Here is a 69783-nt window from a genome sequence, read left to right on the forward strand (position 1 = left end):
CACTGATAGGGGCGGATCACCGAGTGGCAGAGGATGGAGATATCCTCCCATTCTGCTCTCTTGGGATTCTTTATCTCTTTAAGGGACTACTGAGACTGCAGTGTTTGTTTGGCTCCAGTGGCAGTGGTTTATAATTATGGCACGCAGCTGTGCTGACAGCTCTGATTCCTGTGGGCCTTAATAAAAGTCATCAGCTGTTTGTTAGCAACTGTTCATTAATACTTATTATTATCTTTTATTTTGCCGTACATGATTCTCATCTGGGCATTGCATTTGTGGGTAAAGAAAAGTTGGTTAGAAAATGAAAGAAAATCAAAGCCCCTTTGCATTGCAGTTGAGGCTCCCACCCATGGAGTGGTGGAATCACCGTCCCTGGAGGTGTTCCACCAATGTGGGACAGCGGGCAGTGCTGGTGGGCAATGGGTGGTTGGATGAGGGGATTGTTTGGAGTTCTTTTCCAGCCTTAATGACTCAGAGCTGGGGCTCAGTGAGGGCTGGCCGCCCCTGAGAGGTGGGTGGCCTTTGGGATGGAGTTGTGTTTTGCCATTAGAATCAGATTGTAATGAGAAATAATTACGCACAGAGGTAATTATTAGGGTTAGAGTTAAAGTTAGAGTTAGGGTTGGGATTAGGATTTGCATTAGGGTTAGGGTTAGGGCTACGATTAAGGTTAGGGTTAGCGTTTGGGTTAGGGAGCCATCTCCAATGGTCTCTTCATACAAAGTGCCATGTTGAGGTCCCATTCAACTCATGCTTTCAAGATGGAGAGCCTACCAGGGGTGTTACCCTGCTTGACCCCTTCTCTAACAGGTAACAACTGTTGGTAGATGTGAAGGTTGGGCAGAGCGTCCATGATATTGCAGAGATCTCTATTCTTGGAGATGTCAGAAAGGTGATTAGAAAAATGCTTTCTTGAACTTCCAGAGGGTGGGCTTTGACCTGTTCAGGACGCTTCTTGCAGGGGTCTCTTGGGAGTCATTCTTGAAGGGTAAAGAGATCCGGGAAGCCCAGACAATTCCTCAAAATGGAAATCTTAAAGGCTGTTCCTGAGTGCCATAAGGTGAACTCGGGTGGGAAGGACACTGGTGTGGATGATCCAGGAGCTTTTGTTGGGACTCCAGGAGAAAAAAAGAGACTATGTCCTCTGAGAAAGGATGGCTGCTTGGGGAGACTACAAAGAATTTGCTGAGAGATGCAAGGAAGAAGTTAGAAAGGCAAAAGCCCAACTGCAACTCAGGTTTGCCTGCAGTAAAAGTGAAGGAGAAATCCTCGGGATGAAGTTCAGTCAGGTCAAGTACTGGGTGCTGCACTCGGGACACATCACCCCCAGTCTGGAGCACAGTGGGGTCTGATGAGGAGTGGCTGAGTGAGCTGAGATGGGTCAGTGTGGAGGAGTCAGAGAAGATCCATGGCACTCTATTAGGGAGGTTGTGATGAGGAAGTGTTTGGCCTCTTCTACCAGGCAACAAACAAGACCCGTGAAAATGGCCACAGATTGCACCAGGGGAGATTTAGATTAGATATAAGTGGCCTGTGGTAGGAATGATGGCAGTGGTAGGAATGCCGCTTTGCAACACCGGAGGCCTGGGTTCGAATCCCCCCTGTGGCGCAAGTGGTAGAAGTGCCGCTCTGCTACACAGGAGGCTCGAATCCCGGGGGTTGGACTCAATGATCTCTAAGGTCCCTTCCAACCCGCATGAGACTGTGATACAGTGATAAGGAAAATCTTTTGCTTATGTGGAGTGGTCAGGCACTGTAATGACCTGCCCAGGGAGGCATTGGAGTCACCATCCCTGCTGGTGTTCAAGGCATTGGGATGTGGTACTATGAGATATGGTTCAGTAGCTCAGTGGTACTAATGGTGATGTAAGGACGGTTGGACAGGATGGCCTTCTAGGTCCTTTCCAACCTTGTGATTCTATGATCCCATGTTAATATCTGCTTAAGTGGATTATAACTTATGCTTCTGATATGCAAATGAGCTCCCAGCCTCTACCTTTCACATTCAAATGTACAGTTGAATTTGGGGATGCACAGAATGGAAACCCATCATCCTCATCAGTTTGTTTCCTCTCATAGAATCATAGAATCACAAGGTTGGAAAGGACCTACAAGATCATCTAGTCCAACCATCCTCCCATTACCGTAGCTAGAGCAAACCATTAACCCATATCTTGTAGCTCCTCATCCTCTTGAACACTGCCAGGGATGATGACTCCACCACCTCCCTGGGCAGCCATTCCAGTGCCTGACCACACTGAGACAAAAAGTTCCTTCTTATGTCTGGAACAATGCCCTGAGAGACAGTTGATTCATATGGAAAAGCTGGGTGTCTCTTCCCTTTATTAAACTGATGTATCAGCCACTCCTGGAAGAGTCCTGAACGACAGCCCTGAAATGGTCAGGTTTCAGGACAAGGCCTGGTGTGACTTCCTTTGATTTGGATATAGCCCAGTGTCCAGGAATTAAGGCAACTCCAGTTCCAGAGGCTGATGGTATCTGATCTGCTTCCTTTGATATTACAACTAGTTGCTGGGGGGGGATTGGATTTGCCCTACCTCTCCTGCTCGCCCTGCTTCTAGGTGTTGCTGCTTCCACTCTATGCTATGTGGAACATCCCCATCAGCAGGCTTGGTGCTGGATCCAGGACTGGTGATCTCATCACCCCCTTTAATTGTTTTTACTAACTCAAGTCATACTTGAAGTTCCTATAAACCTTAGGAGATGCCTCTTAACAAGTGACCAGCACTGATGGACTTCAGTGCCTAGGGCAAGTGATGCTGTTCCAGACATACCCCCTTTATTCCTAAAAGAATACTTAACTGGTATCATTCTCCTGGCTGGGTGGCTTATAGTCGACTCCCACTTTACTTCCTTATCCCTTAGTCCATGCCCAGAGCTTCTCAGCCACGTCACTGCCAATTGTAAGCTCCATGCAGAGGTCAAGTGGGACACAGAGGGCACAGCATTCTGCTGGGTGGACACAAGTGTTGGTTTAACCGGATGGGACAAAGCACTCCCACCACGCCCTCCTGGGAAAACGGCCATCCCAAGAATGGCAGTCTGCCTATTCTATGACCCCATATGAAATGCTCCTGCACTGATTGATTAAAGGGCTTTAAACCAGGTCCGAAGGGGGAAGGGAGGGGAAATGGATGTGACAGAGAAGGGCTGAGGGATGTTGTAGTTGCTGTTGGAGATTGCAGGGAAAGCCCACTGGATGCACAGCAGGGAAATGTGGGGTGAGTCTCCTCTTGTGCGTGCAGGGGAAGACGCAGAGGAACTGTAGGCTGAGCTGGACAGGGAGAGGAACCCGACAGCCAACACACCTTGTGCACCAGCAGCTGCTCTCGTACGTAGGTGGCCACTACATCCCAGATGGCAACTGCCTCTGGAGGGCAGAGGAACATCAGGTCACACTCTGCATCTGCCACTTCCCAGCAGCCCGACTGCCTTGGGCCGGGTGTTGCCATGTGCTTCCATGCCCTAAAGTCGACCCCTTGCCCTAAAGTCTAGCGCTGTTCCCCACCAGGACCAAAGCCACTATAACTCAGAAGGATAGATGGCAAAATGGTGTTTATTGGGGGTAGTTAGCATCTTATATACTTTCATGACCTCATCTACAACCCCCTGAGAGCACGTCTGAAATATGCACCCAACATACATCACAGGGCAGAGGACACAACAGGGGAGGTACTGCCACGTCACATCCCGAATCCTTGCTAATGCCTACAACACCCAGGAGGGAGGTGGCAGATAGAAAGTGTCGTCTCCATCCCCAGCCCCACACGCAGACAGCCCCGAGGTGGTCCCCGTGCAGGGCCTCTCCTGCTGAGCACCAAGATGGGCTGCAGCACCGCTCCCGTGGTGGCTGTGGGCATGTGCACCTTCAGTATCACTGCATATCAGACCAGAGGCACAGCCCGCCTGGGGCCATTCTGGCTCATCCCAGGTTGCTACTTGTTGGCCCCGGCCATGCCAGAGCTCATCCCTTCAGATACGCCTGCTCTGTGCCAGATGCTCCTTCAGGATGCAGGACCCACTGCCGTGCTCTGCCTTCACCCCCCTCCAGGGTGGCCGTGTATCAGACGTCACCACGGTGACACGGTGGCAATGTGACCAGTGCTGGCAGCTGCCCATTATTACACTGGCACAGCAGCCTCCTGCCTGCCATGACACAGCAGGAGCCCAGTCCTGCCCCTTGGTAGTTGCCACTGCCCATTCCTGGACCCCTTGTGTGCCAGCAGCACCACACCAGAGGTGCTGGCGGTGGGCCCCTCGGGCAGGCTGGCCTCACCATGAGACGCTGAGCCCGCCAGCGTCTGAGGCTCTTCTTGTGCTGGCCTGAGCTTCTCGCTCCTAGACGTCTGTCATCTGGTGACCGGGAGCTCGGTGGCTGCAGTGCTCACTTACTCCCTTTGGACACTGAGGGCAGGCTGGCCTTCGAGCATGCTGAAGACCACGGGGTGGGTTTCAGTGCCCTGACTCGGCCCAGGTCTCCTGCTTGGCCTTGGGTTCCACCTCAGCCATGGCTTTGGCTGGATGCTGCTCAGGCAGAAGACAGCTTCTCGAGGAAGTCGTAATACAACTTCATTTCAAAGGTCAGACCATCAATGAGAAGCACTCCGACGTCCTTCTGGACCACAGCGATGTTCTCCCCATTCTGCAGGCAGCTGGGAAGCAGCAATACAGTGCTTTGGATGCACGTCTGCACCCTCTGCAGGCTCACAGAAGCAGCTGTGGATACCTGGCTGTACTACAGGTGCTCCACCTACCTGTGGGCTGAAAAAATACCACAGACGGTGCTGATACGGTTGCTGTTCCACAGCAAATTTCATAGAACTGCTTCTAAGGGACATCACTTAGAACGGCCCCGTTTTTGGACGGGCTCCTCAGACAGTCTGCTTCTGAGAAGGGATGTGGTGGCCCTCTTTGCCCCATCCACAAAGCCAGCAAGGGTTTAATCCCCCCTCCTACCTGACAGGGACTCCCTGCAGGACTTGAGGTGGTGCACAGCTATGAGGTTGCTGGCCAGGTGAAACACGGGCCAGCACAGGGTCACGGTCCTTTCCTCCGTCTTGATCTCCTTGGAGATGATGTCAAAGGAGCCGAAGGTGGGAATCCAGATCCTCTGCGAGTGGAGGAGGAAGAAAGGGCGGACACGTTACAGGCTGGCTGGAGGAAGAGCTGGAGTTGGTCCTGAGTGGGGACAGAGCTCAGGAGCCCCCTCCTGCTGTTCTGAGGCACAAGCCAGGGCAGCGGAGACGGCTTTGGGGCTGCACAGCCCTCTCCTTCCCTTCGCCCTCCTTCCCAAACGCACCTCAGCAGGGAAAGACGGGGTGAGTTTTCTTGGCAGTTCTGAGAACTCAGTTTGCCACTGTTACCCTGGAAGGTTCCCTTTCCCATTAGGCCCACTTGTGCCCTGTTCCTGGTACTGGGATCATGCTTTGTAGGGTCCGTTTGCCCAATATATCCTCTTACCTTCCCTTACAACCAATTTCCATAAGATACTAAAGGGCAGAACAACGTGTCCATCTGGGCATGCACCCACCTGTCAGCTTGCTCTCTTCCCTTCTAAATCATTATTGCACTCCTGTCCTCTCTAGAATATTTTACAGGTTTCGACTCAGGTTCAGAGACCTTAAGCTTACCGTCTGGAACTGAAGCCTTCTTCAACTGCCTGTTCCGCCACATGATCCATCATCTTATTCCCTGTTTCCTGTACAGTATTGTCTTTCTGATGTCCTGTACAACATAAAATAGCCATTCGTAGACACCATATCCCCCTACCGCCCCCGATAGGCCCCATATTCCTCTCACAGCCACCCATTTCCTCATATCCTTTGGTATCCCCCCACAGCCCACTACATCCCTATATCCCCCAGAGTGAGTACTATACCTATATTATACCTATGTACCTAAGTTATATCCTATACCCATCCCACTGCAACCTACAGCCCCATACTACCCTATATTCACCCCTCCCCTGCATAACCCCATATAACCCTGTACCCCTCTACAGCCCCATATTACCCCATAACCCCCACGACCTCACCTGCTGCCTTGCTGGAAGGGGAGGTTTGGCAGCAGCTCCACTCATCAGCAAGTCCTCCAGAAACTTCCTTCTTTCCTCCTGAGCAGGAGACTGGATGCAGATCTGACAACAGAGGGCTCCTCGGGCAGGCTGGGCTCGACACGAGATGGTGCTGCTGTTTCCTTGGCTTGTTCCCACGCTTCCCTGATCTTCTGAACTCTCTTCCGGAGAAGCTTCACCAAGTCGCAGGCCAGATGGTCTGTGTCGGGCATCGTTGGGTGCAGCCCTTGAGGAAGATGGTGGCTCTTGGCTGCAAGCTCCACCCTCACGCTGGGCTTCCTCTGCTCCTCCTTCTTCAGCGAGGAAGCTGACACGTCTTGTTCGGCCCAGCTCTTCTTGGTATTCCGTTCCCTCCTGGCCCTGCTGCTCAGATACAAGCACAAGTGCTGCTGGAGAATCAGTGCAAAGCACAGCCTGAATCGCTGCTACCTTGCACTGAGAAAAGGCTGAGATGCACCACAGCCTCACCTGCTGCCTTCTTGGAAGGGGAGCTTCAGCTCCACTCATCAGGAAGTCCTCCAGAAACCTCCTTCTTTCTTCCTGAGCAGGAGACTGGATGCTGAAACCTTCTCCAAACTCATTATTAAACAGCACCTGGACCTGAAGCCCCAGGAGAAAACACAGTTCAGATCCAAGACCAAAAAACAGTCATATTCTAGCACAATACAATTCTAATTCCGATTTAAATTTCAGGACTAGCATTTCACCCACCCTGCCATGGAAGGGGAAAAGGGAGCGAGAAAGGGAAGGGGAAAGCAAGGGAGAGCCTTCTAGCCCCACATGCTCCTATAATCTACTCTATAGCCCCATACATCAACAATAGCCCTGTATCCCACTACAATCCTCCTACTGCCCACCCACAGCCCTCTAGAGACACATATCCCCCAAAATCCTCCTATAGCCTACCCAGAGCACCCTACGCCCACGTTTAGAACCGTAGAGCTTCCCCACAGCCCTATATAGCACCCCAGCTCCCTATAGCCCCCCACAGCCCAGCATCAGCCCTGGATCCCCTCCACAGTCATCCATACTCTCCCCAGAGCCCCCGCTCTCCCATATACCCCTATACCTCATCAAAAGTCCCAGACAACTTTCTAGAACCCCATACCCTTTCTATGCCCACTAGCAAGTTCCCCATAGCCCCATATACACCTACATCTACCCCTGCAATCCCCCTAGCACCCTACAGCCCCATATCCTCAAATAAAACCCACACAGCTCTATATCCTTCTAGAGCTTCCCAAAAGCTCCCTAGAGCCCCACATCTTTCCCAACAGCCCCCTCACACATCTCTATATTCCCACCTCAGCTACCCACATCCCCAGATCCCCCTACAGACACCAGCAGACCCCACATTCCCCTCACATCCACCCATTTCCTCATATCCCTTGGGATCCCCACACAGCCCACTACAACCCCATCTCCCCCACTATTCACCCCTAGATCCATCCCACTGCCCCCTACAGCCCCACATTACCCTGGACGCTCCCTACAGCCCCCCCACGGCCACACATTACCCCACAGCCCCCTCAACTCCCCCATCCCCCCCACTCCTCCCCCACTGCCCCCTACACCCACAGCCCACCTCAGCTTCCTCTCCCCGGCCCCGGCCCGGCCCCATTCTCCCGCACACCTCCGGCGCCGCCGCCCTCAGCCCCGCTCCCGTCGTGCCGCGGTTCCGTCTCGGTGCTGCCCGGACAGCTCCGGCGCGCAGCGGCTGCAGCGGCGCTGCCATGTGAGGTGACCCGGGCTGCGGCCGCGGCTTCAGCCGAACGAAGGGAGAGCCGGGAGGCCCCGAGACACAAGATGGCGGCCGCTCCCGCGCGCGGAGCCTCAGCCAATCGGAGCCGGCGGCGCTGCCTGGGGAATCCTACCAGGCCAACATACAACCTGCCCGGGGCTCGCTGCCAGGCGACAAAATGGCTGCCTGACCTGCTGGGCCTGTGAGGCCAAAAGCCAGCCAAAAAGTTGGGGGGGACCTTGCCAGACCTGAAGCTGGTCATGCGGTTAGGGGGCCCTGCCAGGCTAAAAGCCAGCTGTCTGCTCTGCGGGGTACTGGCGGGCCAAAAGCCTGCAGGCTGGGGTCCCTGCCCAGCCAAAACCCATCAATCCCGAGGCTCCTTGTCAGGATAGAGGCCTGTTGTCCGGCCTGTGGGGCCTGGGTTACCTTGCATTCCCTTAGCATAGTTAGTGAAATAAGTTTTCCTCCTTAGATGGTTGCTGCTGCTCTCTTTGTTTCCTTGTGCCCATCTCCCATCTCCCTACCCCTTTCCTTTTCCCTTCTTATTTGTCGTGGGCCGGGGGCCCCACGGCCCTACTGCCCCTCCTCCCCTACCCCTGGCATGGGCAGATTGATCCAGATAAGTCCAGGACAGAGATGTGTGTGTTTCTGAAATCTCTGTTCCACGTGGTTGCCATGCGACAGATGGCAGCAGAGGGGCACTCTGACCAACTGCTGTCTGACACGGAAGCGTGTCTGAATTAAAGGTGTGGGACTGAACTCCTGTGTGCACAAAACATGGCACCCGCTGACATCCTTTGTGCCCTGGGGACGGTGCTGGCCTCTCTGACTGTGGCTGTGGCTTTAGGGCCTGAAGCTGGTGCCGGCCTGTCTGGCTGTGGATTTAAGCCCCATGGCCGGTGTCAGCCTCTCTTGTTGTGGTTTTCCACCCCAGGGCTGGTGCCCGTCCCTCCAGACGTGTTTTTATGTCCCAGGGCCAGTGCTGGCCTGTGGGGCTGTGGTGGGAATGCAATGTTTTTTTCTGCATTAGAGTTTGAACAGGGCAATTAGCAGCATGTTTTAGAAATACAGTTGCTGAATTATGGGATCAATTCTTCCAGTGGAGCCCTCCAACAACCAACAAAGCCTTCAGATGACTGCAGTCACCTTCTGCTGGCAAAACAAACCCTCTGATGGGCAGCAGCTTGCTGCTTTGTGTGCAGGGAAGGGAAGGGTGGGAAAGGGAGATGTTGACATCTCCTTGACAGACAGCATGGTTCGCTCATCATAGCATAATGATTTGTTCCTGATTTGATCAGAGAATCTGGAGAGCAGTGTGGCTGTTTCTGACTCCCCTGAGAGACACTGCTGTGGTTGAAGAGATGAGGCAGGTGATGATCTGCAGACAAAGCCGTTCTGCCTGATGCTGCTGTTGATCAGGTAGTAGGGAGCGTTCAAAAGGCTGCCTGCCTCCAAATGATGCATGATAGAAAGCTGCAGCCATACAGTGAATCACCCGTTGATCCTGAGAGGATGACTCCTTTCATCAGGGGGCTTCCAGAATCACTGAAACCCATAGGCATACAACTGCCAGGGAAGATACAGGCTGTGTCCCAGGGAGAAAGAACCCGGGCAGTGTTAGAAGGAACTATAATGTCCAGCAATCTGCAGTCAGGATACAAAGTATGGACATGGGTGGAGGTTGCCCGAGAGTTAATTAACTGTGGGAGAATACATGGGCCGGTGGTTTCTTCCACCAGTTAATCTGAGCCAAGGGGAGTGAGGTTTGCAGCAGTCAGCCTTGCCCCTGTGCCACCCAGCCCAAAGCTCAGTGGGGCTGGAGGGGTTTCATTTGCACTAAGAGCAGGTAGGTGAAATATAAACATAATTGTCTCTGGACACTGGGCTGTCAAGAGGGCATTCCACGAGATTTGATGGAGGGATTACCCACAGTCAGGTTAGAGAAATCAGTTAATTGGTGGCCAGAACAAAAGCTCAAAAAGCTCAAGGAAAGCTGCTGCCTTCGCCCCCCTCCAGCCCAAGGTGGGGGGGGGGCAGTGAAAGGTGGATGTATCAGAAAGCATACAACAAAAGGAGAAGATCCTCGATTTAACACCTTCTGTCCCAAGGCCTCACCCACCACCTTTGCCATTTGCCCCTGTGAGACACCATCCAGTTGCCGAGAAGCCAGGGAAACACTTCTCTCCCTGGCCAGCCTGTGTGGATTGATCCAGCCAACCTGAGGCCAGCTTCCCTAACCTTAATGAAATCCCTTAACAAATACCCTTGGAAGGTTAAGGACACCCCCAAAAAGGAATATAAAATTAACACTTGCTGGATTATTCCCTCATTTTAACCATATGAACAAATCCCCCAAAGGGCAAGTTGGGGTCTTGTTTTATTTCACAGAAGATCCCCGTGGGACCTTGATTGAACACAGAATGGCTGAGAGCTGCCTTTACCCATTTGTGTTTCGTGACAGAAAAACTGAAGATGTGACCGTGCCGGAATACTGAATATACCTCTGTGTCACATGTTCTGTTTGTAATAGTGTTTTGTCTTGATTCGTTGTGGTTGTGGGTTGTGATTTGATATCAGTCCTTGGATCTGCTCAACTCCACCATTGGGCTCAGGGTGTTTTCAACTCATCCTGTCTTTCTGGTGCTCCCTGCACAGTGACACCATCCCTTCTGAGCCCTTCTGTCACCCCTTTGGTCAAACTGGTGATGATTTGCATGGAACTCCTCCACGGTGCTTCCAAATTGCCAGCCAACTGGGAAATGAGCCAAGGGACCCACCTGATATCTGTTAGGTGTGCTCAGAAAAGAAACGCTTCGTAAAGCCCTTTGCACTGACGCTGTTCAGTGTCACGTCAGTCCAGGAGCAGCATCCAAAACGTGGCTGTTGGAAATTGTCTGAGTGTTGGTAAGAGATGTGTGTGTTTGTGGGATTACCCTTGATGGTTCTTACTGTGGGGTATCCTACACACTGCCCTGTGACAAGTTCAGCAGACCGTCACAGTTCTTGAACTTCCAAACCAGCATTTCTATCTCTCAGCATTTGAGCTGGTTTGGAAATGTTCAAGTGGAAAGTTCTTGAGACACTGAATCACCTTTGAGAACACTGCGTGGTGTCACGGCGTTATCTAGATCAGTCTCTGTCCATGACAGGGGGGCAGTAGGCCCATGGGACAAACCGCTGACAAATGGGAAGGGAATAAGGGAAAGGGGTAGAGAGATGGGAGCTGGGCTCAGGGAAACAAACAGAGAAGCAGCAACAATCTAAGGAGGAAAACTTATTTAACTAATTACAATTTAATTGAAATTGAGGCTAATAAATCAAGTAAAATAAAAGAGAAAGAGAGAGGTTTCACACTTGCTGCCAGGCAGTGAGAGAGAGAGAGAGCTAGCGTCACTTCCGTGACGTGCTTCCCTCTCTGACCGTGAGATCCTCTGGGAGGTGTAGTTCTTCTTCTCTGTGCTCCTCATGATGTTATGATGCGGAATACCAATAGCAAAGATGACAAAACCATGACAAGGACTAGAAGACATACTGAGCAAGTTTGCTGATGATACCAGTTTAGGAGGAGCTGTTGCCTCCACCGAGGGTGGAGAGGACTTGCAGAGAGAAGTGAGTCCCAGTTGGTGCATAAAGCATAACAAGCGCCTGATTGTGCACCTGGGCAAGGGCAACCCTGGACATACACACTGACTGCACAGCCTGCAGCTGACAGACAGAGAAGAGAGAAGTTGGACAGTGCTTACAGGATGTGTATGGTGTGAGCTGGCTGTGAGCTAGCTGCAAGAGCATTGCTCACAGACCACGACACGGTAAGTCTCTTGCAGTAGGTAATGCAGCTGCTTTTAATAGAGGGTTATCTAAATGTGGGACATCCCATGGAAGACATGGCTGCAGGCTCTGCATGTTTCTTTACTGTGGAAAAAGCCTTCTGCTTTAACTGAGGGTTTCCGTGCTGCAGTGTCAGAGCACAGCCCTGAGTGCTGCGTGTCCCAGCACGGCTGCAGGCTGTGCAGCCGGGGCTGCAGGCGGGTGCCCGGGGCTGTCCAGCAGATCAGGGTCCCTGCTGTGCCCCAGGGGTTGTGTGCCGGGTATGGGACTCTGCCGCCTGCCAGGCTCAGCACTCAGCCTGCCCGGGGAGCTGCCCAGGGCGCTGCGGGGAGATGTGTGGGGGGAAGGAGCCCCCCGGCAGGGCTTGTGCTGCCACAGCTGCTGCCTGGGGCAGGGGATCACAGCTCCACTGCACAACAGGGTGTTTGTAGGGGTGCTTTGCAGGAGGAGAACCAAGGCAGAGATTTTCCATTTCCTGCTCTGAGGGAAGGCAAAAAAGATTGGAGGCAGAAATCTAAAAGGGGCTGTGAAATTTGGACACAGCTCTGAGACTCACAAATATTTCTTCAGTCCATCCTTAGCCTCTCCTTCCTAAAAGGATACAATCAGTTTCAGTTCTTGTTGTTTTCTGCAGACATTAATATGTTTATTAATATATAATATTATATAATATATGTTATATATATATGTGTGTGTGAGTGTGTGTGTGTATGTGTGTATGTATGTATATATATATATATGAAATATATATGACATTAGTATGCATTAATATATAATATATATAATTAATATAAGACATTAGTATGTATTAATATATATTAATAAAATTACTTATCATGCAAACAGGCTGATTTCTGTAAGAGAAATTGAAGTGCACAGAGGCTGGGGCTGGGGTCTCGAAGAGCACTTGGAGTAAAGAGGAAAATATCCAGGAGGCTGGGATATGATTAGGAAATGAGAAGAAATGAAGAGGTCTCTTCTACTCCTTTAGGGATGGTGAAGCTCATGAAATTATATTCAAGTTCTGGAGTTAAATGAACATTTTCCAAAGGGAAATGAAAAAAATATAGTATAGCAGGAGGAGTGTGCCTGAGAGTGGTCTGGACTTGTCATTATTTTCTGCACTCTGAGCAGGACTCCAAGCCCAACAACAGCAGATGCCCAACAGCAGCTCCATCAGTGAGTTCCTCCTGCTGCCATTGGCAGACACGCGGCAGCTGCAGCTCCTGCACTTCTGGCTCTTCCTGGGCATCTACCTGGCTGCCCTCCTGGGCAACGGCCTCATCAGCACAGCCGTAGCCTGCGACCGCCGCCTGCACACCCCCATGTACCTGCCATTACGTTTTCACTGCCTCTCTGTCAAGGCAATGTTGTGAACCAGTTTTTCTGTGAAATTCCCCAGATCCTCAAGCTCTCCTGCTCAGCCTTCTACCTCAGGGAAGGTGTGTTTCTCATTTTTAGCATCAGTTCAGGCTTTGGGTGCTTTGTTTTCATAGTGGTGTCCTATGTGCAGATCTTCATGGCCGTGCTGAGGATGCCCTCTGAGCAAGGACGGCACAAAGCCTTCTCCACGTGCCTCCCTCACCTGGCTGTGGTCTTCCTGCTTCTCAGCACTGCCTCTTTTTCCTACCTGAAGCCCCCCTCCATCTCCTCGCCATTCATGGACCTGATGGTGGCAATTCTGTACTCGGTAGTGCCTCCAGCAGTGAACTCCCTCATCTACAGCATGAGGAACCGTGAGGTCAAGGATGCAGTGAGGAAAGTGGTTACTAAATGTGTTTCAAAAGTAGTGAACTGCCCATCTTTTGGAATCCATGACTTGTAATGCAGCTTTTTACTCTATCAAGCTCTCTTTTATTGATTTTTCTGTTCATTTTATATGTGTAATTCATTGTTATTCTTTTTATATAAATATATACTGTAATGTTTTTCACTAAAGCATCATTACTCAAATCAGTTCCTATTCAGTTTGTACCTTATTAGTGTATCCCATACACACTGTACATAATGAACCATGCTCTCTGTGAACCTTACAGAATAAAGGTCATGCAGTGTCTCTGTCTGTCCTCCTTTTTCTGGTGCTGTCCGGGTCAGATGTTCTCAGAAACCCACAGTCCAGCAGGAAGCACACATCTGTTTATCAGAATGTGCAGTGGCTTCAGCCTGCGACAGCTGATGGGCCATCCCTGGGCTTCTGGCTGGCATCTGTGCTTTTAGGTTCACATCTGTCAGTGCCTCCGAGACACCAGCAGCAGCTGCTGGTTTGCACACTGGTTGTCAGGTCCCCTCTTCCTCATTCCCCGTGAGACCCTGCACAGGACAAGTTCTTGGATATGGGTTATCATGTCAGAAGTTTCCAAGCTTCCTTCAGGGCTTCTTCTGTTTTGTTCACAGAGGTGGTCACTGCCTCCAGGATGGTCTGTGGAAGAGAAATCCTGCACGAAGGTCTGATTAAAGTTACCCAGGTTCCACAGGAGCCATTCTGGAGCCTAGGCTGGTAGGTAGAAAGCTGCCCCTAATGAGATGACTGACATGAGGAGGTCAGGAGTAGCCTAGAGAACACAGATAGGAAACTGAGGGGAGGGAAGAGGAGCCTACATGCCATGCTCATAACCGTCTGCACCAGCAAAGGTGACTCACAGTTACCTCTGCTGAAACACCCCTTCCACTGCCTCACTCTGTTCACATCCACTGTTTGGACTACAGAAACATTTGTCGAGCTTTGGTGAATGTCAACAAGTGCAACCTTTTTCTTCTTGGAGGAATTCAGTGGCAAACCTTTGCTTCATGTGCTCCTCCATGTCAAACACCATTCTGTCAGACTGCCCCTCTGCTGTCATCTGTCACATGACAGCAGTTTTTAATGGGATGTTGGTGGCAAGGTTCAACCTCAGCAGCCCCACCTCCAACATCCGCCTCTGATTTTACAGCCCAGGTAATAGAAGAGGAGGCATTACTTTTGGAGCAGCTCTTATTGCTGAAGGTTAGTGGACCTCCCTGTCGCAAGGGGTTGGAACTTCGTGATCCTTGGAGTCCCTTCCAACACAAGTCATTCTGTCCTTGATGAATCTCATAAAATATACAATGTTGTTAATAGATAAATAACAAAACATTTTAATTTCAATCTTTTTAAATTACAATATTGACTCAAAACAAAACAAAACAAAAAAGTGAGTAAGAATTTTAAAACCACTGGGATATTTGTCATAGGTTTATACACTGTTTAAATAACAATTTTACGGTCAAAGCACAAGACCCTGGGGTCTGTGCAGTGCTAAGAGATACTGCAAGCACTGGAATGCCAAAAACCAAAGTAGACCTAAATATGGCTACTTCAGTTTTCCGTGGGAATGAAGTCTGATTAAAGGACAAGGGGGGCTGGAGCGCCTCTTTTTGGATAGCTGTACTCTGTGACTTTCCAGGGGAGAAGATACAAATTAGCTGCTGGGCAATTAATGGGTCTGCTTCTTAATGACCCACTGGAATTGAAACAGGTGTCATGGTTTTGTCATCTTTGCTATTGGTATTCCACTTCATAACATCATGTGGAGCACAGAGAAGAAGAACTACATGTCCCAGAGGACCTCACGGTCAGAGAGGGAAACACGTCATGGAAGTGAAGCTCGCTCTGTCTCTCACTGCCTGGCAGCGGGTGTGGGTGTGCTTCCAAGCCGTGCGCCTTCCATTCCGAAGAAGGACTCTTGGTCTTCGGAAACCTCTCTCTCTCTTGTATTTTACATGATTTATTAGCCTCAATTTCAATTAGATTGTATTATATAGTGATATCTTGCATTCTGATATCATAGTTAGAAAAATAAGTTTTTCTCCTTAGATTATAGCCACTGCTGCATTTGTTTCCTTGAGCCCAGCTCCCATCTCCCTACCCAGAGAGAGTCAAGGGGATCTTGGCCCTAAAAGCCCCAACAACTGAAAGGCAGGTCTGACAGTTGCTGGGATGAACAGAATATTGCTGGCAATGGATAGAGGATTACAGTGGAAAAGTCAAATTTCTTTATAGTAAATTAAACAAAGACAGATTACTTAAATGGACAGAGACAGATGAAGGGCATTTGAATAAGTTAAAAGAGGAACTTATGCACCCTCCAGTCCTGAGTTTCCTGGAGTTAAAAAAAACATTTTTTCTATTTGTAAACAGTGCAGAGGGAACCAATTATGGAGTACTTGCCCATTGGGCAGGAGGTAAAAAGCCCGTGACTTGCCTGTCTAAATGATTAGCCCCTGATAGCCAGGGCTGGCCTAGTTGCCTGCAGGCAGTAGTAGCCGCTGCTCTCTTGGTAGAGGAAGCACAAAAGAGAACCTCCAGAGGAGAGATGAAGGTAATCTTCCCCCACAATATAGGTGGGGTGTTGCTCCAAAAAGTTGATAAATGGGTCACAGATGTGAGACTGTTAAAGTACGAGGGAATTCTGATTTCCTCCCTGAAATTGACCCCTCTGGGGGGTCTTTGAGGGGTCTGGGGAGTCTCTATGGGGTCTTTATGGGGTCTGGGGGGGCTCTATGGGGTCTTTATGGAATCTGGGGGTCTCTATGGGGTCTATGGGGGGCCGGAGTGGGTTCTTTGGGGTCTTTGGGGTATCTGTCTGTCTCTCTGAGATTTATGGGTCTCTATGGGGTCTGGGGAGGATCTGTGGGGAGTGGGGGTGGTGTCTATGGGGCAAGGGGGTGTCTGGGTTCTATGGGGCTCTATGGGGCCACAGGGATTCCTAAGGGGATTCCATGTGGGGCAGCCCCACAGCTGGCAGCCCGACATTGAGAATCCCTACCGGGGTTTGGTGGTCTGGGTGGTGCCCGAGACCCTCCAGGTCGTGGTCAAGCTCTATAGGGTGAGTCACGAGGTCCCCTTGCACAAGTCCTCCTTGCACAAGACCCTTTGCATGAGCCCCCTTGCACGAGTCCCCTTTGCACGAGTCCCCCTTGCACAGATGCACTTTGCACAAGTCCCTTTTGCACGGCTCCCCTTGCACAAGTCCCCCCCCCACATTTTGTACGGAGGTTCCCACAGCTTCATCCCTCCCCCCCCGCCCCCCGGAACCATTGAGCGCGGTCTCGGAGCGTGACGGACTTATTTCAGAACGGGATTCACTTCCGCCACAACGTTCCGCGTCGCATCGTTGCGTGACGTCACTTCCGCGCGACCGCAGTCTCCCGAACGAGCATGGCGCTGAACGCGGCCGGTGCGGAGCGGCCTAACGGAACCCCCCCACCATCAATCCCCCCAGAAAGACCCCAAAACGCCCCAAACCTCCATCAACCCCCTCAATACCACCCCAAGACCCCCCCCCCCGGCCCAGAGACCCCCTCAGAATCCCCACTAAACCCCGCCAGGATCCCCCTTAGAGACCCCCCTTCCTTACACCCCCTCTCCCTCATCCCATAAACCCCCACAACTCCCCCCTTAATAACCCTTACAAAGCGCCCCCCAACCGATCCTCCCCCATAGAGACCCCCAGAACTCCACCATAAAGAGCCCCCCCCCAGATCTCAACATCCCCCTTAAAGGCCCCCAGAAACCCCCTCAGAGAACCCCCCCATCCCTACCCCCCCCATTGCTACCCCAACCCCCCCAGTGCCCCCCCCGGCCCCTTCCCGACCCCCCCCCCCCGGCCCCCTATGACAGTGGTTCCCGTTCCCGCAGGCGCCGACCCGGATTTGTGGGGGGGGGCGGCGTTAGAAGAGAGGATGGAACGGCAGGAACGGATCAGCCGGGCCATGGGGCAATACCTGCTGCGGGGCTACCGCATGTTGGGGAGCTGCTGCCCGCAGTGCCAGGTGTTGGGGGGGGGCTGGGGTAGAGATGGGGGGCTGAAGAGGGCTTGGCGGGGTATTGGGGTGCTGTAAGCAGGGGAGCTGCTGCCCACAGTGCTAGGTGGGGGGGGTCGGGAAGGGGCTGGGGGGGACGTTGGGGGGGGTTGGGGTATCAATAGGGGGCTTGGGGTAGCAATGGGGGGCTGGGGGGGTCTAAAGGGGCATTAGAGGTGCTGCATGACAGGGAGCTGCTGTCCCCCCTAGTGCCAGGTCGGGGGGGGCCCTGGGGGGGTCGGGAAGGGCCACTGGGGGGGTTGGGGTAGCAATGGGGGGTCTGGGGGGGTATTGGGGGTGCTGCATGATAGGGAGCTGCTGTGCGAGGTGGGGGGGTCAGGGGGGCTTTTGAGGGGGGTTATGGGGTGGGAGGGGGGTGTCAGGTTTGGGGTCATGGGGTGGGGTTGTGGTGTGTGTGTGTGTATGGGGGGGCATTAATGGGGTCAGGGTGGAGTTTTGGGGTGGGGGGATGTTATAGAGGGGTCTGGGGGGCATACTGTTGTGTGTGTGGAGGGGAAACAGTGTAGGATGGGGGAGTTCACAGGGACCCCCCATTTAACCTGTGTCCCCCCCATCTTTTCTCCCCCCCCAGACCATCCTCCTACAGGACCATCAGCAGCAGCTCTATTGTGTCACCTGCCAGGAGCTGGAACGGGATGAGTGTGTGTGGGGGGGAGTAAAGGGACATGGAATGGGGGGGGGGGTTGGGGGTGGGGAGGGTCGAGAGAGGAGGATATGGGGGGCTTTGGGGGCGCAAGGGGTTGGGGATGGGGGGGTGAGGAATGAGGCTGGGGGGGGCAAAGGGTTGGGGATGGGGGGCGTGAAGATATGGGGAAGGGTTGGGGCGGGGGGGCATGGAATAGGGATGGGGGGGGAGGGATGGAGTGGAGGGGGATCTGCAGGGGCTAGGGGTTGGGGGGGGGCTGGGAGTCTGGATGAGGGGTCTGGGTGGTGGGGCGGGGGCACTGGTTATGGGGGATATATATGGGATGGGGTGGGGGGGTACTGGGGATGGGGGGTGATATGGGATGTGTTCGAGGTGGGGGGTTATGGGGTCGGGGGTTATGGAATGGGGTTTGGGGGGGTCACAGGGGTTATGAGATGGGGGTGAGGTATGGGATGGATTATGGGGTGGGGTGGGGGGGGTTCACAGGGGTTATGGGATAGGATGGAGGCTGGGACAGGTTATGGTATGGGATGGGGGGGGCTCACAGGGCGGATAGGATGGGGGTGAAGGGAAGATGGGGTTATGGGATGGGGTGGGGGGGTTTACAGGGGTTATGTGATGGGGTTGGTTGGGGGGGGCGCTCACAGGGGATGTGAGAAGCCCCCTCCCCCCTTTAACTCCCATTAACCCCCCCCCTTTAACTTCCACCCCCCTACACCCCTTTTCCCACAGCCCCCACCACCCCCCACAGCCCCAAACAATGCAAAGGGGCTGCAGCAACAGCCGGGCAGCCCCCATCCCCCCCCAAATCCCCTCCCCCTATTTCCTCCCCTTCTTCTTCCTCCCCCCTCCCTCCCCCCTCCCAGCTGACCGCGGAAGCAGAAGCTGCTCTATGGGGGAAGTTAAGGTGGGCGACCCGAGAGTTGCCCCCCAACCCAACAGCAGAGGGCAGCACTCAGCTCTGCGTCCTCATCCGCTCCTGTGCTGAAGCTCTGCAGGCATTAAAGGGGCTCGGGGTGACCCCCCAACCCCATAACAACGAACCCCCCCATCCCATAAACAACAACAACCCCCTTCCCAAAGCGGGACCCCCCTGCCATAAGCCATAAAGGGTTTTATCTGATCCCCCTGCAATAAGTGAATGCTGGTGGTTGTTTTGGGCTGCTCAGTGGGTTGGGGGGGGGTGGGGTTATGGGGCTGAGTTTGGGGGCTGTGGGATGGGTTTGGGGTCTATAGGGTGGGTTGGGGGTTATGGGGCTGAGTTTGGGGGCTGTGGGATGGGTTTGGGGTCTGTAGAGTGGATTGGGGGGGGAGTATTTGGAGTCAGTGGGGGTACTTTAAGACCCCAGTTTATTTGGGGGTGGGGATCTCTTTGGGACCAAATTAGGGGGCACTTTAAGTCCGACTTCTTTTCGGGGGGTCACTTTAAGACCCCAATTCTTTTGGTGGGGGCACTTTGGGACCCCAGTTCCTTTGGGGGGGCGGGGGGGGCACCTTAATACCCCAGTTTTTTGGGGGGGGTTCTTTGGGACCAATTTGGTGGGGAAGGGGGGCACTTTGAGACCCCTTTTTTTTGGAGGGGGGGGCACTTTATGACCCCAATTCCTTTGGTGGGTGGTTCTTTGGGCCCCCAATAATTATTGATGGGGTGGGTGGGGGGTCTCTTTGGAACCAAATCGGGTTGAAGGGGAAAGGTGGGGGCAATCTTTAGGCCTGCGGCGCCCCCCAGTGGTCACCCACAGCCACTACAGGGGACCTGGACCTGGACCAGCCAGCAGTGCGCTCTGGCAGCTCAGGAAGCAAATGGGATCCTGGGCTCCATCAGCAGAGGGGTGGTCAGCAGGGATAGGGAGGTGATTGTCCCTCTCTACTCTGCTCTTGTGAGGCCCCATCTGTTGTACCGTGTCCAGGTGTGGAGCCCTCAGTACAAGAAAGACATGGAGATTTTGGAAAGGGTCCAGAGGAGGGCCACGAAGATGATCAGGGGGCTGGAGCACCTCCCCTATGAGGACAGGCTGAGGGAGTTGGGTTTGTTCAGCCTGGAGAAGAGAAGGTTGCGGGGTGACCTCATTGCAGCCTTTCAATACCTGAAGGGAACTTACTGCCAGGAGGGGAGTCAACTCTTGGAAAGGGCTGACAATAGCAGGACACGGGGAAATGGTTTTAAGTTAAAAGAGGGAAGATTTAGGTTGGATGTTAGGGGGAAGTTCTTCATAGGAGAGTGGTCAGGCCCTGGAACAGGCTGCCCAGGGAGGTTGTGGATGCCCCGTCCTTGGAGGTGTTCAAGACCAGGTTGGACGGGGCCATGGGCAACCTGATCTAGTAAATGTGTATGTTTGGTGGCCCTGCCAGGCAGGGGGTTGGAACTACATGATCCTTGAGGTCCCTTCCAACCTGGGTCATTCTGTGATTCTGTGACCTTTGTGCCCTTCCATGTGGGGGGTGTGTGCAGAGCTTAGGGGTGGGGGGGCCATATAAGTGCATATGGGGGGCGATGGGGGGGGTTTGGTGTGGGGTGGGGTCTTTGGGGGCAATGTGTTGGGTTATGGGGGTTGTGGGGGGTTTATGTGGGGCAATAGGGGGGTTATGAGGGGTTACGGGGGTGTTATGAGGTGTCGCCTCCCGACCCGGTGACAAATGAAGGCTGCTGTGTGAAAGTCCCGTGCCTCCGCACACGGGGAACAGCCGGGACTCGCACACAGTGTGTAATGCCCAAAGTACCAGTTTAATGCCGCGCCCCAAACCCTATATCATGGTATGGGTGACCGCCCCTGTCAGACACTCGTGACCTCCCTGATTCCACCCCTGGTGCATGCAGGCACCACCTACCCAATACCCAACAGGGTTGCGAGCCCCAAAACCTTGGGGGGACACTTGGGGTTATATGGGGATGTGAGACCCCAAATCCTTGGGGACACATTGGGGACACCTGGTGGGGATGTGGACCCCAAAACCTTGGTGTGAAGCTGAGGATGTGGACCCCAAAAACCTCATGGGATGCACCTGAGGATGTGGGGTTGTGAACCCCAAAACCTTGGGTTGACGCTTGGGGTTATATGGGGACATGAGATCCCATATCCTTGGGGCCACCCAGTAGGGACATTGGGAACACGTGGTGGGGATGTGGACCCTAAAACTTTGGGGTGATCCTTCTGGGGACATTGAAGACACGTGGTGCAGTAGTGGACCCCAAAAACCTCATGGGATGAAGCTGAGGATGTGGACCCCAAAACCTTGTGGGGACCCTTTTGGGGACACTGGAGATGTGGACCCCAAAAACCACAAGGGGTCAAGCTGAGGATGTGGGGATGTGAACCCCAAAACCTTGGGGGGACACTTGGGATTATATGGGGATGTGAGACCCCAAATCCTTGGGGACACACAGTGGGGGCATTGGGGACACCTGGTGGGGATGTGGACCCCAAAACCTTGGAGTGAAGCAGGGGATGAGGACCCCAAAAGCCTCATGGGGTGAAGCTGAGGATGTGGGGATGTGAGCCCCAAAACCTTGGGGGGACACTTTTGGGGACATTGGAGACACCTGGTGGGGATGTGGAAACCAAAAACCTCATGGGATGAAGTTGAGGATATGGGGTTCTGAGCCCCAAAACATTGGGACACAAAGAGCATCTCACTACCACACAAGTCCAACACAACAAGAGTAGCAAGGGGATGCAGACTCTGTTCCAGGCTGCGAGCCTGTTCGTGTGTGCAAGACAGTTAAAGGCTGCGAGACTGTTCACGGGTGGGAGCCTGTTCAAGGCTGCGAGCCTGTTCAAAGCTGAGCGATTGTAAGCAGGTGGGTGCCTATCTGAGGCTGCGAGCCTGTTCGAGGCTGTGATCCAGGTCGCGGGCTGGAGCATGTTGGAGGATGTGAGCCTATTAGCGGATTGAAGCCAGTTTGAGGCTGCAAGACTGTTCGTGGGTGGGAGTCTGTTCTCAGGTGGGAGCCTGTTCGAGGCTGCGAACCTGTTAGAGGCTGAGAGCATGTTGGAGGGTGGAAGCCTGTTTGAGGCTGCGAGCCTGTTCAAAACCAGGAGATGGCAAAGCAGTGAAGCCCGGGCCAGCAGACTACAACGTAGGCCGGGTAAGGCAGCTGCTCAGCTCTTCCTCTCTGCTTCACAAGCCCAGCCTTCATGCCTCTCCCCCTTCCCCTGAAGCTTCATCCAGCCAAACAGCTTCTGGCTGCAGGGACCAAGTGCAGGACAACAGGTCTGCTCCCTGCCCTCTTGCCACCTCCAAGCAGAGGAAGGGAGGAACAGCACAGCACACAGCTTTTCCTTCCTCTGCTTCTATTCCCTTCAATGGGATGTGTTGGTCCTTCACAAGCTCTTCTGGAGGATGCAGCTCAGAAGGGCTCCAAGCAGCACACCCCCAGCATAGGAGAGTTAGCTGCGAGTTTCCAGGTGCACAGCCAGCCCTCTTTGAGACAGGAGGGGCCCGTAAGAGCACATGTAAGACCAGCACACCTCCCTGAGCCAGCTCTGCTACAGCAGGGAGCCGCACCAGCTCTGCACTGGTGCTCAGCCCTTCCCAGAGAGGCACCAGGGACTGTCTGGGACTGGGAGGGGTGCAGGACAGAAGGGAGCAGGGCAGCAAAGAAGGGCCCTTTTGCTGATCTGCCTTTCCTTTCTGCCCTTCCAGGTGATGCTGATCAAGCCCCAGGTGCCTGCCTCCACTTTTGGGATCCGGCATTCCCTCTACACAACCCCTCTCATTGTGGAGTAAGACAGCAAAGTCTGGAAGGCCGTGGTTGCTTTCCTGGAATGGGAGGGGAGGAGAAAAGAAAGAGCAGCCAACTGCCAGTTTCCTTCTGATTCCATTTCCCTTAATCCAGTTGGGCTTTTGCCCATTATACTGTTAGATGTTAGTGTTAGGAGTAAGCCATTAATAAATTAATTCAGTAACTTTATGTATACCTTCTTGTTACCATCAGGTAGATGTCAGTGAGATGGCTGGGCGACTTAAACACGTGCTCGTGATCATCTGCCAGCTTACAGGATGGCCGGCAGCATTTCCTTTACCCGTGACAACACCTGGCTTGGCCATAAATACATTCCTGGAACAAAGGTTGAAGGGAAAATAATGAGACACGGAGGCAAAAAGAGAATAAAAAGCAACGGATGGCAACAAATATAGAGAAAGCAAGTAGGAAAGCTAACCATAGCACAGCAAAGCAAAGCAAAGCAAGGCACAGAATGGAAAAAAACAAACTTGCAGGAATGGAGGAATGTGGGAAGAAGTGTGCCCCTGCTTGCCACAGGAGCTGCACTGGGAGGAAAAGAATCTGGGCCAGAATGTAAGAGGAACTCCTTTGGGTTCTGGGTTTGAAGCAAAGCTGAGAAGCCATGCCCAGGAGGAGCTGTGGGCAGCTCCAGGCCACCTTGCTGTCTCCCCAAGAGATCAGGTACATGGGCAAGGCAGCGGACTGAAGTGTTGGCCAGAAACAAGCATCTGTGTGGAGGAAGGCAAAGGGCGGAGGAGGATCCAGGGTAGCTACCAGGCATGGCCTTGCTCAGCAAGGGGAGGAAAAGCCTGGAGGGCATGAGCAGGGAATAGACAAGGGCAGGCAGTAGGTGTGAAGCTGGGAGCAGAGAATGGTTTGGGTTGGAAGAGACCCTGAAGATCACACAGTTCCAACCCTCCTGCAGCAGGCAGGGACACCTTCCTCTACACCAGGGTGCTCCAAGTCCCACCCAGCCCGGCTTTGTGCACATAGACAAAGACAAGCCATGTCTGCCCCCAAAACCTATAACGGTCACTCAAGGGGACACACAGCACCTCTCATCATTTCATTACTCTGCAGACAAGGTTTAAAAGCAGAGCACTGACCCGTAACCAGCAAAGCATCTTCCAGGTCTCCAGACCTCCCAGATTTAATGCTGTCTGTTATGTCCTTGATAGAAATGCCTCTGTACACATCCCAAACTAGGAGGAAGAGTCCATGGTAGAGAGTCAGAGAGATCCCAAGGGCCATTTGGCAAGAACAAGCTCCTCACATGCTGCAAGAACATTCTATCATTCCTGCAGCACTGCCAGATATATCAGGACTGTCCCACTAAAATAATTCATTTCCATTGCTAACAGTCCTGCTAATTGCCCTACCACAGCTGTTACCATTTTCAAGACCTTCTACTTCAAGCTGGCAGATGAATTTCTCAGCTCCTCTCCCCCTGCCCCAATGGTGGGCACACTCCACGATCTCTGCTTTCCACGCTAGAGCAGCAGCAAATTGTACTTAGGTTTCTGAAGTCCCTTCCAGTCTCAGAAGGGAATGAAACAGACCGAAGGGAATGGATGCAATGGGGCTCTCGCTAAGACACCCGTTGACCCAGAAGAGCTTGCACTTACTCAACACCTATGAAGCTCCTATAAAAGCATCACACACAAATAAGGAAGGGAAGAAAAGCCCAGGACGCTGTGGAGGGGTCCTGCCTCTGAGCGGGTGATGCCTGTTCCATGTACAGAGGACAGACATAAATTGTACCTCATCTATTCCCCACTTCCTCTCCCCCGCTTCGTACAGGCACTCATAGACATTATGGATGGCAAAGTAAGGCTCATGGAGAAGACTGGGTATACACAAGATCTTTAATTCATTGGTGGTAGAGAACTGCTGGCCTGTATTTGTCCAGATCATGGATATTTTCCAACAAGCACCATCCAGGCATGGCAACTCACAGCTGAAATGTCATTGCCCCTGCCAAGTAACTTGCCTGCCTAGAGACGTCTCATTAGAGACTCGCAAACAGGAACAGAACCCATTTATTACTATTTCACAGGTTGGTTTCTCTTCACCACACATCACATGCACAAGAACAGATTGCTCTTGCAAGGAAGCACGTTCCTACACACCTGAGCATCCTGCTGAGCAAGGGCATCATCCACATACATTCCCTCATCTCTGTTACCCTGCAAAGGTTCAAGGACAGAAGACACAGCTCAGCACAGCATCTACTGGAAGCAACCCTTGAGAATTCCCCACTCAGAAACAGCTGCTGGAGATGGCTATTGGAGTCCTTCAAAGGGAATACTAGCTCACAAACACAGTGACACATCTCAAATGTGCTTTGGGCTTCCTTCTGAAACGAGCAGCAACCCACTTTACTGGGACACTGAGAAAAGAGCCCATGGCATTCATGCACACCCAGAGTCAAAATCCCCTCCCTGCAGAAGATGGGTTTGAGGAGCAGGCCATGAGACACATCGGGTGAGAAAAAGCCAGCCTGGAGCTCCTCACTGCTGAGCACAGAGCTGCACCCACAAGAAGATTCGACCCCTTCTCCCCTCGGCTTGGCTCACTTGGCCAGAACTTCAGCAATTACAAAAGAAAGATTTGCAAACCTTCACAGCCCTCCTCACTTTGTGCACATCAGACATGGCGGTGGGAGTCATCATCCCCACCATCACCCTCTCAAAATTCCCACTCAGCAACGTCAAGTCACCAATCAAATCCTAGAAAGCCAAGAGAGGAGGAAGGAGGTGGCAGAAGGTGCAGCCTTCCAGGACAGACAGAACTGAGCTGTTCCCCACTTCTCTTTAGGCTCTAACCCTCCTCAACAACTGCTCTGAACTGAACAAGAACAAAACAACCTTGGTCAAGGAAATTCTCCGCCGACCTTTCTCTTACAGAGATTGGGTTGTTTTTCACTTTTCACCCGAGTGACACAACCACCTTCACACATCTCTGTAGACCTTTTAGGTGATTGGAACTTGCTGACGTTGAGAAACATGTAGTTTGGTCAAGATGTCAATGATGATATCTTCATCCGTGCCTGCAAGAAACAAATGGAAGCCAGTCAGGCTGCTTGCACAAGAATCAGAAGTGCCCACTGGTCTTGTGCCGCCTCCAGTCCCCTACACAGACAGTTCTTAACAGCCCCAGGACTACATCCATGCACACAAAGCTGCCAGGACACACTCCACCAGAGGAGCTGTATTTCAGGACATATGAAAGGCAGTCATCTTTCCACTTCCCAACTATTTCTGGGGCAGCTGTGCAGCAGAGCAATGCAAGCAGCTGCGCTTCCCTGGAACGAACCACCAGAGCAGCCATTCCCAGTGCTGGGGAAAAAAACAAGAAATAAAGTTGACCTGTGGAGGGAGATCAACTTAGCAGAGCCCTTCATGGCCTTCCTGAGTGCTGTGCTTCTTGCTCAGCGCTGAAGCTCGAGATCCCCTTGATTGTTGCCTAAGGCCACAAGAAAAGGATTTAGCAAAGGCAGACTTGCGCCCATGCACACAGAGAGTTGAATTGAAACAAAACAAAGCACATAATAGACGTGAACACAGAGATAGTAAAACTCCACCCACACAAGTGATGTTGTATCAGACTTCTGTCTCAGGCAGCAGTCTATTCTAAGGGGACTTCCCAGGCACATCAGAAAGAAGCCACAGGGGCACAACTATATCGAGTACATAACTCCATGCAGCTGCCCACAGAGTCTGCAGTGAAACAAAAGCTGGACCACCTTGCATCTGTGTTCAGTCCCACCAGGCCTTCTTCCTAGCAGATCTCCGTGTCAGCCATAAAGCAGTGTGCTCCCATCACAGCCCTGGCTACTTCTCTTGGAGCAGGTAAGGACCATTACTCAGCACCATTCCTTTTGCTCTACCAGGCACTGGTGAGGCTGCACCAGGAGAACAGTGTCCGGGTCTGGGCTCCCAGTATAAGAGACAGCTGGACACGCTAAAAAGAGTCCAATGGAGGGCTACCATGATGGTGAAGGGACTGAACACCTCTTCTAAGACAACAGCCTGAGAGAAGTGACTGCTCAGCCTGGACAAGGGGAGCTCAAGAGGATTCCACCCATGGCCATCAATCCCTGCAGGAGGAACAGAGAGAATGTAGCCAGGCTGCATCCAGTGGAGCCCAGTGCCAGCACCAGAGGTTGCCACCAAACATCAGGAGCACTCCTGCACTGTGTAAGTGCTGCAGCACTGGCACAGAGACCCACAGAGGCTGTGGGGTTTCCTCTGGGAGATTTCCAAACCCATCGGATGTGTTCCTGGGCACCAATTCTGCTGGCCCTGTTGCAGCAGGACCTGGACCAGATGGGCCCAGATCTCCATTCCAACATCAACCATTCCGTGCTTCTGCAACACAACACGACATGCTGTGTTTGGCTCAAACTGGCCATTCACAAACAGGTTTCTTCCTCCTCCTGCTCAGTGCCATCTCTGTGGGATCACACTGCCTCCTACGATCCAACTCTGTTCCAATCAAGGTCAACACCAAAACAGTGCTGACCTTCATGGAGCCTGGGCTTTGGAACACAGGCACAGGAATAACCACTGCATGGGTGGAACCTTGTGTATTTCTAAAACATGCTTCTAACTGCCCTGTTCAAACTGTGATGCAGAAACAAGGTTGCATTCCCAGCACAGCCAGGCAGGCCGGCACCAGCCCCAAGGCATCAAGCCACAGCCTGAGAGGCCATCACCAGCCCCGGGGCTTAAATCCATGCCTGGCAGGGACCCCGGCCTGCAGGCTTTTGGCCTGGAAGGGCTTCCCCGGCCTGCAGGCATTGGAGCTGGCAGTGCCCCGCAGAGCAGACAGCTGGCTTTTAGCCTGGCAGGGCCCCCCTAACCGCATGACCAGCTTCAGGCCTGGCAAGGTCCCCCCCAACTGCCTGGCCGGCTTTTGGCCTCACAGGCCCAGCAGGTCAGGCAGCCATTTAGTTGCCTGGCACGGAGCCCCGGGCAGGCTGCATAGGAATCCCCAGGCCGGACAGCCGGCTTTTGGCCTTCCAGTGTTTGCACAGAAAGCAGGAAACTCAGCCCACATTTCTCTTCTGGGCATCCCAGGGGCTTCCTGTCAATGCAGGATCACTTGTGCTGGTGGTGTCGTATCTCAGGGCCCATCCAAGTCTCTGCAAGCCTCTGGATCCCATGAGGCTGTTTCTGCCCTGCCTGCTGTGCTGCATTTGGGAGGGCGAGAAGAAGGAGATGACTGTGCAGCCCCTTCCCAAAGCCTTTCCCTGTGCCCTGGCTTGTGTCTCTGAACAGCGGGAGAGGGCTCCTAAGCTCTGTCCCTACGCTGGATCAACTCCAGCTCTTCCTCCAGCCAGCCCATAACCCTTCCACGCCTCATTTTTCTTTCACTTGCCGGGAGTCTGGATTCCCACCTTCGGCTCCTTTGACATCATCTCCAAAGAAATCAGGACTGCAAACGGGATCATGACTTGGCAGTGGCTGATGTTTCATCATCGGGCTGAAAGGAGAGACGCGTCCATCAGTGGGGAGGCAAAGAGCCACCAGAGCTGGATGCTGGGCAAGGAGCACAGACCTTGTCTTCTATGGGGCTGCCCGTCATGGAACGCTACTCAAGGGACGGGAGGGCAATATGCAAAGGTCTGGACAACAGCTCTGGAGTCAATTGCCTTTCTCTGCTTGCCCAGAGCCGGCGGGGCAGCCCTCCCCAGCATCTGTCAGCCCAGCACCCTCCCAACGCTGGTGTCAGCGATGTGGGGAAGAGTGTGGGCTGAGCAGAGCAGCTGGGCCAAAGGAAATGGATGTGCAGCCAGAATGGGGTGAGGATGGGGGGGAAGGATGGAAGGGGAAGGATTGGGGGAAGAAAGGACTGGGGGATGGAGGGGGAGCCCTTATGGGGCTCTGTGGGGTGTCTGTGGGGGGAAGGGGGTGAAAGCAAGGGGGGGAAGCCCACAGTCAGCACTTCTCCTGCCATACCTGCAAGAGGGTCTCGGGGGACTTTGCGGAGGAAAAGAGGGGAGAAAGGCGGCCTTTCCCACCGTAACTCTTGGTTGTCCTCTCCGCATCAACAGTGGCACCTGAAATAAAGATGGACAGACGTGCACTGGGACGGCCCAGAGACAAGCTGAAGGAGGGAATGCTCATTCCCCAAAGCTCTTGGCGGGGCTCTGGGGTGCAGAATCCCTCCTGCTGTGTATGGGAACTGCTGAGTCCTGGCCTGAAGCGCTGATTGGGGAAAGGAGCCGGTCAGCCCTGGGAGCAGAGGGGAAGGGTTTGTAAAGCCTCAGAGATGGGGGATTTAGATGGGAAGTGAGGAGGAAATTCTGGACCCCCGGTGGACAGTGAGGCCCTGCAACGTGCTGCCCAGAGGAGCCATGGAGGCGTTGGAGACCAGGTTGGATGAAGCCCTGAGCACCTTGATGCAAAGCCCTGTCAATGGCAGGGAGTTGAGCTGGGATGGTCTTAAGGTCCTTTCAGACCTCAGCCAGCCTAAAGCTCTGTGAGATATCTGTGACAGAAAGCAGAGCTGGGCAGGTTTTGGGGAGCACAAAGCTGAGGGTAGTGAAGAGCTGTCTACATACCCAGGGGTTTCAGAGCCCAGTTGGGCATCCAGTTGCTCTTTTCCACAGCTGCCTCCATTGCGTGCCGTGTCAGCTGCAGAATTTCCTCTCTCTTGAGTCCATGGATCCCGTTCTCTTACAGGACATCAGAGAGTGACTCGACAATGAGCTCCTTCCTGGCCAACAGCTGAATCAGTGGGTTCCTGAAGGCAAAGGCAAAGCAAATCTTGTTCAGCAATGTCCACCCTGCAGGTCAGAGTTCCAGTGCCACGAGGTGAAGGATCCCGGGGAGTTGTGCCCTTCCTTATCCCCCAGCCCCTTTGGTTCCTTTGCTTTGCCAAAGGCTGCATGGAGCACACAGCCAGCTGAGGCCACGCTGCAGAGCCAGGTGCATGGCAAGGAAGTGTCCTTACCCCATAGACAGGAGCTCTTGCCTAGGTCCTGCAGACACCACCTGGAAGAGAAAGGCATTGATGGGAGGGAGCACGAGGAGCACGGCCAGAGCTTCCAAAGCAGCTTCCCAGGGAGCCGCTGGCAGAATCTCCTGCTGCTTCCCAGCACTTTGCAGAGGACCGCAGCCTGTGGGCACCATGAGGCTCTTTGGTTCTCTATGAGCTCTTGTGCAGCTCTGTGGGGTCTTAAAGAGCATTATGGGGCTCTACGGAGTGTCTGTGGGGGCTCTATAGGGCTCTATGCGGTGTCAGAGCATCTGCTGCTTCTCCGTTTGCTTTCCCATCCCCCCAGACTCCCCAGTGCCACGGATGGGCCAAAGGCTCCTTCTTCCCACGCGCTGTTGCCTTCAGCTCCGTGCTGGGCACTGGGCAGATGCTGCCACACCAAAGCCCGTCCTGCTGCCAAGGCAACCCCACCCGGCTCCGCACACAAACACAAACCGCCCTCCTGGGATCCCGCCACTCACCCTTCCTTTGCCGGCTTCTCTCGCTCACCTTCAGGGCAGCGCCGGCCCCTCCAACCCGATGCAAACCGGCTGCCTACAGTTCAGCCTCCAAAGGACGAGCAAAGCGCGAGCCACGGCTCGGCACCCGGCACAGCGCCCGCCGCGCTGCCCTGCAGGCAGCGTCCCAAGGCCGCACCGACAGCTCGATGCTCGCACGGCCTTCCCCGGGACGAAGCCGCCCCCCGGCCCCCGCCGCACTCGGTGGCACCACACGCATCGCCTCTGGGTGCCGGCAGCGCCGCCAGCTCCTCCCCCGACAGCCCCTCCGTGCCCCCGCACCGAGGCCCGACCCCGTTGGCAGCACAGAGCCCGCTCCTCCTGACCCCATTCACAGCACAGAGCCCGCTCCTCCTGACCCCATTCACAGCACACAGCCCGCTCCTCCTGACCCCATTCACAGCACAGAGCCCGCTCCTCCTGACCCCATTCACAGCACAGAGCCCGCTCCTCCTGACCCCATTCACAGCACACAGCCCGCTCCTCCTGACCCCATTCACAGCACAGAGCCCGCTCCTCCTGACCCCATTCACAGCACACAGCCCGCTCCTCCTGACCCCATTCACAGCACACAGCCCGCTCCTCCTGACCCCATTCACAGCACACAGCCCGCTCCTCCCGCTCCTCCTGACCCCATTCACAGCACACAGCCCGCTCCTCCTGACCCCATTCACAGCACACAGCCCGCTCCTCCCGCTCCTGACCCGCTGGAATGAGGAGTAAAGGGGGTCAAAGGGGAGAATTAAAGGTAGTTTGTAGAAATAAGGAAACTTGAAGGTAACAAGTAAAAGAAACAAGGGGCCTGGGAGAGTCCCCCCACAACTCCAGCCGTCCCCTTCTGCCCCACACGTCCACTTCCAGAGTTCTCATCCTGCCCCCCATGTCCTGGCTGATCTTTCTGCCCCCCAAGTCCAACTCCCGAGCCCTCACTCTGCCCCACAAGTGCAGCCATCGCATCCAGCCCCCCAAGTCCAGTCCTGTCCTTCTGCCCCCCAAGTGCAGCCATCGCCTTCTGCCCCCCAAGTCCAACTCCAGGACCCTCCTTCTGCCCCCCAAGTTCCCCGATTCCATTCTGCCCCCCAACTCCAATCAACTCGTTCTGCCCCCCATGTCAATGCAGCTCAGTCTGCCCCCCAAGTCCATTCAATTCAGTCTACCCCCCAAGTCCAAGTCCAGTTTTACTCTGCCCCCAAGTCCATTCATCGCATCCTGCCCCCCAAGTCCAGGTCCAGAGCCCTCAATTCTGCCCCCCAAGTCCATTCATTTCATTCTGCCCCCCAAGTCCATTGATCCAGTTCTGCCCCCCAAGTCCAACTCCAGTGCCCCCATTCTGCCCCCCAGGTCTACTCATCTCTCTGCCCCCCAAGTCCATTTAGGTTACTCTGCCCCCCAAGTCCACTCATCATCGTCTTCTGCCCCCAAAGTCCGATCCCTTCAATCTGCCCCCAACTACATCCCTCTCCTTCTGCCCCCCAAGTCCAGCGCTATAGGCCACCATTAAACCCTATAGAGCCCCATAGACACCCCATAGAGCCCCATAGACACCCCACTCTCAGTCTGCCCCACAAGTCCAGCCACAGCATCCTGCCCCCCAAGGCCATTCAGCTCAGTCTGCCCCCCAAGTGCACTCATCACCTTCGGCCCCCAAAGGGCAGCCATCACCATCTGCCCCCCAAGTCCATTCAGTTCATTCTGCCCCCCAAGTCCAGTCGTGTCCTTTTCCCCCTCAAGTCCATTCATCGCATCCTGCCCCCCAAGTGCTCTCATTGCCTTCTGCCCCCCAAATCAGTTCAGGTCACTCTGCCCCACATATAAGGTGCCCTTATTCTGCCCCACAAGTCCAAGTCGTCTCATTGCCTTCTGCCCCCCATGTTCAGCCCCATAGGTCTCCATTAAACCCCATAGGAACCATAGAGAACCATAGACACCCCCTAGAGACCCACAGATACCCCATAGTTACCCCATAGAGCCCCATAGACACCCCATAGAGCCCCATAGAGACCCCATAGACACCCCATAGACACCCCATAGAGCCCCATAGAGCCCCATAGACATCCCATAGAGCCCCATAGAGCCCCATAGACACCACACAGAGCCCCATAAAAACCACATAGAACCCCATAGATACCCCATAGACACCCCATAGAGCCCCATAGAGCCCCATAGACATCCCATAGAGCCCCATAGAGCCCCATAGACACCCCACAGAGCCCCATAAAAACCACATAGAACCCCATAGATACCCCACAGACACCCCATAGAGCCCCATAGAGCCCCTTTGACACCCCACTCTCAGTCTGCCCCCCAAGTCCACTTATCACCATCTGCCCCCCAAGTCCATTCAGCCCATTCTGCTCCCCAAGTCCGACTCCAACCTCTCCCTGCCCCCCAAGTCCACTCATCGCATTCTGCCCCCCAAGTCCAACTCACTCCAGAGTTCTGCCCCACAAGTCCAGGTCCAGAGCCCTCATTCTGCCCCCCAACTGCATTCAGTTCGTCCTGCCCCCAAGTCCAACCATCACATTCTGCCCCCCAAGTCCAATCTTGGCCTTCTGCCCCCCAAGTCCATTCAACTCATTCTGCTCCCCAAGTCCAGCCCCATAGGCCACCATTAAACCCCATAGAGCCCCATAGAGACCCCATAGTGCCCCATAGACACCCCATATCACCCCATAGAGACCCACTGAACCTCATACAGACCCCATAAAGCTCCATAGACAATATAGAGCCCCATAGACACCCCATAGTGCCCCATCGAGAACCCATAGCCACCCACAGAACATCATAGTGCCCAATAGGCACCACATAGCACACCATAGCCACTCCATAGTGCCCCATAGCCACCCCATAGTGCCCCATTCTGCCCCATAGACGTCCCATAGAGACCCATAGAGCCACATAGGCACCATACAGTGCCTCATAGCGACTCCACAGCACCCCATACTACCCCATAGCGCCCCATAGACACCCCATAGAAACCACATAGAGCTCAACAGAACCCCATAGAGCCTTACAGCCACTCTATAGTGCCCCATAGTGCCACACAGTGCACCATAGAGCCCCATAGAGACCCCATAGCGCCCCACAGCACCACATAGCATCCCATAGTGCCCCATAGACACCACATAAGGACAAATAGCTGCCCCATAGACACCCCATAGAGCCCCATAGGCACCCCATAGCGCCCCATAGAGACCGCATTCTTCTGCATAGAGCCTCATAGCAAACCATATTCACCCCATAGCACCCCATAGTGCCCAATAGAAGCCTCGTAGTGCCCCATAGATACCCATAGCGACCCCATAGTCACCCATAGCGACCCATAGGAACCCAAAGATACCCCAAAGCACCCCATAGCCACCCTACAGCACCCTATAGCCACCACATAGTGACCCATAGCGCCCCATTGGGGCCCAAAGAGACCCCATAGCACCCCATAGCTACTCCATAGTGCCCCATAGCAGCCCATGGAGCCTCATAGACTCTTCATTGTGCCCCACAACACCATATAGAACTCCATAGGAACCCATAGACACCTAGTACTGCTTTATAGAGACCCATAGACACCCCATAGTGCCCCACAGCAACCCACAGCAAAACATAGCACCCCATAGTCACCCCATAGTGCCCCATAGCCACCCCATAGTGCCCCGTTCTGCCCCATAGACATCCCATAGAGCCCCATAGTGCAACACAGTGCCCCATTGAACCCCATACAGACCTCATAGAGCCCCATAGACACCCCATAGTGCCCCATTCTGCCCCATAGACATCCCATAGAGACCCATAGAGACCTATAGACACACCATATTTCTCCATAGAGCCCCATAGGCACACTACAGTGCCCCATAGCCACTCCACAGCACCCCATACTACCCCATAGCGCCCCATAGACACCCATAGCATCCCATAGAAAAACAGAGGGACACATAAAGACCCATAGCGCCCCATAGACACCCCATAGAAACTCCATAAAGCACAATAGAACCCCATAGAGCCTTTCAGCCACTCTATAGCGCCCAATAGTGCCCCATATACACCCCATAGAGACCCCATAGCGCCCCACAGCACCACATAGCATCCCATAGTGCCCCATAGAAACCCATAGAGACCACTTAGAACCCCATAGAGCCCCATAGACACACCATAGTGCCCATAGACATCCCATAGAGCCCCATAGACACCCCACAGTGCCCCATAGAGACACCATAGCCACCCATAGAAACACATTGTGCCCCACAGCGCCCCATAGACACCACATAGCCATGCATACTGCCCCATAGATCCTCGTAGACACCCCATAGAGCCTTATAGAGACCCATTGAACCCCATACAGACCCCGTAGAGCTCCATAGACACCCACAGAACACCATAGAGCAAAATAGCACCCCATAGGCACCCCATAGTGCCCCATTCTGCCCCATAGACATCCCTAGAGCCCCATAGTGCCCCACAGCGCCACACAGTGCCCCTCTGAACCCCATACAGACCTCATAGAGCCCCATAGACACCCCATACTGCTCCATAGAGCCCCATAGGCACCCTACAGTGCCCCATAGCCACTCCACAGCACCCCATAGCGCACCATAGACACCCATAGCATCCCATAGAGACCCATAGACACCCCATAGAGACCCCATAGACGCACATAGATACCCATAGGTTGACACTGGGACACACAGGGGGGACACTGGGGAAACTGGGACCCATAGAAACCCATAGACAGACATAGAGACCCCATAGAGACCCCATACGGGGACAATGGGACCCATACAAACCCCATAGAGACCCATTGAAACCTCATAGGGACACATGGGGACCCATAGAGACAAATGGGGGGAAACTGGGACCCACAGGGGGACATAGGAAGACATAGAGCCCCATAGAGACAAATAGGGACAGACTGGCACTCATAGAGAGACATAGAGACCCCATAGAGCCCCATAGACACCACATAAAGCTCCATAGACACCCTACAGAGCCCCATAGTGCCCCATAGAGCCCCATAAAAACCCATAGAGCCCCATAGCGCCCCATAGCCATCCCATAGACACCCCATAGAGCCCCATAGATACCCCATAGAGCCACATAGACACCCCATGGAGCCCCACAGACACCCCATGGAGTTCCATAGAGCCCCATAGTAACCCCATTCTGCACCACTGTGCCATATAGAACCACATAGCGCCCCATAGGTAGCCATAGTACCCCATGGAAACACATAGAGCCACATTGACACCCCAGAGTGACCCATAGCGCCCCATAGGGGCCCAAAGAGACCCCATAGCACCCCATAGCTACTCCATAGTGCCCCATAGCAGCCCATGGAGCCTCATAGACACTCCGTTGTGCCCCACAGCGCCATATAGCACCCCATAGGGACCCATAGACACACCATACTGCTCCGTAGAGACCCACAGACACCCCATAGTGCACCACAGCACCCCATAGTACGCCATAGTGCCCCATAGATACCACATAAGGACCTATAGCCACCCCATAGAGCCCAACAGAACCCCATAGAGACCCATAGAGATCCACTGAACCCAATACAGACCCCATACAGACCCCATAGAGACGCATAGACAACCCATAGAGCCCAAAGTCACCCCCTAATGCCCCATAGAGCCCAATAGAGCCCCATAGGGACACCATAGCGCCCCATAGAACCCCATAGAGCCCCATAGAGAACCCATAGCCACTCACAGAACACCACAGAGCCCAATAGGCACCACATAGTGCCCCACAGCCACCCCATAGTGCCTCATTCTGCCACATAGACATCCCATAGAGCCCCATAGTGCCCCACAGCGCCACACAGTGCCACACAGTGCCCCATTGAACCCCATACAGACCTCATAGAGCACCACAGAGCCCCCATACCCCACATAGCGCCCCATAGACACCACATAGAGCCCCATAGAGACCCATAGAGCCCCATAGACACACCATACTGCTCCATAGAGCCCCATAGGCACCCTACAGTGCCCCATAGCCACTCCACAGCACCCCATACTACCCTATAGCTCCCCATAGACACCCATAGCATCCCATAGGAACACAGAGGGACCCATAAAGACCCATAGCGCCCCATAGACACCTCATAGAAACCCCATAGAGCCCAACAGAACCCCATAGAGACTTACAGCCACCCTATAGCGCCCCATAGTGCACCATAGCACCCCATAGTGCCCCGTAGCCATCCATACTGCCCCACAGACACCACAAAAGGACATATAGCTGCCACTTAGGGGCCTATAGAGCCCCATAGGCACCCCATAGCGCCCCATAGCAATCCCATTCTTCCGCATAGAGCCCCATAGCGCCCCATATCCACCCCATAGCACCCCATAGAACCCCATAGTACCCCATAGAGACCCATAGCGACCCCATAGTCACTCGTAGCGCCCCATAGGAACCCAAAGATACCACAAAGCACCCCATAGCCACCCTACAGCACACTACATCCACCCCATAGTGACCCATAGACACCCCATAGGGGACCAAAGAGACCACAGAGCACCCCATAGCTATTCCATAGTGCCCCATAGCAGCCCATGGAGCCTCATAGACACTCCATTGTGCCCCACAGCGCCATATAGAACCACATAAAGACCCACAGACACCCCATACTGCTCCATAGAATCCCATAGAGACCCACTGAACTCCATAGAACCCCATAGACACCCCCATAGAGCCACCTAGAGCGCAATAGAGCACCATAAAGACCCCAGAGCGCCCCATAGAACCCCGTACTGCTCCATAGACACCCCACAGAGCCCCATAGAGAACCCATAGCCACCCACAGAACACCATAGAGCCCAATAGCACCCCATAGGCACCCCATAGTGCCCCATAGACATCCCATAGAGCCCCATAGTGCCCCACAGCGCCACACAGTGCCCCATTGAACCCCATACAGACCTCATAGAGCCCCATAGACACACTATACTGCTCCATAGAGCCCCATAGGCACCCTACAGTGCCCCACAGCCACTCCACAGCACCCCACATTACCACATAGTGACCCATAGACACACATACCATCCCATAGAAACCCATAGGGACCCATAAAGACCCATAGCGCCCCATAGACACCATATAGGGATCCCATAGACACCACATAGTGCTCCATAGCTCAGCATAGAACTCATAAAGACTCATACGGACACACAGCGCCCCATAGCCACTCCATAAAGCCCCATAACCATCCCATAGACACCCAATAGTGCCCCATAGACACCCCATAAAGCCTCATAGCCACCCCATAGACACCAAATAGTGCCCCATAGACACACCATAAAGCCCCATAGCCATCCTATAGACACCCCATTGAGCCCCATAGACACCCCATTTTGCCCCACCGTGCACCATAGAACCACATAGTGCCCCATAGGTAGCCATAGTACCCCATGGAAACACATAGAGACCCATAGACACCACATAGACACCCCAGAGTGACCCATAGCGCCCCACAGGGGCCCAAAGAGACCCCATAGCACCCCATAGCTACTCCATAGTGCCCCATAGCAGCCCATGGAGCCTCATAGACACTCTGTTGTGCCCCACAGCACCCCACTGCACCCCATAGGGACCCATAGACACACCATACTGCTCTGTAGAGCCCCATAGACACCCCATAGTGCCCCACAGCACCCCATAGAACCCCATAGTGCCTCAAAGACACCACATAAGGACCTATAGCCAACCCATAGAGCCCCATAGACACACCACAGAGATCCCATATCACCCTATAGTGCCCCATAGACACCACATAGTGCCCCCTAGACACCCCATAGGACCCCATAACACCTCATTAATATTTAATTAACTAATTAATAGAGCACATAACGAACGATGCTCGCCCCCCGGATCTCTTTGATCCTATGGCAATGGCGGAGGACATTGAGGATGGAATAAAACCCCATAGGACCCCATAGAGCCCCATAGAGCCCACATAGAAACACCGCAGAGACCCATAGGACCACACAGAAGCCCATAGGAGCCCATAGAGACCCTTAGAACCCCATAGGGCCTTATAGAGCCCCATAGGACCCCATAGAACCCCATAGAGACCCATAGAGACCCTTAGAGCCCCATAGAACCCCACAGAGACCCTTAGAGCCCCATAGGCTCACATTATAACCTGTTCTACCCATTATGACGCCACCTAGTGGCAGCGGATGGTATTGCAGGCCCCCATAGTACGCCATAAGACCCTATAGGACCCCATAAGACCCCATAGACACCCCATAGAGCCCCATAAGACCCCATTAATCTTTAATGAATTAATTAACAAAGCACATAACGAACAAGGCCCCCCCCCGGATCTCTTTGATCCTATGGCAATGGTGGAGGATGTTGAGGATGGAATAGAGCCCCATAGAACCCCATAGAGCCCTATAGGACCCCATAGGACCACATAGAACCCCATAGAGCACTATAGAACCCCATAGAGCACCATAGAGACACATAGAGACCCATAGAACCCCATAGAGCCCCATAGACTCCCATTATAACCTGTTGTAGTGCCACCTAGTGGCAGCAGATGGTATTGCAGGCCCCCATAGTACCCCTTAGAACCCTATAGGACCCCAATAGGACCCTATAAGACCCCATAAGACCCCATTAATCTTTAATGAAGTAATTAACAGAGCACATAACGAACAAGGCCCCCCCCCCGGATCTCCTTGATCCTATGGCAATGGCGGAGGACGTTGAGGATGGAATAGAACCTGCGGTCCAACTTGACGTGGCCCAGCTCCTTCAGGTCGGCCTCGACCACAAAGGTGGCATCTGGAAAGGGGTGGAAACAGTCATGATCCCATAGGATCCCATATAAACCCCATAAGACCCCATAGACCTCCATAGTCCCCATAGGATCCCATACGACACCATAGAACCCCATAAGATCCCATAGAAACCCCATAGGATCCCATAGGAACCCCACGAGACCCCATAGAGCCCCATATGACCCCATAGAACCCCATAAGACCCCATAGAAACCCCATAGAATCCCATAAGACCCCATAGGACCCCAGGATCTTAGGGGGTCTAATGGGGTTCTATAGGGGTCTATGGGCTCTATGAGGTCTATGGGGTTCTATGGGGTCCTATGGGGGTCCTGTGGGGCTGCTGGAGGACTAATGGCTGCCACTGGAGGACTTATGGCCGCCCCTGGAGGACTAATGGCCTCTTCCCACTTTCTGTTTCCTCCCTACCTCGCGTCTCATTGGTCTCCTCGTCCCGGAAGCGCTGGTAACGGGGTCGAAGGGCGACAGGAAGTGACTGGGGGGGGTGACGGAGGACGTCGTATTTCAAGATGGCGGCGGCGCGGATGGATTCCAGGGCCCCGTTGATTTGGGGCAGGGTCAGACGGCCACGGAGGTACCTGCCCCATAGAGAACCCCATAAGACCCTATAGGGCCCCATAGAGCCCTATAGGACCCCATAGAATCCCATAAAACCCCATAGAACCCCACAGAATCCCATAAAACCCCATAGAACCCAATAGACCTCCTGCTATAACGCCACCTAGTGGCAGCTGATGGTATTGCAGGCCCCCATAGAGCCCCATAGAACCCTATAGAACACATAGGAACCCGATAGAGCCCCATAGACCCCATAGGATTCAGTGGGACCCCATAGGACCCCATAGAGACCCATTGGGACCCATAGAGCCCCACAGAGCCCCACAGGATTCAATGAGACCCCATAGAATCCCATAGAACCCAATAGACTTCCTGCTATAGCGCTACCTAGTGGCAGCTGATGGTATTGCAGACCCCCATAGAGTTCTATGGGGTCTTATGGGGTCCTATGGGGTCTTATGGGGTCTAATAGGATCTTATGTGGGTCTATAGGGTCTTATGGGGTTTAATGGGGTCTATGGGGCTCTATGGGGTTTAATGGGGTCCTATGGGGTCTAATGGGGCTCTGTGGAGTTCTATGGGGTCTTATGGGACCTTATGGGGTCCATATTGGGTCCTATGGAGTCTAATAGGATTTTATGTGGTCTAATGCGGCTCTATGGCATCCTATGGGGCTCTATGGGGTCCTATGGGGTTCTATGTGGTCCTATGGGGTTCTATGAGGATCTATGGAGGTCTATGGGGTCTTATGGGGTTCTATGTGGTCTTATGGGGTTCTATGAGGATCTATGGGGTCCTATGGGGGTCTATGGGGTCCTATGGGGGTCTATGAGGATCTATGGGGTCCTATGGGGGTCTATGGGGTCTTACGGGGTCCTATTGGGGACAGAGGACGTCGTATTTCAAGATGGTGGTGGCGCGGATGGATTCCAGGGCCCCGTTGATTTGGGGCAGGGTCAGACGGCCACGGAGGTACCTGCCCCATAGAGAACCCCATAAGACCCTACAGGGCCCCATAGAGCCCTATAGGACCCCATAGAACCCCATAGAATCCCATAGACCTCCTGATGGTATTATATATAGCTGATGGTATTGCAGGCCTCCATAGAGTTCTATGGGGTCCTATGTGGGTCTACGGGGTCTTATGGGGTCTTATGGAGTCCTATGGGGTCTTATGGGGTTTAATGGGCTCTATGGGGCTCTTTAGGGTCCTATGGGGTTCTATGGGGTCTTATGGGGTTTAATGGGCTCTATGGGGCTCTTTGGGGTTCTATGGGGTCGTATGGGGTTCTATGGGGTTTCTATTGGGTTCTATTGGGTCTTATGCGGTCTAATAGAATCTTATGGGGCTCTATGGGTTTCTATGGGGGTCTTATGGGGTCCTATTGGGCTCTATGGGGTCCTATGAGGTTTAATGGGGTCTATGGGGTCTTATGGGGTGCTATGGGCGTCTATGGGGCCCTATGAGGTTTAATGAGGTCTATGGGGTCTTATGGGGTTCTATGGGGGTCTATGGGGTCCTATTGGTTTTTATGGGGCGCTATGGGCCTCTATAGGGTCTTATGGTGTCCTATTGGGCTCTATGGGGTCCTATGGGGTCTTATGGGGTTCTATAGGGGTCTTATGGGGTCCTATTAGTTTCTATGGGGTCCTACTGATTCCTATGGGGTCCTATAGGGTTTAATGGGGTCCTATGGGGGACTCTATTATGCTAATAACCCCCTCATTAGCGTAATGAATATGCAAATGAGTACCTGGGAATGGCCTCGAACTCCTCGGGGCTAATTAACGTCACGTCCTTAATGAGCTTCTCCTCCTTAACGGGCTTCTTATTAGCATGCTCATTAGCTATGCACATATTCATGAGGCTCATTTGCATGGCACCATCCCGCAGGGCTTCCATTCGCTCCTTGGCTTTCTACAATGAGCCGCATTAGCATATATTAACATATATTAGCATATATGAGGCTCTGTGATAGCCCAAAGGGGTTAATTAGCATATATGCTAATGAGGCTCACCCGTAAGTGGGATGCTAATGAGGCTTGCTCATTAACATGCGCCTCCAGCTCGTCCAATAGGAGGTGGAGGGCGGCCATCTTGGATCCCACATCCGCCAGCTGGTCATTGCCTTATATGGAGCGAGGCTCATTTGCATACATTTGCATAATGAGTATGTGAGACCCCATAGGGGTCCCATAGGAATCAATGGGACCTCATAGAGCCCCACAGAGACCCCATAAGAGCCCATAGAAACCCCATAGGACCCCATTAAACCCCATAAGACCCCATAGGAACCCCATAGGACCCCATAGAAATCACACAGATCCCATAGGACCCCATTAAACCCCATAAGTCCCCATAGAACCCCATAGAAACCCCATAGAACCCCATAAGACCCCATAGAACCCCGTAGGAATCAATAGGACCCCGTAGGACTTCATAAGTCCCCACAGAGACCCCATTAACCCCATAGAAACCCCACAGGACCCCACAGAAACCCCATAGAGCTCCATAAGAACCACATAGAGCTTCATAGGACCCCATAGAGACCCCAATAGGACCCCATAGAGACCACACAGGCCCACATTAAACCCCACAGAACCCCACAGAGGCCCCACAGAGCCCCATAGACGCCACAGAAACCCTATTAGACCCCATAGAGACCCCGTAGAACCCCATTAACCCCACAGACACCCCATAGAACCCATAGGACCCCATAGAACCCTATAGGACCCCATAGACACCACAAAGGACCCCATAAGATCCTATGGGACCCCATTAAACCCCATAAGTCCCCATAGAGACCCCATAGAAACCCCATAGGACCCAATTGGGTCCCCATAGAGACCCCATAGGACCCCATAAGAGACCCCATAGACACCATAAGACCCCATAGGACCCCATAGGACCCAATAGAACCCCATATAAACCCCACTGAACCCCATAAGACCCCATAGAGACCCTATGAGACCCCACAGGACCCCAGAGAACCCCATATACCCCATTGAGCCCCATTAACTCCATAGAAACCCCATAAGTCCCCACAGAGACCCCATAGAGCCCATAGAGACCCCATAAGTCCCCATAGAACCCCCACAGAACCCCATAAGACCTCATAGAGCCCCATAGAAACCCATAGGACCACATTAAACCCCCATAGGACCACACAGAGACCCCATAGAAACCCCATAGGAATCAATAGGACCCCATAGAACCCCATAAGTCTCCACAGACACCCCATTAAAGCCCCACAGACACCATCAGGCCCCATAAAAGACCCCATTAGACCTCATAAGACCCCATAGAGACCCCATAGAAACCCCATAAGACCCCATAGAGACCCCACAGGACCCCATTAGAGTCCCATAAAGACCCCATTAGACCCCATAGAAACCCCATAACACCCCATATAAACCCCATAAGACGCCACAGAAACCCCATATAAATTCCTTAGGATCCCATAGAAGCCCCATAGAGACCACATAGGACCCCGCAGAAACCCCATAGAACCACATAGGACCCAAAAAGGCCCCCATAGAGACCCCATAAGACCCCATAGACCCCCATTGGACCCCATAGGGCCCCATAGAAACCACATAAGACCCCATAGAGACCCCATTAGACCCCATAGAACCCCACCGAGCCCCACTAAACCACATAAGACCCCACAGGATCCCATAGACCCCCATAGAAACCCCATAAGTCCCCATAGAAACCCCATAGGAACACATAGAGCCCCATAGAACCCCATAAGACCCCATAGAGCCCATAGAGACCCATAAGACCCCATAGAGACCCCATATAAACCCCACTGAACCCCATAGGACCCCATAAGAGCCCATAGAAACCCCATAGAGCCCCATAGAGCCCACAGAACCCCATTAGACCCCATAGAAACCTATAGAGACCCCATAGGCCCCCCATTAAACCCCAAAAGACTCCATAGGGCCCCATAGGACCCCAGAGAGCCCCATAGAACCCCATATACACCCCATAGGAATCAATAGGACCCCATAGAACCCCCACAGGACCCCATAGAGCCCCATATAAACCCCATAGGAATCAATAGGACCCCATAGAACCCCATAAGTCTCCATAGACACCCCATTAAAGCCCCACAGACCCCATCAGGTCCCATAAGAGACCCTATTAGACCTCATAAGAACCCATAGAGACCCCATAGAAACCCCATAAGACCACATAGGACCCCATTAGAGCCCCATAAAGACCCCATTAGACCCCATAGAAACCCCATATAAACCCCATAAGACGCCACAGAAACCCCATATAAATTCCTTAGGACCCCATAGAAGCCCCATAGAGACCCCATAGGACCCCGTAGAAACTCCTTAGAACCCCATAGGACCCAAAAAGGCCCCCATAGAGACCCCATAAGATCCCACAGACCCCCATTGGACCCCATAAGGCCCCATAAGACCCCATAGAAACCACATAAGACCCCATAGAGCCCCACTGAACCACATAAGACCCCATAGGACCCCATAGACCCCCATAGAAACCCCATAAGTCCCCATAGAAACCCCATAGGAACACATAGAGCCCCATAGAACCCCATAAGACCCCATAGAGACCCTATGAGACCCCATAGAGCCCCATAGAGCCCATAGAACCCTGTTAGACCCCATGGAAACTCATAGAGACCCCATAGACCACCCAATAAACCCCAAAAGACTCCATAGGGCCCCATAGAACCCCCATAGGACCCCATAGAGCCACATAGAACCCCATATAAAGCCCATAGGAATCAATAGGACCCCACAGAACCCCATAAGTCTCCATAGACACCCCATTAAAGCCCCATAGACCCCATCAGGCCCCATAAGAGACCCCATAAGACCCCATAAGACCTTACAGGACCCCATTAGAGTCCCATAAAGACCCCATTAGACCCCATAGAAACCCCATAACACCCCATATAAACCCCATAAGACGCCACAGAAACCCCATATAAATACCTTAGGACCCCATAGAAGCCCCATAGAGACCACATAGGACCCCGCAGAAACCCCATAGAACCACATAGGACCCAAAAAGGCCCCCATAGAGACCCCATAAGACCCCATAGACCCCCATTGGACCCCATAAGGCCCCATAGGGCCCCATAGAAACCACATAAGACCCCATAGAGACCCCATTAGACCCCATAGAACCCCATAGAGCCCCACTAAACCACATAAGACCCCACAGACCCCCATAGAAACCCCATAAGTCCCCATAGAAACCCCGTAGGAACACATAGAGCCCCATAGAACCCCATAAGACCCCATAGAGCCCATAGAGACCCATAAGACCCCATATAAACCCCATTGAACCCCATAGGACCCCATCGAGACCCCATAAGAGCCCATAGAAACCCCATAGAGCCCTATAGACCCCAAAGAACCCCATTAGACCCCATAAAACCCCATTAGACCCCATAGAAACCCATAGAGACCCCACAGGCCCCCCATTAAACCCCAAAAGGCTCCATAGGGCCCCATAGAGCCCCATAGCACCCCATGGAGCCCCATTAAGCCCCATAGAATGCCATAAGACCCCAATAGAGCCCCATAGAGCCCCATCGGACCCCACAGAGCCCCATAGAATCCCATAGAGACCCAATAGGACCCCATTAAACCCCATATAAACCCCATATAAACCCCATAGGACCCCATAGAGCACACAGAACCTCATTAGACCCCGTAAGACTCCATAGGGCCCCGTAGAAACCCCATAGGATCACATAGAGCCCCATAGAACCCCATAGAGACCCCATAGGACCCCACAGGACCCCATATAAACCCCATTGAACCCCATAAGACCCCATAGAACCCCAATGAGACCCCATAGGACCACATAGAGACCCCATTAGACCCCATAGAACCCCATAGAGCCCCACTAAACCACATAAGACCCCACAGGACCCCATAGACCCCCATAGAAACCCCGTAGGAACACATAGAGCCCCATAGAACCCCATAAGACCCCATAGAGCCCATAGAGACCCATAAGACCCCATATAAACCCCATTGAACCCCATAGGACCCATAGAGACCCCATAAGAGCCCATAGAAACCCCATAGAGCCCCATAGAGCCTCATAGAGCCCATAGAACCCCATTAGACCCCATAGAAACCCATAGAGACCATAGAACCCCATTAAACCCCAAAAGGCTCCATAGGGCCCCATAGAGCCCCATAGCACCACATGGAGCCCCATTAAGCCCCATAGAATGCCATAAGACCCCAATAGAGCCCCATAGAGCCCCATCAGGCCCCATCGGACCCCACAGAGCCCCATAGAATCCCATAGAGACCCAATAGGACCCCATTAAACCCCATATAAACCCCATAGGACTCCATAGAGCACACAGAACCTCATTAGACCCCGTAAGACTCCATAGGGCCCCATAGAAACCCCAGAGGATCACATAGAGCCCCATAGAACCCCATAGAGACCCCATAGGACCCCACAAAGACCCCATAGGACCCCATAGAGACCCCATAGGACCCCATATAAACCCCACTGAACCCCATAAGACCCCATAGAACCCCACAGAGACCCCATAGGACCCCATAGAGACCCCATAGGACCCCATAGACCCCATATAAACCCCATTGAACCCCATAAGACCCCATACAGACCCCATAAAAACCCCATAGAACCCCATAAAGCCCCACAGGACCCCATAAGACCCCATAGAGCCCCACAGAATGCCAGAGGACCCCATTGAACCCCATAGGACCTCATAGAGGTCCATAAAGCCCATAGAACCCCATTAGACCCCATAGAAACCCATAGAGACCCCATAAGATCCCATAGGCCCCCCATTAAACCCCATAAGACTCCATAGGGCCCCAGAGAGCCCCATAGGACCCCATAGAGACCCCATAGAACCCCATAAGACCCCATAGAGCCCCATAGACACCCCATAGAGCCCCACAGAACCCCATACAGCCCCACAGAGCCCCATAGAGACCCCATAGAGACCCCATAAAAGCCCATAGAAACCCCATAGGACCCTATAAGACCCCATAGAACCCATAGCACCCCATAGGACCCCATAAAAACCCCATAGAGACCCCATAGAGAATGAACCCCCACATGAAGCCCCACCGAGGGCTTTTAATTGGAGGAGCCGTTGAATGGCCGCCATCTTGGAGCTCAAATGGACCCGGAGATCCTCCAGCTCGACGGACGCCATCTTGGATCCAAAGAGCCCTTCTCTTCCGGTATGGACAGGAAGAGACGCCATCTTGGATCCCCTCCAAGCCTTCTTTTCCGGTCTGGAGAGGATGTGACGCCATCTTGCATCCAAACAGCACTTCTCTTCCGGTGTGGACAGGAAAAGACGCCATCTTGGTTATGGGGTCCTATGGGGTTCTATGGGGTCTAATGGGGTCCTATGGGGTCTAATGGGGTCCGATGGGGTCCTATGGGGTCTAATGGGGTCCGATGGGGTCCTATGGGGTCCTATAAGGTCTAATGGGGTTAATGGGGTTCTATGGGGTTAATGGCGTCTTATGGTGTCTATGGGGTCCTATGGGTTCTATGGGGTCTCTATGGGATCTTATGGGGTTCTATGGGGTTTAATGGAGTCTTATGGGGTTCTATGGGGTCCTGTGGGGTCTAATAGGATCTTATGGGGTCTATGGGCTTCTATGGGGTTTAATGGAGCCTTATGGGGTCCTATGGGGGTTCTGTGGGGTCTCTATGGGTTCCTATGGGGTTTGATGGAGTCTTATGGGGTTCTATGGGTGTCTATGGGGTTAATAGGGGCTTATGGGGTCCTATGGGGTCCTTATGGGGTCTCCACTTTTATAGGGTATCTATGGGGTCTAATGGGGTCCTATGGGGTTTATATGGGGTCTTATAGGGTTCTATGGGATCTTATGGGGTTAATAGGGGTTTATGGAGTCCAATGGGGTCTTACAGGGCTTCTAAAGGGTCCTATGGGGTCTTATGGGATCCTTATGGGGTCTCTATGTGGTCTTATAGGGTTCAATAGGGTCTTATAGGGTCCTATGGGGTCTTACGGGGTTTATATGGGGTATAATGAGGTTTAATGGGGTTTTATGGGGTCCAATAGGATCCTATGGGGTCTTATGGGATCCTATGGGGTCCAATAGGATCCTATGGGGTCCTATAGGGTTTTATGTGGTCTTATGGGGTTAATGGGGTCCTATGGGGTCTCTATGGGGTTAATAGGGGCTTATGGGGTCCTATGGGGTCCTTATGGGGTCTCCCCTTTTATAGGGTATCTATGGGGTCTTACGGGGTTCTATGCGGTCTTATGGGGTCCTATGGGGCTCTATGGGGTCCTATGGGGCCCAATAGGATCCTATGGGGTCCTATGGGGTTTTATGGGGTCTTATGGGGTCTATGGGATCTTATGGGGTTAATGGGGTCTTATGGGGTTCTATGGGGTCCTATGGGGTCTTATGGGGACTTATGGGGTTTCTATGGGGCTCTATAGGGTCTTATGGGGTCCAATAGGATCCTATGGGGTTCTATGGGGTCTAATCGGGTCTTATGGGATTTCTATGTGGTTAATGGGGTTTCTATGGGATCTTATGGGGGTATATGGGGTTAATGGGGTTTAATGGGGTTATGTGGGGTCCTATGGGGTCTTATGGGGTTCTATGGGGTTTATATAGGGTTTTATGTGGTCCTATGGGGTCTCCCCTTTTATAGGGTCTCTATGAAGTTCAATGGGGTCCTATGGAGTCTTATGGGGTTCTATGGGGCCCTATGTAGTTTCTATAGGGACTTATGGGGTCTATGGGTTATATGGGGTCCAATGCAATCCTATGGGGTATAAGGGGTTTCTATGGGGTACCATGGGGTTTAATGGGTTCTTATGGGGTTTAACGGGGTCTATGGGATCTTATGGGGTTAATGGGGACTTATAGTGTCCTATGAGGTTATATGGGGTCTTATGGGGTCTATGGGGCCTTAAGGGGTCCAATGCAATCCTATGGGGTCCTATGGCGGTTAATGGGGTCTTTATGGGGTTTCTACAGGGTCTTATGGGGTTTCTATGGGTACTTATGGGTTCCTATGGGGTCTCTATGGGGTTCTATGGGGTTTAATGGGGACTATGGGTTCCTATGGGGTCTCTATGGGGTCCTATGGGGTTCTATGGGGCCCTATGGGGTTAATGGGGTTTTATGGGGGCCTATGAGGTCCAGAGCTCTCAATTCTGCCCCCCAAGTCCATTCACCTCATTCTGCCCCCCCAAGTCCAGACCTCTAATTCTGCCCCCCGAGTCCATTCATTTCATTCTGCCCCCCAAGTCCAACTCTAGAGCCCTCATTCTGTCCCCCATGGCCTCTTATCACCCTCTGCCCCCCAAGTAAGTCCAGTCATCACATCCTGCCCCCCAAGTCCATTCATGCCCTTCTGCCCCCCAAGTCCGAGTGCACTGCCCTCACTCTGCCCCTCCATGTCCAAGTGCAATCTCACTCTTCCCCCCAAGTCATACTCCGTCCATTGTCCTGATTCTGCCCCCCAAGTCCATTCGTGTCCTTCTGCCCCCCAAGTCCACCCTTCTCATTCTGCCCCCAAAGTTCAACTCTAGAGCCCTCACTCTGCCCCCCAAGTCCATTCGTCGCATCCTGCCACCCAAGTCCAGAGCCGTCATTGTGCCCAAGTCCATTCATTTCATTCTGCCCCCCAAGTCCATTGATCCAGTTCTGCCCCCCAAGTCCAACTCCAGTGCCCCCATTCTGCCCCCCAAGTCTACTCATCTCTCTGTCCCCAAGTCCATTTAGGTTACTCTGCCCCCCAAGTCCATTTAGGTTACTCTGCCCCCCAAGTCCATTTAAGTTACTCTGCCCCCCAAGTCCATTTAGGTTACTCTGCCCCCCAAGTCCACTCATCATCGTCTTCTGCCCCCAAAGTCCGCTCCCCTCAATCTGCCCCCAACTACATCCCTCTCCATCTCCCCCCAAATCCAGCCCCATAGGCCACCATTAAACCCCATAGAGCCCCATAGACAGTCCATATAGCCCCATAGACACCCCATCACCTCCAGACCCCCAAGTCCAGCCCCATAAGCCACCATTGAACCCCATAGAGCCCCATAGACACCCCATAGAGCCCCATGGACACCCCAAAGAGGCCCATAGAGCCCCATAGACTGCCCCATGGACACCCCATAGAACCCCACAGACACCCCATAGAGCCCCATAGACACCCAACTGACACCCCATAGAGCCCCATAGAACCCCATAGAGAGCCATAGACACCCCATGGAGATCCACAGACACCTCATAGTGACCCCATAGAGCCACATGGAGACCCCAGAGAGCCACATAGACACCCCATAGAGCCACATAGAGACCCCAGAGAGCCACATAGACACCCCCTAGAGCCCCACAGACACCCATAGAGACCCCATAGGCCACCATTCAACACCATAGAGCCTCATAGATACCCCATAGAGCCCCATAAACACCCCATAGAGCCCCATAGACGCCCCATAGAGACCCATAGACACCTCATTGAGATCCACAGACACCCCATAGTGACCCCATAGAACCCCATAGAGAACCCATAGACACCCCATAGAGCCCCATAGACGCCCCATAGAGCCCCATAGACATCCCATAGAGCCACATAGAGCCCCATAGACACCCCAATCTCAATCTGCCCCCCAAGTTCAGCCTGCATGATGCGCCCCCCAAGTCCAGCCATTCTATTCTGCCCCCCATGTCCTCTCATTGCCTTCTGCCCCCCAAGTCCAGCAACCACATTCTGCCCCCCAAGTCCATGTCCAGTCCTGTCATTCTGCCCCCCAAGTCCAACTCCATAGCCCCCATTCTGCCCCCCAAGTGCTCTCATCTGTCTGTCCCCCAAGTCCATTTAGGTTACTCTGCCCCCCAAGTCCACTCAATGCATCCTGCCCCACAAGTCCAGTTGTGCCCTTCTGTTCCCCAAGTCTACTCCCCTCAATCTGCCCCACAACTACATCCCTCTCCTTCTGCCCCCCAAGTGCACTCATGGCCTTCTGCCCCCCAAGTACCAGTCCAGTCCTCTCTTTCTGCCCCCCATGTCCATTCAGCTCACTCTGCCCCCCAAGTCTAACCCCAAAGACCCACCCCATTGTGACTCCCAAGTCAATGCATCTCCTTCTGCCCCCCAAGTGCAGCCTTCGCATTCTGCCCCCCAAGTCCATAAAGGTCACTCTGCCCCCCAAGTCAATGCAGCACAGACTGCCCCCCAAGTTCATTCAATTCAGTCTACTCCCCAAGTCCAAATCCAGTCTTACTCTGCCCCCCAAGTCCAGGTCCAGAGCCCTCAATTCTGCCCCCCAAGTCCATTCACCTCATTCTGTCCCCAAGTCCAGACCTCTAACTTCTGCCCCCAAGTCCATTCGTTTCATTCTGCCCCCCAAGTCCAACTCTAGAGCCCTCACTCTGCCCCCCAAGTCCATTCGTCGCATCCTGCCCCCCAAGTCCATTGATCCAGTTCTGCCCCCCAAGTCCAACTCCAGTGCCCCCATTCTGCCCCCCAGGTCTACTCATCTCTCTACCCCCAGAGTCCATTTAAGTTACTCTGCCCCCCAAGTTCACTCATCATCTTCTTCTGCCCCCCAAGTCCGCTCCCATCAATCTGCCCCCAACTACATCCCTCTCCTTCTCCCCCCAAATCCAGCCCCATAGGCTCCATTAAACGGTCCAACCGCTCCCGGCAGGTTCCGCTCGGCTCGGACGTTCCGCGGCGGCATCCGGGGCATTCAGAGGTGGCGGCTCTATGGGGCAGGGACTGCTGTGGGGCAGATGTGGGTCAGATCTATGGGGTAGGAGATGCTGTGGGGCAGATTTGGGTCAGATCTATGGGGTAGGAGATGCTGTGGGGCAGATGTGGGTCAGATCTTCTATGGGGTAGGAGAAGCTGTGGGGCAGATATGGGTCAGATCTATGGGGTAGGAGATGCTGTGGGGCAGATGTGGGTCAGATCTATGGGGTAGGAGATGCTGTGGGGCAGATGTGGGGCAGATCTATGGGGCAGGGAGCTGCTGTGGGTCACATGTGTGACGGATCTATGGGGCAGGAGTTGCTGTGGGTCAGATCTATGAAGCAGGAGCTGCTGTGGTGCAGATTTGGGTCAGATCTATGTGGCAGTATCTGCTGTGGGTCAGATCTATGGGGCAGGAGATGCTGTGGGGCTGATGTTGGTCAGATCTATAGGGCTAGATCTGCTGTGGGGCTGATGTGAGTCAGATCTATTGTGCAGGAGCTGCTGTGGGGCAGATTTGGGTCAGATCTATAGGGCAGGAGCTGCTGTGTGGCTGATATGGGTCAGATCTATGGGTAGGAGCTGCTGTGGGGAAGATGTGGGTCAGATCAATGGGGCAGGAGCTGCTGTGGGGCTGATGTGAGTCAGATCTATTTTGCAGGAGCTGCTGTGGGGCTGATGTGGGTCAGATCTATGGGGCAGGAGCTGCTGTGGGGCAGATGTGGGTCAGATCTATAGGACAGGAGGTGATGTGGGTCAGATCTATGGAGTAGGATCTCCTGTGGGGCTGAGGGGCGTCAGATCTATAGGGCTGGAGCTGCTGTGGGGCTGATGTGAGTCAGATCTATGGGGCAGGAGCTGCTGTGGGGCTGATGTGGGTCAGATCTATGGGGCAGGAGCTGCTGTGGGGCAGATTTGGGTCAGATCTATGGGGCAGGAGCTGCTGTGGTGCAGATTTGGGTCAGATCTATGGGGCAGTATCTGCTGTGGGACAGATGTGGGTCAGATCTATAGGGCTGGAGCTGCTGTGTGGCTGATATGGGTCAGATTTATGGGTAGGAGCTGATGTGTGGCTGATGTGGGTCAGATCTATGGGGCAGGAGCTGCTGTAGAGTTGATGTAGGTCAGATCTATGGGTCATTAGCTGCTGTGGGTCAGATCTAAGGTGCAGGAGCTGCTGTGGGGCAGATTTGGGTCAGATCTATGGGGCAGGAGCTGCTGTGGGGCTGAGGGGCGTCAGATCTATAGGGCTGGAGCTGCTGTGTGGCTGATATGGGTCAGATCTATGGGTAGGAGCTGCTGTGGGACAGATGTGGGTCAGATCTATGGGTCATTAGCTGCTGTGGGTCAGATCTAAGGTGCAGGAACTGCTGTGGGGCAGATGTGGGTCAGATCAATGGGGCAGGAGCTGCTGTGGGTCAGATGTGGGTCAGATCTATGGGGCAGGAGCTGCTGTGGGGCTGATGTGGGTCAGATCTATGGGGCAGGAGCTGCTGTGGGACAGATGTGGGTCAGATCTATAGGACAGGAGGTGATGTGGGTTAGATCTATGGAGTAGGAGCTCCTGTGGGGCTGAGGGGCGTCAGATCTATAGGTCTGGAGCTGCTGTGGGGCTGATGTGAGTCAGATCTATGGGGCTGGAGCTGCTGTGGGGCAGATATAGGTCAGATCTATAGGGCTAGATCTGCTGTGGGGCCGATGTGAGTCAGATCTATGGGGCAGGAGCTGCTGTGGGTCAGATGTGGGTCAGATCAATGGGGCAGGAGCTGCTGTGGGACAGATTTGGGTCAGATCTATGGGGCAGGAGCTTGTGTGGGGCTTATGTGGGTCAGATCTATGGGGCCGTAGAAGTAGTGGGGCTGATGGGGGTTAGGTCTATGGGGCAAGAGCTTCTGTGGGGCACCTGTCGGTCAGATCTATGGGGCAGGATCTGCTGTGTGGCTGATGTGGGTCAGATCTATGGGGCAGGAGGTTCTGTGGGGCTGATGTGGGTCAGATCTATGGGGCAGGAGGTTCTGTGGGCCAGGTGTGGGTCAGATCTATAGGACTGGATCTGCTGTGGGGCTGATGTGGGTCAGATCTATGGGTAGGAGCTGCTGTGGGGCAGATGTGGGTCAGATCTATGGGCAGGAGCTGCTGTGGAGCTGCTGTGGGTCAGATCTATGCGTCATTAGCTGCTGTGGGTCAGATCTAAGGTGCAGGAGCTGCTGTGGGGCAGATGTGGGTCAGATCTAAGGTGAAGGAACTGCTGTGGGTCAGATGTGGATCAGATCTATGGGGCAGGAGCTGCTGTGGGGCAGATGTGGGTCAGATCTATGGGGCAGGAGCTGCTGTGGGTCAGATCTATGGGGCAGGAGCTGCTGTGGAGCTTATGTGGGTCAGATCTATGGGGCAGGAGCTGCTGTGGGTCAGATGTGGGTCAGATCTATGGGGCAGGAGCTTCTGTGGGGCTGATGTGGGTCAGATCTATTGGGCAGGAGCTGCTGTGGGGCTTATGTGGGTCAGATCTATGGGGCCGTAAAAGCAGTGGGGCTGATGGGGGTTAGGTCTATGGGGCAAGACCTGCTGTGGGGCACCTGTCGGTCATATCTATGGGGCAGGATCTGCTGTGTGGCTGATGTGGGTCAGATCTATGGGGCAGGAGGTTCTGTGTGGCAGATGTGGGTCAGATCTATGGGGCAGGATCTGCTGTGTGGCTGATGTGGGTCAGATCTATGGGGCAGGAGGTTCTGTGGGACAGATGTGGGACAGATCTATGGGGCAGGAGCTGCTGTGGGTCACATGTGTGTCGGATCTATGGGGCAGGAGTTGCTGTGGGTCAGATCTATGGGGCAGGAGCTGCTGTGTGGCTGATATTGGTCAGATCTATGGGTAGGAGCTGCTTTGGGGAATATGTGGGTCAGATCTATGGGTCATTAGCTGCTGTGGGTCAGATCTAAGGTGCAGGAACTGCTGTGGGGCAGATGTGGGTCAGATCTAAGGTGCAGGAGCTTCTGTGGGGCTTATGTGGGTCACCTCTATGGGGCAGGAGCTGCTGTGGGGCAGATGTGGGTCAGATCTATGGGGCAGGAGCTGCTGTGGGACAGATGTGGGTCAGATCTATAGGACAGGAGCTTATGTGGGTCAGATCTATGGGGTAGGAGCTCCTGTGGGGATGAGGGGCGCCAGATCTATAGGGCTGGAGCTGCTGTGGGGCTGATGTGAGTCAGATCTATTGTGCAGGAGCTGCTGTGGGGCGGATGTGGGTCAGATCTATGGGGCAGGAGCTGCTGTGGGGCAGATTTGGGTCAGATCTATGGGTAGGAGCTGCTGTGGGGAAGATGTGGGTCAGATCTATGGGTCATTAGCTGCTGTTTGTCAGATCTAAGTTGCAGAAACTGCTGTGGGGCAGATGTGGGTCAGATCTATGGGGCAGCAGCTTCTGTGGGGCTTATGTGGGTCAGATCTATGGGGCCGCAGAGGTAGTGGGGCTGATGGTGGTTAGGTCTATGGGGCAAGAGCTGCTGTGGGGCACCTGTCGGTCAGATCTATGGGGCAGGATCTGCTGTGTGGCTGATGTGGGTCAGATCTATGGGGCAGGAGGTTCTGTGGGGCAGATGTGGGTCAGATCTATGGGGCAGGAGCTGCTGTGGGTCACATGTGTGTCGGATCTGTGGGGCAGGAGTTGCTGTGGGGCAGATCTATGGGGCAGGAGCTGCTGTGGGTCAGATCTATGTGGCAGTATCAGCTGTGGGTCAGATCTATGGGGCAGGAGCTGCTGTGTGGCAGATGTGGGTCAGATCAATGGGGCAGGAGCTGCTGTGTGGCTGATGTGGTTCAGATCTATGAGCAGGAGCTGCTGTGGGGCTGCTGTGGGTCAGATCTATAGGACAGGAGGTGATGTGGGTCAGATCTATGGGGTAGGAGCTCCTGTGGGGTTGAGGGGCGTCAGATCTATAGGGCTGGATCTGCTGTGGGGCTAATGTGTGTCAGAGCTATTTGGCAAAATATGCTGTGGGTCTGATGTGAGTGAGATCTATGGGGCAGGAGCTGCTGTGGGGAAGATGTGGGTCAGATCTATGGGTAGGAGCTGCTGTGTGGCTGATGTAGGTCAGATCTATGGGTAGGAGCTGCTGTGGGGAGGATATGGGTCAGATCTATGGGGCAGGAGCTGATGTGGAGATGATGTGGGTCAGATCTATAAGGCAGGTGCTGCTGTGGGTCAGATCTAAGGTGCAGGAGCTGCTGAGGGGCAGATGTGGGTCAGATCTATGGGGCAGGAGCTGCTGTGGGTCAGATCTATGGGGCAGGAGCTTCTGTGGGGCTTATGTGGGTCAGATCTATGGGGCCGTAAAAGCAGTGGGGCTGATGGGGGTTAGGTCTATGGGGCAAGAGCTGCTGTGGGGCACCTGTCGGTCATATCTATGGGGCTGGATCTGCTGTGTGGCTGATGTGGGTCAGATCTATGGGGCAGGAGGTTCTGTGTGGCAGATGTGGGTCAGATCTATGGGGCAGGAGCTGCTGTGGGGCTGATTTGGGTCAGATCTATGGGGCAGGAGGTTCTGTGGGACAGATGTGGGACAGATCTATGGGGCAGGAGCTGCTGTGGGTCACGTGTGTCGGATCTATGGGGCAGGAGTTGCTGTGGGTCAGATCTATGGGGCAGGAGCTGCTGTGGAGATGATGTGGGTAAGATCTATGGGGCAGGAGCTGCTGTGGGTCAGATCTAAGTTGCAGGAACTGCTGTGGGGCAGATGTGGGTCAGATCAATGGGGCAGGAGCTGCTGAGGGGCAGATGTGGGTCAGATCAATGGGGCAGGAGCTGCTGTGGGGCTGATATGGGTCAGATCTATGGGTAGGAGCTGCTGTGGCGCAGAAGTGGGTCAGATCTATGGGGCAGGAACTGCTGAGGGGCAGATTTGAGTCAGATCAATGGGGCAGGAGCTTCTGTGGGGCTGACGTGGGTCAGATCTATGGGGCAGGAGCTTCTGTGGGTCTTATGTGGGTCAGATCTATGGGGCCGTAGAAGTAGTGGGGCTGATGGGGGTTAGTTCTATGGGGCAATAGCTGCTGTGGGGCACCTGTCGGTCAGATCTATGGGGCAAGAGCTGCTGTGGGGATGATTTGGGTCAGATCAACGGTGCATGAGCTGCTGTGGGGATTATGTGGGTCAGATCTATGGGGCAGGAGGTTCTGTGGGGCAGATGTGGGTCAGATCTATGGGGCAGGAGCTGCTGTGGGGGAGATGTGGGTCAGATCTATGGGGCAGGAGGTTCTGTTGGGCAGATGTGGGACAGATCTATGGGGCAGGATCTGCTGTGGGGCTGCTGTGGGTCAGATCTATGAGGCAGGACGTTCTGTGGGGTAGATGTGGGACAGATCTATGGGGCAGGAGCTGCTCTTGGGCTGATGTGGTTCAGATCTATGAGCAGGAGCTGCTGTGGGGCTGCTGTGGGTCAGATCTATAAGACAGGAGGTGATGTGGGTCAGATCTATGGGGTAGGAGCTCCTGTGGGGCTGAGGGGCGTCAGATCTATAGGGCTGGAGCTGCTGAGGGGCTGATGTGAGTCAGATCTATGGGGCTGGAGCTGCTGTGGGGCAGATGTGGGTCAGATCTATAGGGCTAGATCTGCTGTGTGGCTGATATGGGTCAGATCTATGGGTAGGAGCTGCTGTGGGGCTGATATGGGTCAGATCTATGGGGCAGGAGCTGCTGAGGGGCAGATGTGGGTCAGATCAATGGGGCAGGAGCTGCTGTGTGGCTGATATGGGTCAGATCTATGGGTAGGAGCTGCTGTGGGGAAGATGTGGGTCAGATCTATGGGGCAGGAGCTGCTGTGGGTCAGATCTATGGGGCAGGAGGTTCTGTGGGGCAGATGTGGGTCAGATCTATGGGGCAGGATCTTCTGTGGGGCACCTGTCGGTCAGATCTATGGGGCAGGATCTGCTGTGTGGCTGATGTGGGTCAGATCTATGGGGCAGGAGGTTCTGTGGGCAGATGTGGGTCAGATCTATGGGGCAGGAGCTGCTGTGGGTCAGATCTATGGGGCAGGAGCTGCAGTGTGGCTGATATGGGTCAGATCTATGGGGCAGGATCTGCTGTGTGGCTGATGTGGGTCAGATCTATGGGGCAGGAGGTTCTGTGCGGCAGATGTGGGTCAGATCTATGGGGCTGGATCTGCTGTGGGGCTGATGTGGGTCAGATCTATGGGGCTGGATCTGCTGTGGGGCGGATGTGGGTCAGATCTATGGGGCAGGAGCTGCTGTGTGGCTGATATGGGTCAGATCTATGGGGCAGGAGCTGCTGTGGGGCAGATGTGGGACAGATCTATGGGGCCGTAGAAGTAGTGGGGCTGATGGGGGTTAGGTCCATGGGGCAAGAGCTGCTGTGGGGCACATGTGGGTCAGATCTATGGGGCAGCATCTGCTGTGGGGCACATTAGAATCAGATGTATGGGGCAGGAGCTGCTGTGGGTAGATCTATGTGGCAGGAGCTGCTGTGGGTCACGTGTGGGTCAGATCTATAGGGCAGGAGCTGCTTTGGGGCAGATGTGGGTCAGATCTATGGGGAATGAGCTGCAGTGGGTCAGATCTATGGGGCAGGAGCTGCTGTGTGGCTGCTGTGGGTCAGATCTATGGGGCAGGAGGTTCTGTGGGGCAGATGTGGGTCAGATCTATGAGGCAGAAGTTTCTGTGGGGCAGATGTGGGACAGATCTATGGGGCAGGAGCTGCTGTGGAGCATATGTGGGTCAGATCTATGGGGCAGGAGCTGCTCTTGGGCTAATTTGGGTCAGATCTATGAGCAGGAGCTGCTGTGGGGCTGCTGTGGGTCAGATCTATGGGGCAGGAGCTGCTGTGGGTCACATGTGGGTCGGATCTATGGGGCAAGAGTTGCTGTGGGGATGATGTGGGTCAGATCTATGGCGCATGAGATACAGTGGGGTGCAAGTGGGTCAGATCTATGGGGCAGGAGCTGCTGTGGGTCAGATCTATGGGGCAGGAGCTGCTGTGGGGCACATGTGTGTGAAATCTATAAGGTAGGCACTGCTGTGGGTCAGATCTATGGGGCAGGAGTTGCTGTGAGACACAGGTGGGTCAGATCTATGGAGCAGGAGCTGCTGTGGGTCAGATGTGGGTCGGATCTATGGGGCAGGAGCTGCTGTGTGGCTGATATGGGTCAGATCTATGGGTAGGAGCTGCTGTGGGGCAGATGTGGGTGAGATCAATGGGGCAGGAGCTGCTGTGTTGATGATGTGGGTCAGATCTAAGGTGCAGGAGCTGCTGTGGGGCAGATTTGGGTCAGATCTATGGGGCAGGAGCTTCTGTGGGGCTTAAGTGGGTCAGATCTATGGGGCAGTAGCTGCTCTTGGGCTGATGTGGGTCAGATCTATGGGGCAGGAGGTTCTGTGGGGCAGATGTGGGTCAGATCTATGGGGCAGGAGCTGCTGTGGGTCAGATCTATGGGGCAGGATCTGCTGTGTGGCTGATGTGGGTCAGATCTATGGGGCAGGAGGTTCTGTGGGGCAGGTGTGGGTCAGATCTATGGGGCAGGAGGTTCTGTGGGGCAGGTGTGGGTCAGATCTATAGGGCTGGATCTGCTGTGGGGCTGATGTGGGTCAGATCTATTGTGCAGGAGCTGCTGTGGGGCGGATGTGGGTGAGATCTATGGGGCAGGGGCTGCTGTGTGGCTGATATGGGTCAGATCTATGGGGCAGGAGCTGCTGTGGGGAAGATGTGGGTCAGATCTATGGGCAGGAGCTGCTGTGGGGATGATGTGGGTCAGATCTATGGGGCAGGAGATGCTGTGGGTCAGATCTATGGGGCAGGAGCTGCTGTGTGGCTGATATGGGTCAGATCTATGGGCAGGAGCTGCTGTGGGGCAGATTTGGGTCAGATCTATGGGGCAGGAGATGCTGTGGGGCAGATGTGGGTCAGATCTATGGGGCAGGAGCTGCTGTGGAGATTATGTGGGTCAGATCTATTGTGCAGGAGCTGCTGTGGGGCGGATGTGGGTCAGATCTATGGGGCAGGAGATTCTCTAGGGCCGATGGGGTTAGATCTATTGGGCAGGAGATGCTGTGGGTTAGATCTATGGGGCAGGAGCTGCTGTGGGTCAGATGTGGGTCTGATCTATGGGGCAGGAGATGCTGTGGGGCAGAGCTATGGGGCAGGAGCTGCTGTCTGGCTGATATGGGTCAGATCTATGGGTAGGAGCTGCTGTGGGGAAGATGTGGGTCAGATCTATGGGCAGGAGCTGCTGTGGAGATGATGTGGGTCAGATCTATGGGTCATTAGCTGCTGTGGGTCAGATCTAAGGTGCAGGAACTGCTGTGGGGCAGATTTGGGTCAGATCTATGGGGCAGGATCTGCTGTGTGGCTGATGTGGGTCAGATCTATGGGGCAGGAGGTTCTGTGGGGCAGGTGTGGGTCAGATCTATGGGGCTGGATCTGCTGTGGGGCTAATGTGTGTCAGAGCTATTTGGCAAAATCTGCTGTGGGGCTGATGTGGGTCAGACCTATGGGGAAGTAGCTGCTGTGGGGCAGATGTGTGTCAGATCTTTGGGGCGGGAGCTGCTGTGGGGCTTATGTGGGTCAGATCTATGAGGCAGGAGCACCTGTGAAGCAGATGTGGGTCAGATCAATGGGGCAGGAGCTGCTTTGTGTCGGATCTATTGAGCAGGAGCTGCTGTGGGGCAGATGTGGGAAAGATCTATGGGCAGGAGCTGCTGTGGGGATGATGTGGGTCAGATCTATGGGGCAGGATCTGCTGTGGGTCAGATCTATGGGGCAGGAGCTGCTGTGGGTCAGATCTGTGGGTCAGGAGCTGCTGTGTGGCTGATATGGGTCAGATCTATGGGCAGGAGCTGCTGTGGGGCAGATTTGGGTCAGATCTATGGGGCAGGAGCTGCTGTGGAGATTATGTGGGTCAGATCTATTGTGCAGGAGCTGCTGTGGGGCGGATGTGGGTCAGATCTATGGGGCAGGATCTGCTGTGGGTCTGATGTGGGTCAGATCTATGGGGCCGTAGAAGCAGTGGGGCTGATGGGGGTTAGGTCTATGGGGGAAGAGCTGCTGTGGGGCACCTGTCGGTCAGATCTATGGGGCAGGATCTGCTGTGTGGCTGATGTGGGTCAGATCTATGGGGCAGGAGGTTCTGTGGGGCAGATGTGGGTCAGATCTATGGGGCAGGAGCTGCTGTGGGGCTGATGTGAGTCAGATCTATGGGGCAGGAAGTTCTGTGGGACAGATGTGGGACAGATCTATGGGGCAGGAGCTGCTGTGGGGCTGCTGTGGGTCAGATCAATGGGGCTGAAGCTGCTGTGGGTCATATCTATTGGGCAGCAGCTGCTTTACATATGATGTGTGTCAGATCTATGGGGCAGGAGCTGCTGTGGGGCTGATGTGGGTTAGATCTATGGGGCAGGAGCTGCAGTGGGGCTGATGGGGGTCAGATCTATTGGGCAGGATCTCCTGTGGGGCTGATGTGGGTGAAATCAATGGGGCAGAGCTGCTCTTGGGTACATGTGGGTCAGATCTATGGAGCAGGAGCTGCTGTGGGGCACATGTGAGTTAGATCTATGGGGCAGGAGATGGTGTGGGGCAGATTTGGGTCAGATGTATGGGTCAGGAGCTGCTGTGTGGCTGATGTTGGTCAGATCTATGGGGCATGGGCTGCTGTGGGTCAGATCTATGGGCAGGAGCTGCTGTGGGGCACATGTGAGTTAGATCTATGGGGCAGGAGATGGTGTGGGGCAGATTTGGGTCAGATGTATGGGTCAGGAGCTGCTGTGTGGCTGATGTTGGTCAGATCTATGGGGCATGGGCTGCTGTGGGTCAGATCTATGGGACTGGAGCTGCAGTGGAAGACATGTGGGTCAGATCTATGGGGTAGAAGCTGCTGTGGGGCTGACGTGGGTCATATCTATAAGGCAGGAGCTGCTGTGGGGCTGACTTGGGTCAGATCTATGGGGCAGGAGCTGCTGTGGGACAGATTTGAATCAGATCTATGGGGCAGGAGCTGCTGTGGGTCAGATCTATGGGGCAGGAGCTGCTGTGGGGAACATGTGGGTCAGGTCTATGGGGCAGGAGCTGCTGTGGGGCAGATGTGGGTCAGATCTATGGGTCAGCAGCTGCTGTAGGTCTGATGTGGGTCAGATCTACTGGACTGGAGCTGCAGTGGAGCACATGTGGGTCAGATCTATGGGGTAGAAGCTGCTGTGGGGCTGATGGGGGTCATATCTATAAGGCAGGAGCTGCTGTGGGGCTGACGTGGGTCAGATCTATGAGGCAGGAGCTGCTGTGGGGCACATGTGTGTCGGATCTATGGGGCAGGAGTTGCTGTGGGTCAGATCTATGGGGCAGGAGCTGCTGTGGGACAGATGTGGGTCAGATCTATGGGGCAGTAGCTGCTCTTGGGCTGATGTGGGTCAGATCTATGGGGCAGGAGCTGCTGTGGGGCTGATATGAGTCAGATCTATGGGTAGGAGCTGCTGTGGGGAAGATGTGGGTCAGATCTATGGGCAGGAGCTGCTGTGGAGATGATGTGGGTCAGATCTATGGGTCATTAGCTGCTGTGGGTCAGATCTAAGGTGCAGAAACTGCTGTGGGGCAGATGTGAGTCAAATCAATGGGGCAGGAGCTGCTGTGGGGCAGATGTGGGTCAGATCTATGGGGCAGGAGCTTCTGTGGGGCTTATGTGGGTCAGATCTATGGGGCCGTAGAAGTAGTGGGGCTGATGGTGGTTAGGTCTATGGGGCAAGAGCTGCTGTGGGGCACCTGTTGGTCAGATCTATGGGGCAGGATCTGCTGTGTGGCTGATGTGGGTCAGATCTATGGGGCAGGAGGTTCTGTGGGGCAGATATGGGTCAGATCTATGGGGCAGGAGCTGCTGTGGGTCAGATCTATGGGGCAGGATCTGCTGTGTGGCTGATGTGGGTCAGATCTATGGGGCAGGAGGTTCTGTGGGGCAGGTGTGGGTCAGATCTATAGGGCTGGATCTGCTTTGGGGCTGATGTGTGTCAGAGCTATTTGGCAAAATCTGCTGTGGGGCTGATGTGGGTCAGACCTATGGGGAAGTAGCTGCTGTGGGGCAGATGTGTGTCAGATCTTTGGGGCGGGAGCTGCTGTGGGGCTTATGTGGGTCAGATCTATGAGGCAGGAGCACCTGTGAAGCAGATGTGGGTCAGATCAATGGGGCAGGAGCTGCTTTGTGTCGGATCTATTGAGCAGGAGCTGCTGTGGGGCAGATGTGGGAAAGATCTATGGGGCAGGAGCTGCTGTGGAGCATATGTGGGTCAGATCTATGGGCAGGAGCTGCTGTGGGGATGATGTGGGTCAGATCTATGGGGCAGGATCTGCTGTGGGTCAGATCTATGGGGCGGGAGCTGCTGTGGGTCAGATCTATAGGGCAGGAGCTGCTGTGGGTCAGATCTATGGGTCAGGAGCTGCTGTGTGGCTGATATGGGTCAGATCTATGGGCAGGAGCTGCTGTGGGGCAGATTTGGGTCAGATCTATGGGGCAGGAGATGCTGTGGGGCAGATGTGGGTCAGATCTATGGGGCAGGAGCTGCTGTGGAGATTATGTGGGTCAGATCTATGGGGCAGGAGCTGCTGTGGGGCGGATGTGGGTCAGATCTATGGGGCAGGATCTGCTGTGGGTCTGATGTGGGTCAGATCTATGGGGCCGTAGAAGCAGTGGGGCTGATGGGTGTTAGGTCTATGGGGGAAGAGCTGCTGTGGGGCACCTGTCGGTCAGATCTATGGGGCAGGATCTGCTGTGTGGCTGATGTGGGTCAGATCTATGGGGCAGGAGGTTCTGTGGGGCAGATGTGGGTCAGATCTATGGGGCAGGAGGTTCTGTGGGGCTGATGTGAGTCAGATCTATGGGGCAGGAGGTTCTGTGGGACAGATGTGGGACAGATCTATGGGGCAGGAGCTGCTGTGGGTCACATGTGTGTCGGATCTATGGGGCAGGAGTTGCTGTGGGTCAGATCTATGGGGCAGGAGCTGCTGTGGGGCACATGTGGGTCAGATCAGTAGGACAGGAGGTGATGTGGGTCAGATCTATGGGGCAGGAGCTGCTGTGGAGCATATGTGTGTCAGATCTATGGGGCAGTAGCTGCTCTTGGGCTGATGTGGGTCAGATCTATGGGTAGGAGCTGCTGTGGGGAAGATGTGGGTCAGATCTATGGGCTGGAGCTGCTGTGGAGATGATGTGGGTCAGATCTATGGGTCATTAGATGCTGTGGGGCAGATCTAAGGTGCAGGAACTGCTGTGGGGCAGATTTGGGTCAGATCTATGGGGCAGGAGCTGCTGTGAGTCAGATCTATGGGGCAGGAGCTGCTGTGGAGATGATGTGGGTCAGATCTATGGGTCATTAGCTGCTGTGGGTCAGATCTAAGGTGCAGAAACTGCTGTGGGGCAGATGTGAGTCAGATCAATGGGGCAGGAGCTGCTGTGGGGCAGATGTGGGTCAGATCTATGGGGCAGGAGCTTCTGTGGGGCTTATGTGGGTCAGATCTATGGGGCTGTAGAAGTAGTGGGGCTGATGGGGGTTAGGTCCATGGGGCAAGAGCTGCTGTGGGGCAGATGTGGGTCAGATCTATGGGCAGGAGCTGCTGTGGAGATGATGTGGGTCAGATCTATGGGTCATTAGCTGCTGTGGGTCAGATCTATGGTGCAGGAGCTGCTGTGGGGCAGATTTGGGTCAGATCTATGGGGCAGGAGATGCTGAGGGGCAGATGTGGGTCAGATCTATGGGGCAGGAGATGCTGTGGAGATTATGTGGGTCAGATCTATTGTGCAGGAGCTGCTGTGGGGCGGATGTGGTTCAGATCTATGGGGCAGGAGATTCTCTAGGGCCGATGGGGTTTGATCTATTGGGCAGGAGATGCTGTGGGTCAGATCTATGGGTAGGAGCTGCTGTGGGGAAGATGTGGATCAGATCTATGGGGCAGAAACTGCTGTGGGGTAGATGTGGGTCAGATCTACGGGAGAGGAGATGCTGTGGGTCTGATCTATGGGGCAGGAGATGCTGTGGGTCAGATCTATGGGCAGGAGCTGCTGTGGAGATGATGTGGGTCAGATCTATGGGTCATTAGCTGCTGTGGGTCAGATCTGAGGTGCAGGAACTGTTGTGGGGCAGATGTGGGTCAGATCAATGGGGCAGGAGATGCTGAGGGGCAGATGTTGGTCAGATCAATGGGGCAGGAGCTGCTGTGTTGATGATGTGGGTCAGATCTAAGGTGCAGGAGCTGCTGTGGGGCAGATTTGGGTCAGATCTATGGGGCAGGAGATTCTGTGGGGCTTATGTGGGTCAGATCTATGGGGCCGTAGAAGTAGTGGGGCTGATGGGGGTTAGGTCTATGGGGCAAGAGCTGCTGTGGCGCACCTGTCGGTCATATCTATGGGGCAGGATCTGCTGTGTGGCTGATGTGGGTCAGATCTAAGGGGCAGGATCTGCTGTGGGGCAGATGTGGGTCAGATCTATGGGGCAGGAGCTGCTGTGTGGCTGATGTGGGTCAGATCTATGGGGCAGGAGGTTCTGTGGGGCAGGTGTGGGTCAGATCTATAGGGCTGGATCTGCTTTGGGGCTGATGTGTGTCAGAGCTATTTGGCAAAATCTGCTGTGGGGCTGATGTGGGTCAGACCTATGGGGAAGTAGCTGCTGTGGGGCAGATGTGTGTCAGATCTTTGGGGCGGGAGCTGCTGTGGGGCTTATGTGGGTCAGATCTATGAGGCAGGAGCACCTGTGAAGCAGATGTGGGTCAGATCAATGGGGCAGGAGCTGCTTTGTGTCGGATCTATTGAGCAGGAGCTGCTGTGGGGCAGATGTGGGGCAGATCAATGGGGCAGGAGATGCTGTGGGGCAGATGTGGGTCAGATCTATGGGGCAGGAGCTGCTGTGGAGATTATGTGGGTCAGATCTATTGTGCAGGAGCTGCTGTGGGGAGGATGTGGGTCAGATCTATGGGGCAGGAGCTGCTGTGGGTCTGATGTGGGTCAGATCTATGGGGCCGTAGAAGCAGTGGGGCTGATGGGGGTTAGGTCTATGGGGGAAGAGCTGCTGTGGGGCACCTGTCGGTCAGATCTATGGGGCAGGCTCTGCTGTGTGGCTGATATGGGTCAGATCTATGGGTAGGTGCTGCTGTGGGGAAGATGTGGGTCAGATCTATGGGGCAGGAGCTGCTGTGGGACAGATTTGGGTCAGATCTATGGGGCAGGAGCTTCTGTGGGGCAGATTTGGGTCAGATCTATGTGGCAGTATCTGCTGTGGGTCAGATCTATGGGGCAGGAGCTGCTGTGGGACAGATGTGGGTCAGATCTATGGGGCAGGAGCTGCTGTGGAGCATATGTGTGTCAGATCTATGGGGCAGTAGCTGCTCTTGGGCTGATGTGGGTCAGATCTATGGGGCAGGAGCTGCTGTGGGGCTGATATGAGTCAGATCTATGGGTAGGAGCTGCTGTGGGGAAGATGTGGGTCAGATCTATGGGCAGGAGCTGCTGTGGAGATGATGTGGGTCAGATCTATGGGTCATTAGCTGCTGTGGGTCAGATCTAAGGTGCAGAAACTGCTGTGGGGCAGATGTGAGTCAGATCAATGGGGCAGGAGCTGCTGAGGGGCAGATTTGGGTCAGATCTATGGGGCAGGAGCTGCTGTGGGTCAGATCTATGGGGCAGGAGCTGCTGTGTGGCAGATATGGGTCAGATCTATGGGGCAGGATTTGGTGTGGGGATGATTTGGGTCAGATCTAAGGTGCAGGAGCTGCTGTGGGGATTATGTGGGTCAGATCTATGGGGCAGGAGGTTCTGTGGGGCAGATGTGGGTCAGATCTATGGGGCAGGGGGTTCTGTGAGGCAGATGTGGGTCAGATCTATGGGGCAGGAGGTTCTGTTGGGCAGATGTGGGACAGATCTATGGGGCAGGATCTGCTGTGGGGCTGCTGTGTGTCAGATCTATGAGGCAGGAGGCTCTGTGTGGCAGATGTGGGACAGATCTATGGGGCAGGAGCTGCTGTGGAGTATATGTGGGTCAGATCTATGGGGCAGTAGCTGCTCTTGGGCTGATGTGGGTCAGATCTATGAGCAGGAGCTGCTGTGGGGCTGCTGTGGGTCAGATCTATAGGACAGGAGGTGATGTGGGTCAGATCTATGGGGCAGGAGCTGCTGTGGGACAGATGTGGGTCAGATCTATAGGACAGGAGGTGATGTGGGTTAGATCTATGGGGTAGGAGCTCCTGTGGGGCTGTGGGGCGTCAGATCTATAGGGCTAGATCTGCTGTGGGGCTGATGTGAGTCAGATCTATGGGGCTGGAGCTGCTGTGGGGCAGATTTGGGTCAGGTCAATGGGGCAGGAACTGCTGTGTGGCTGATATGGGTCAGATCTATGGGTAGGAGCTGCTGTGGGGAAGATGTGGGTCAGATCTATGGGCAGGAGCTGCTGTTGGTCAGATCTATGGGGCAGGAGGTTCTGTGGGGCAGATGTGGGTCAGATCTATGGGGCAGGAGCTTCTGTGGGGCACCTGTCGGTCAGATCTATGGGGCAGGAGCTGCTGTGTGGCTGATATGGGTCAGATCTATGGGGCAGGAGCTGCTGTTTGGCTGATATGGGTCAGATCTATGGGTAGGTGCTGCTGTGGGGCGGATGTGGGTCAGATCCATGGGGCAGGAGCTGCTGTGGGGCAGATGTGGGACAGATCTATGGGGCAGGAGCTGCTGTGGGACAGATTTGGGTCAGATCTATGGGGCAGGAGCTTCTGTGGGGCAGATTTGGGTCAGATCTATGGGGCCGTAGAAGTAGTGGGGCTGATGCGGGTTAGGTCTATGGGGCAAGAGCTGCTGTGGGGCAGATGTGGGTCAGATCTATGGGGCAGGAGATGCTTTGGGGCACATGAGAATCAGATGTATGGGGCAGGAGCTGCTGTGGGTAGATCTATTGTGCAGGAGCTGCTGTGGGTCACGTGTGGGTCAGATCTATAGGGCAGGAGCTGCTTTGGGGCAGATGTGGGTCAGATCTATGGGGAATGAGCTGCAGTGGGAAAGATCTATGGGGCAGAAGCTGCTGTGTGGCTGATGTGGGTCAGATCTATGGGGCAGGAGGTTCTGTGGGGCAGATGTGGGTCAGATCTATGAGGCAGGAGGTTCTGTGGGGCAGATGTGTGTCAGATCTATGGGGCAGGAGCTGCTGAGGGTCAGATGTGGGTCAGATCAATGGGGCAGGAGCTGCTGTGGTGATGATGTGGGTCAGATCTAAGGTGTAGGAGCTTCTGTGGGTCAGATGTGGGTCAGATCAATGGGGCAGGAGCTGCTGTGGGGCAGATTTGAGTCAGATCAATGGGGCAGGAGCTGCTGTGGGGCAGATTTGGGTCAGATCTATGGGGCAGGAGCTTCTGTGGGGCTTATGTGGATCAGATCTATGGGGCCGTAGAACTAGTGGGGCTGATGGGGGTTAGGTCTATGGGGCAAGAGCTGCTGTGGGGCACCTGTCGGTCATATCTATGGGCCAGGATCTGCTGTGTGGCTGATGTGGGTCAGATCTAAGGGGCAGGAGGTTCTGTGGGTCAGATCTATGGGGCAGGAGCTGCTGTGGGTCAGATCTATGGGGCAGGAGCTGCTGTGTGGCTGATATGGGTCAGATCTATGGGGCAGGATCTGCTGTGTGGCTGATGTAGGTCAGATATATGGGGCAGGAGGTTCTGTGGGGCAGGTGTGGGTCAGATCTATAGGGCTGGATCTGCTGTGGGGCTGATGTGGGTCAGATCTATTGTGCAGGAGCTGCTGTGGGGCGGATGTGGGTGAGATCTATGGGGCAGGGGCTGCTGTGTGGCTGATATGGGTCAGATCTATGGGGCAGGAGCTGCTGTGGGGAAGATGTGGGTCAGATCTATGGGGCAGGAGCTGCTGTGTGGCTGATATGGGTCAGATCTATGGGTAGGAGCTGCTGTGGAGATTATGTGGGTCAGATCTATGGGGCAAAGGCTGCTGTGTGGCTGATGTGGGTCACATCTTTGGGGCAGGAGCTGCAGTGGGGCAGATGTGTGTCAGATCTTTGGGGAGGAGCTGCTGTGGGGTGATGTAGGTCTGATCTATGGGGAAGAAGCTGCTGTGGGGCAGAAGTGGGTCAGATCTATGTGGCAGAACCTGCTGTGGGGCTGATATGGGTCAGATCTATGGGTAGGAGCTGCTGTCGGGCACATGTGGGTCAGATCTATGGGGCAGGAGCTGCTGTGGGTTAGATCTATGGTGCAGGAGCTGATGTGGGGCAGAATTTGGTCAGATCTATGGGGCAGGAGCTGCTGTGGGGCTGATGTTGGTTATATCTATGGGGTAGAAGCTGTTGTGGGGCTGATGTGGGTCATATCAATAAGGCAGGAGCTGCTGTGTGGCTGATGTGGGTCAGATCTATGGGGTAGGAGCTGCTGTGAGACTGATGTGGGTCAGATCTATGTGTTTGGAGCTGCTGTGGGCCTGATGTGGGTTATATCTAAGGGGTAGAAGCTGCTGTGGGGCTGACGTGGGTTATATCTATGGGGTAGAAGCTGCTGTGGGGCTGACGTGGATCAGACCTATGGGGCAGGAGCTGCTGTGGGGCAGATGTGGGTCAGATCTATGGGGCAGGAGATGCTGTGGGGCAGATGTGGGTCAGATCTATGGGGCAAAGGCTGCTGTGTGGCAGATATGGGTCAGATCTATGGGGCAGGAGCTGCTGTGGGTCAGATGTGGGTCAGATCTATGGGGCAGGAGCTGCTGTGGGTCAGATGTGGGTCAGATCTATAGGTCAGGAGCTGCTGTGGCTGATGTGGGCCAGTTCTATGGGGCAGGAGATGCTGTGAGTCAGATGTATGAGGCAGGAGCTGCTGTGGGGCAGATGGGGGTCAGATCTATGGGGCAGGAGCTGCTGTGGTGCACATGTGGGTCAGATCAATGGGGCAGGAGCTGCTGTGGGGCTGATGTGGGTCAGATCTATGGGGCAGGAGATGCTTTGGGGCAGATGTTGGTCAGATCTATGGGGCAGGGGCTGCTGTGTGGTGAATGTGTGTCAGATCTATGTGGCGAAACTGCTGTGGGGTGCAAGTGAGTATGATCTATGGGGCAGGAGGTGCTGTGGGGCGGATGTGTGTCAGATCTATTGGGCAGGAGTTGCTGTGTGGTAAATGTGGGTCAGATCTATGGGGCAGGAGTTGCTGTGGGGCGCATGTGAATCAGGTCTATGGGGCAGGAGCTGCTGTGGGTCAGATTGTCATGGTTTAATAATGTTGTAATTTTGCTATCAGTATTCCACATCATAACATCATATAAAGCATGGATAATT

The 69783-nt window shown here is 54.1% G+C and overlaps 2 protein-coding genes and 3 long non-coding RNA genes across 23 annotated transcripts; 2 read left to right on the top strand and 3 right to left on the bottom strand.

Annotated features, from left to right (window-relative positions):
- Positions 1 to 3559: 3559 nt before the first annotated feature.
- On the bottom strand, positions 3560 to 5815 carry LOC146759164 (uncharacterized). Of its 2 annotated transcripts, XR_014932391.1 has the most exons (3): positions 5652 to 5810; positions 4978 to 5131; positions 3560 to 4782 (listed from the first exon to the last, which is right to left on the bottom strand). It is a non-coding gene; the product is annotated as an uncharacterized LOC146759164 (long non-coding RNA). The 2 variants fall into 2 exon arrangements; XR_014932390.1 differs by having other exon boundaries at positions 4978 to 5815.
- A 5434-nt stretch (positions 5816 to 11249) lies between these two features.
- LOC146759165 (uncharacterized) lies at positions 11250 to 13719 on the top strand. Its single transcript, XR_014932269.1, has 2 exons — positions 11250 to 11644; positions 12510 to 13719. It is a non-coding gene; the product is annotated as an uncharacterized LOC146759165 (long non-coding RNA).
- A 3094-nt stretch (positions 13720 to 16813) lies between these two features.
- Positions 16814 to 23062, top strand: LOC146759166 (protein ZNRD2-like). 3 transcript variants are annotated; one of them, XM_085510591.1, is made up of 4 exons: positions 16814 to 16858; positions 17320 to 17453; positions 18076 to 18138; positions 22794 to 23062. In XM_085510591.1, exons 1-4 carry the CDS (start codon positions 16840 to 16842, stop codon positions 22965 to 22967), a joined length of 390 nt encoding a protein of 129 aa, XP_085366717.1. In that variant the 5' UTR covers positions 16814 to 16839; the 3' UTR covers positions 22968 to 23062. The 3 variants fall into 3 exon arrangements, with proteins under 3 accessions (XP_085366717.1, XP_085366719.1, XP_085366718.1); XM_085510593.1 differs by lacking the exon at positions 22794 to 23062 and adding an exon at positions 18882 to 19284; XM_085510592.1 differs by lacking the exon at positions 22794 to 23062 and adding an exon at positions 19016 to 19284.
- LOC116652673 (uncharacterized) lies at positions 20857 to 31006 on the bottom strand. Of its 10 annotated transcripts, XR_014932392.1 has the most exons (9): positions 30343 to 31006; positions 29837 to 29877; positions 29445 to 29626; positions 28840 to 28940; positions 28278 to 28363; positions 25770 to 25925; positions 25006 to 25062; positions 23983 to 24078; positions 20857 to 23209 (listed from the first exon to the last, which is right to left on the bottom strand). It is a non-coding gene; the product is annotated as an uncharacterized LOC116652673 (long non-coding RNA). The 10 variants fall into 10 exon arrangements; XR_014932401.1 differs by lacking the exons at positions 23983 to 24078; positions 25006 to 25062; positions 25770 to 25925 and having other exon boundaries at positions 20857 to 22911; positions 23070 to 23209; positions 28902 to 28940; positions 30343 to 30631; XR_014932399.1 differs by lacking the exons at positions 23983 to 24078; positions 25006 to 25062; positions 25770 to 25925 and having other exon boundaries at positions 20857 to 22911; positions 23070 to 23209; positions 30343 to 30631.
- A 7635-nt stretch (positions 31007 to 38641) lies between these two features.
- Positions 38642 to 46963, bottom strand: SKA1 (spindle and kinetochore associated complex subunit 1). Of its 7 annotated transcripts, none has more exons than XR_014932403.1 (6): positions 46867 to 46963; positions 41769 to 41878; positions 41504 to 41667; positions 40620 to 40725; positions 39600 to 39769; positions 38997 to 39174 (listed from the first exon to the last, which is right to left on the bottom strand). XR_014932403.1 is itself a non-coding variant. In XM_015850943.3 (5 exons), exons 1-5 carry the CDS (start codon positions 46952 to 46954, stop codon positions 39026 to 39028), a joined length of 693 nt encoding a protein of 230 aa, XP_015706429.2. In that variant the 5' UTR covers positions 46955 to 46963; the 3' UTR covers positions 38642 to 39025. The 7 variants fall into 7 exon arrangements, 5 of the variants coding, with proteins under 5 accessions (XP_015706429.2, XP_085366722.1, XP_085366720.1 ...); XR_014932402.1 differs by having other exon boundaries at positions 46855 to 46963; XM_015850943.3 differs by lacking the exon at positions 40620 to 40725 and having other exon boundaries at positions 38642 to 39174; positions 46855 to 46963.
- Positions 46964 to 69783: the final 22820 nt, after the last annotated feature.

Source organism: Coturnix japonica, chromosome 10, assembly GCF_054131305.1.
Source record: "Coturnix japonica strain WE chromosome 10, WE-NBRP24, whole genome shotgun sequence".
Taxonomy (NCBI): Eukaryota; Metazoa; Chordata; class Aves; order Galliformes; family Phasianidae; genus Coturnix; species Coturnix japonica.

What these genes read in the sequence shown, in the direction of transcription:
- LOC146759166 (XM_085510593.1), top strand. An exon ending in GCTGCTGCCCGCAGTGCCAG is followed by an intron (nt 17,454 to 18,075) that starts GTGTTGGGGGGG and finishes CTCCCCCCCCAG; the next exon opens with ACCATCCTCCTACAGGACCA. An exon ending in CCTGCCAGGAGCTGGAACGG is followed by an intron (nt 18,139 to 18,881) that starts GATGAGTGTGTG and finishes CCTTTTCCCACA; the next exon opens with GCCCCCACCACCCCCCACAG.
- SKA1 (XM_015850943.3), bottom strand. Translation starts at nt 46,954, where the DNA reads ATGGCGTCCGTCGAGCTGGAGGATCTCCGGGTCCATTTGAGCTCCAAG. An exon ending in CATTAGCATCCCACTTACGG is followed by an intron (nt 41,668 to 41,768) that starts GTGAGCCTCATT and finishes GGCTCATTGTAG; the next exon opens with AAAGCCAAGGAGCGAATGGA. An exon ending in GAGTTCGAGGCCATTCCCAG is followed by an intron (nt 39,770 to 41,503) that starts GTACTCATTTGC and finishes TCTATGGGGCAG; the next exon opens with GTACCTCCGTGGCCGTCTGA.